Genomic DNA, 72,089 nt, shown 5'->3' with positions numbered 1-72,089 from the left:
GGATCTATCTTTTCTTCTACATCATCAGGAATGATCTCAACTTCAGGCTCTTGAATGGGTTTTGGAGCAATCTGATCCCATGTCTCACATACTTTCACATTTTTACTTTCCACTATCTTGTTTAGTCTCTTATTGTAACACCAATGGTCCTTGTTGTTCGTAGCATATCTTGAGAATATTCCTTGATCTTCTTTGATGTCAAACTTTCCAAGATAATTTTCATCTCTTCTGATACACAAGATTTTGAAATACTTCATAGTAGGAGGTCCTCCACTCCATAGCTCATAAGGTATCGTACGTAGTATGATTTACTCTTATTTGTACCCTATTAAGAATGCAAATAGCAGTATGCACAACTTCTTTCCAACACACATTAGCCAAATTAGCATCCTTTATCATAGTTTTATCCATCTCAATAATAGTCCTATTCTTCCTCTCTACCACACCATTCCATTGAGCAATTCTTGGACTAGAAAAAAATATTCTAATGCCATATTTCTCACAAAATATGTCAAATTCATTTTAAGTAAATTGTCCACCTCTATCAGATCTTAAACATTTGATTTTAGCATCAACTTGATTTTCTACCATTGAATTGAATACTTTAAATCTTTCAAAAGCTTTAGATTTTTTTGTTAAAAATGTAACCCATTGTTGGCATATGCACACTCCAATGAGACATTGTATGTGATTGAAGGTTTTGTCATTGATGGCAACCTTGCAATCCTATGGCACCGGAAAAAGCATTATACCAGCATCAGCAGATCACAGTCTACACCGATACTCAGGACACCGGCACCAGCACAGAAGAAAGAAAGTATATCGGCATAGAGGCCGATAGGATTTTGTTATATTATATTTTGTTTATATATTGTAAAAATGTGTAAGCCAACTTGGCAAATTGTAAAATGACTCTTATATATAAAAGAGATCATTGTAGACATTTTGGATGATGTGTAGAAGCAATTCGAAAAATATTAGGCAGACCTATTGTGCGAAATATAGGTTAAAGGGTATATGTAAAGAACAGAGCAAGAACCGGTACTGAATCTGGCATTGAAGATGCTATTATAAAGCAGTACAAGATATTGGATTTGTATAATCCTTATTATAAGTCAGTGAGACTTCCCATTGAGCAATGAGCTCTAGGCAATTGGCCTTCCTGCATGTGCAGGCCCCTATTGTAAGTAATATTCTCTTATTGGCCAGTGAGTGAATATTGTGGGTCACAAATCCCACCGAGGTTTTTCCCACACTGGTTTTCCTCGTTAAAATCTTGTGTTATGGTGTGCTTTTCATGTGGATGTTCTTGATTCTGTTTATTGCATTATTTCTTGCATACCGTTACACTGTTATATTATGTTCTGCATGTTTTAAGTTAAGAAATTCTTATTGCTGACTAGATACTGATTCACCCCCCCCCCCCCTCTCAGTATCTGTGGGATCCCTAACACCCATGTCATTATAGAATAATCACCAATAAGTAACATGAAATACATTTCTCTATAAAGTCCTTTTGTCCTTGTAGGTCCACACAGATCTATATGAATCATCTCCAAGGGATATGAAGTAGAATACTCCTTTTTCTTGAAACTTCTCTTTGTTTGCTTCCCTAATGGACATTCCTGGGAAACAATCTTAGTAGGCTTGATAATCTTTGGTAAATCTCTCATTGCTTTAGTATTACTGATCTTTATCATGTTATCAAAGTTGATGTGTCCTATCATTTATGCCATATACAGTATTCACTATTTTTAGTTAGAAAACATCTTCTTCAACTCTTGTCTTTAATGTAATAAACATTTCCATTTGTTTTGAAACATTCTACTACCATTCTTCCAGTCTTTCCTTTTTCTATTATACATACTTTCTTATTGAACAAAACTTTATAACCTTTGATGCATATCTAACTAACACTCAATAAACTGTCTCAAACCATCTACATAATAAACATCAACATACTTCTTGAGATTAATGAAATTTTCTTTATCTCCTATCATGTGATTTGAACATCCAAAATCAATGATCCAAGATCTTGGTTCAACCTTAGCATGTAGTGTAGTCTTGGGTATGTGCACCAAGTTGTGGTACCAAAAGGGGCTCTTAAGATGCCACTTTTTTTTTTCTAAAATCAGCAAAGTCTGAACTTCAACGACAAATTGAAGATAGTTACACTCCAAATTTGAAGATGTGACAAAGAACAAGAGTCAGAGTTCTTCAAGTCTACTTTCTAAACTACTATTTTTTTTAAAAAATGGTGGAGATTAAGGGCTTCAAAAAGGGGGGCCACAAAAAGTGGTCCTATTTTTATGCAAAAAAATAACATAGCGTCTATTGTGGTCCCCCTAAAATGTTAGCTTTTTTTTTGAATTTTTAAAATCGCTTCAGTGAGAAGTTAGCTAACACCTTGTAGTTTATGCCAGCTTTTTCAGCTAATTTTTTAATGAGTATATGATTTTTTACTAATTTTCGAAGTGGACACATCTTGAAAAATAGAAATTTGAGCGTGCTCCCCCTAAAATCATTCAAAACTAATCAAAAATCAAAACTTTTTTTTTAAATTGTGTAGAATGGAGTCTAGTTTCTAAAAATGTAAGTTTTTTCAAAATTTGATGAACGTGTAAAAATCTATACCCAAAATAGTGCATGCTAGTTTTTAACAAAAAAGGACACACTGACAAAAGAAATTATAGATGAAAGACTTAATGAAATCAAAAGTTGAAATAAATTACATTGTTGGATAGCTAAGAGGGAGCTCAAGTTTACCATAGTATTTTTTTTAACTTCATTGAAACACGTGCAAACCTGACAGAGAGCACGACCAAAAATATGTCAAAATTTTCAATGTTCTAATAAAAACACGTCTCGAGCCTGAAATGGTCCTCCAAACCTTTGGGTTGGATGCCCAAGGCAAATCCAACCCATAGGTTTGGTGTTTCCCAAAGCAGGCCATTCGGCGCACGCCAAATGTGGTCCATATTCCACATTTGGCACATGCCAAATAGGGAGAGTGCCAAATGTGTACTTAGAAATCCCCATCTCACCTCTCCCTTCTTTATCTCCCTTCCCTCGTAGTTCCATCTCTCTCTATGAACTAGATCTCATATTCTCTCTCTCCCCTTACCTCTTCTTGGGCTCTTCATTCTTATAGATACATACTCTTCTTTGTCCCTCCCCTCTCTAGCTCTCACAATTCCCTTATTCACCTATCCCTCAAGCTATCTCCCTCTTCATCCTTACACCCATCTAATTCCCTCTCTCACCTCTTTCCCTCAGTTTCTTCCTCACTCCCCCCTCTCTCTAGGTCCTAAGGAGTCATAGAACACCATATGACCCCTTAGGACACAATATGACCCCTAACAACACCTAAGGGGTCATATGGTGTCCTAAGGGTTCATAGGACACCATATGACCTATTAGGCTACCATAGGACCCATAACGACACCATATTCTATCCTAAGTGGTCATAGGACACCATATGACCCCTTAGGACACCATACAACCCATAACGACACCATATGATGTCTTAATGGGTCATAGGACACCATATGACCACTTAGGTGTTGTTAGGGGTCATATTGTGTCCTAAGGGGTTATATGGTGTCTTATGACCCCTTAGGACACCAAATGATCCCTTAGTACACCATATGGTGTCAGTATGGTTCATATGGTGTCCTATGACCCCTTAGGACACCATATGAGCTCCTAGTATGCCATATGGGGTCAGTATGGTCTTATGGTGTGTGATGATCCCTTAGGACACCATATGACCCCTTAGGACACCATACGACCCATAATGACAACATAAGTTGTCCTAAGGGTTCATATGGTGTCTTAAGGGGTCATAACACACCATATGACCCGTTAAGACACAATATGATCCCTAATGACACCTAAGGGGTCATATGGTCTCCTATGACCCCATAGGACACCATATGACCCCTTAGGACACCATACAACCCATAACAATACCATATTGTGTCCTAAGGGGTCATATGGTGTCCTAAGCAATCATAGGACACCATATGACCCCTTACGACACCATACAACCCATAACGACACCATATTGTGTCCTAAGGGATCATATGGTGTCTTAAGGGGTCATAGGACACTAGATGACCCCTTAGGACACCATGTGACCCCTTAGAACACCATATAGTGTCCTAAGGGGTCATATGGTGTCCTAAGGGGTCATATGGTATCCTAACGGGTCATATAGTATCTTATGACTCCCTAGGATACCACATAACTCCTTATGTGTTGTTAGGGTTTACATTGTGTCTTAAGGGGTCATATGGTGTCCTATGACCCCTTATGACACTATATGACCCCTTACACCACCATATGGTGTCATTATGGGTCTATGGTATCCTAAGCGGTCATTAGGTGTCTTATGATCCCATAGGACACCATATGACCCATAATGACAACATAAGGTGTCCTAAGGGGTCATATTGTGTCTTAAGGGGTCATAACACACCATATGACCAGTTAAGACACAATATGATCCCTAATGACACCTAAGGGGTCATATGGTGTCCTATGGCCCCATAGGACACCATATGACCCCTTAGGACACCATTCAATCCATAATGACACCATATTGTGTCTGAAGGGGTCATATGGTGTCCTAAGGGGTCATAGGACACCATATGACCCCTTACGATACCATGTGACCCCTTAGAACACCATATAGTGTCATTATGGGTTATATGGTGTCCTAACAGGTCATATAGTGTCCTATGACCCCTTAGGATACCATATAACCCCTTACGTGTTGTTAGGGTTCACATTGTGTCCTAAGGGGTCATATGGTGTCCTATGACCCCTTAGGACACTATATGACCCCTTAGGACACCATATGGTGTTATTATGGGTCGTATGGTGTCCTAAGGGGTCATATGGTGTCTTAAGGGGTCATAGCACACCATATGACCTGTTAAGACATAATATGATCCCTAACGACACCTAAGGGGTCATATGGTGTCCTATGACCCCATTGGACACCATAAGACCCCTTAGGACACCTTATGACCCCTTAGGACACCATACGACCAATAACAACACCATATTATGTTCTAAGGGGTCATATGGTATCTTAATGGATCATAGGACACCATATGATCCCTTACGACACCATGTGACCCCTTACAACACCATATAGTGTCATTATGGGTCATATGGTGTCCTAAGGGGTCATATGGTGTTCTAACGGGTCATATAGTGTCCTATGACCCCTTAGGATACCATATAACCCCTTACGTGTCGTTAGGGTTCACATTGTGTCCTAAGGGGTCATATGGTATCCTATGATCCCTTAGGACACTATATGATACCATAGGACACCATATGGTATCATTATGGGTTGTATAGTGTCCAAAGGGGTCATATGGTGTCTTAAGGGGTCATAGCATACTATGTGACCCATTAAGACACAATATGATCCCTAACAACACCTAAGGGGTCATATGGTGTCCTCTGGTCCCATAGGACACCATATGACCCCTTAGGACACCATACAACCCATAACGACACCATGTGGTGTCCTAAGGGGTCATATGGTGTCCTAAGGGATCATAGGACACCATATGACCCCTTAGGACACCATACGACCCATAATGACACCATATTGTGTCCTAAGAGGTCATACAGTGTCCTAAGGGGTCATAGGATACCTTATGACCCCTTACGACACCATACGACCCATAACAACACCATATTGTTTCCTAAGGGGTCATATGGTGTCCTAAGGGGTCCTAGGACACCAGACGACCCCTTAGGACACCATGTGACCCCTTAGAACACCATATAGTGTCATTATGGGTCATATGGTGTCCTAACGGGTCATATAGTGTCTTATGACCCCTTAGGACACCATATAACACCTTATGTGTCATTAGTGTTCACATTGTGTCCTAAGGGGTCATATGGTGTCCTATGACCCCTTAGGACACTATATGACCCCTTAGGACACCATATGGTGTCATTATGGGTCGTATGGTGTCCTAAGGGGTCATATGGTGTCTTAAGGGTTTATAACACACCATATGAACTGTTAAGACATAATATGATCCCTAAAGACACCTAAGGGGTCATATGGTGTCCTATGGCCCCATAGGACACCATATGACCCCTTAGGAAACCATACGACCCATAATGACACCATATTGTGTCCTAAGGGGTCATAAGACACCATATGACCACTTAGGACACCATACGACCCATAACGACACCATATTATGTCCTAACGGATCATATGGTGTCCTAAGGGGTCATAGGATACCATATGACCCCTTACGACATCATGTGACCCCTTAGAATGCCATATAGTATCGTTATGGGTCATATGGTGTCCTAAGGGGTCATATGGTGTCCTTACAGGTCATATAGTGTCCTATGACCCCTTAGGAAACCATATAACCCCTTACGTGTCGTTAGGGTTCACATTGTGTCCTAAGGGGTCATATGGTGTCCTATGACCCCTTAGGACAATATATGAACCCTTCATTATGGGTCGTATGGTGTCCTAAGGGTTCATATGGTGTCTTAAGGGGTCATAACACACCATATGACCTGTTAAGACATAATACGATCCCTAACGACACTTAAGGGGTCATATGGCCCCATAGGACACCATATGACCCCTTAGGACACCATACGACCAATAACGACACCATATTGTGTCCTAAGGGGTCATATGGTGTCCTAAGGGGTCATAAGACACCATATGACCCCTTAGGACACCATACAACCCATAACGACACCATATAGTGTCGTTATGGGTCACATGGTGTCCTAAGGGGTCATATGGTGTCGTAACGAGTCATATAGTGTCCTATGACCCCTTAGGATACTATATAACCCCTTACATGTCGTTAGCATTCACATTGTGTCCTAAGGGGTCATATGGTGTCTATGACCCCTTAGGACACCATATGGTGTCATTATGGGTTGTATGGTGTCCTAAGGGGTCATATGGTGTCTTAAGGGGTCATAACATACCATATGACTCGTAAAGACACAATATGATCCCTAACGACACCTAAGGGGTCATATGGTGTCCTAAGGGGTCATAGGACACCATATGACCCCTTAGGACACCATACGACTCATAACAACATCATATTGTGTCCTAAGGGGTCATATGGTGTCCTAAGGGGTCATAGGACACCATATGACCCCTTAGAACACCATACGACCCATAACGACACCATATTGTGTCCTAAGGGGTCATATGGTGTCCTAAGGGGTCATATGGTGTCGTAATGGGTCATATAGTGTCCTATGACCCCTTAGGATACCATATAACCCCTTTCATGTCGTTAGGGTTCACATTGTGTCCTAAGGGGTCATATGGTGTCCTATGACCCCTTAGGACACCATATCATGTCATTATGGGTTGTATGGTGTCCTAAGGGGTCATATGGTGTCTTAAGGGGTCATAACATACCATATGACCCATTAAGACACAATATGATCCCTAACGACACCTAAGGGGTCATATGGTGTCCTATGGCCCCATAGCACACCATATGACCCCTTAGGACACCATACAACCCATAACAACACCATATTGTGTCCTAAGGGGTCATTAGGTGTCCTAAGGGGTCATCGGATGTCCTAAGGGGTCATAGGACACTATATGACCCCTTAGGACACCATACGACCCATAATGACACCATATTGTGTCCTAAGGGGTCATATGGTGTGCTAAGGGGTCATAGGATACCATATGACCCCTTAGGACACCATACGACCCATAACGACACCATATTGTGTCCTAAGGGGTCATATTGTGTCCTAAGGGGTCATATGGTGTCCTAACGGGTCATATAATGTCCTATGACCCCTTAGGATACCATATAACCCCTTACGCGTCGTTAGGGTTCACATTGTGTCCTAAGGGGTCGTATGGTGTCCTTTGACCCCTGAAGACACTATATGATCCCTTAGGACACCATATGGTGTCATTATGGGTCATATGGTGTCCTAAGGGGTCATATGGTGTCTTAAGGGGTCATAACACACCATATGACCCGTTAAGACATAATATGATCTCTAACAAGACCTAAGGGGTCATATGGTGTCCTATGGCCCCATAGGACACCATATGACCCCTTAGGACACCATATGACCCATAACGACACCATATTGTGTCCTAAGGGGTCATAGGACACCATATGACCCCTTAGGACACCATACGACCCATAACGACACCATATTGTGTCCTAAGGGGTCATAGGATACCATATGATCCCCTACAACACCATACGACCCATAATGACTATTGGTATTTTGGTATGGTTTTGTCATTGATGTCAACACCTACTAAAAACAAGCACTTTGGAGATCCAACAACATTCATCGGCAAGCAAGTAACTATTGCATAGTTATTGGTATATGGTTCATCGGCACGACATAATGTTCATCGATACTTGGAATGATATGGAAGACACTTGATAATGTCGAAGGCATTGTGTGGACACTTTGTTTTGAAGAATTGATCATTGGTATATTCATATTTGCATATTTGCTTTTACCGACAAATAGGTCCAGGGTTATCTAGGGTTACACCGATAGGTTTATCTTTTCCAGATCAGCATGGCATGCTATGGAGATGATTTATTATTGATGTAAATGCATTAAGCCGACATGTTCAATTGATTATTGCATCGGATATTATATTGTATGTAAAATGTTTTTATTGTAATATCTTGTAGAGATGACCTACTAAAATTGGTCTTAGGTTATGGTATAAATGTAAGATCTTATTTGTAAGATCAAGTGTGGAATGCGAAAAAGAATTGTGTGAAGGTATATGCGAGATTAAGTAGAGATATACACGAAGACATCATTTGAAGGTGAAGCTAGGTTTTTGTAGAAGCATATCAGCATTACACCGGTACTGAATCCAGCATATGAAGATGCTATTTTGTGCAGTACATTCTTATTGGATTTAACCATCCAACTGTAATCAATGTGACTCCCATTTTGTGTTTGAGCAGTGAGCTCTAAGCTATTGGCCTTTCTACATGTGCAGACCCCATTTATGTACACTTACTATCTGCAAGAGTATCATCTGATTGTGGGTAAGGTTTCCCACCGTGGTTTTTCCCCTTACAGGGTTCCACGTACAAACATTAGTGTTTTGTGTTGTGGATGACTTTATGTTTATGTTTCATGCATTAATCCTTACCAGTATAGTAATTTACTGTTAACATTGTCTACCGACATACTTAACTGGTTTACTGGTATTAAGCATTAAGCTGGTTAATTAGTTTTTGGTTTGAATTTATTTGACAACTGATTCACCCCCCCCTCTCAGTTGTCTCTAGGACCTAACAATTGGTATCAGAGCCTAGTCCTCTTCTGCAGAAGTTTAGCAACTTGAGGAGATCCAATGTCTACAAATTATTTCAAGAAGGATAGTCCTAAACTTGATGGAACCAACTATGGGATATGGAAGATCAGGATGGAGAAACATCTAAATTGCATCGGTAAAGACATCTAGGAAGTTACAAAGAATGGTTATACTGCTGTTGTAGCTAGTCAGACTGCTCCAACTACCTTAGCTAAAGATGAAGAGAATGATTGCAAAGCAAGAGAAGCACTTTTGAGCGCATCATCGGATCAACAAATCATGGGATTATCAGATAGGTCTACTGCTAAAGCTATTTGGGATCATTTGGAAACACTAAATGAAGGAGATTCCATAGTTAAGATTGCAAAACTTGAAAGCTTCCAAGTCAGGTATGAACATCTAAAAATGGAAGAAGATGAAAGGATTTCTGCTTTTATGGAAAGAGTAAATGAAATTGTTTTGGGTATTAAATGTTGTGGAGGAACTTTGAGTGAGGATGAGATTGTTTCAAAAATATTAAGAGGTTTGCCACCGGCATATAAAATGAAGGTTACTGCTATAAATGAGTTGAGAACAATGCCTAATACATCAATAACTAGAGATACATTGATTGGAAAACTTTCAGCCTTTGAAATTGAGGAATTTGGTCTTGTTGCTACCATAAAAACTGATTTGGCCTTTAAAGCATCAACATCATCTGCTCCATCATTTGACAAATCAGACTAGAGAGCCTTTTATGCAAGAGAACTTGAAGAAACCAGGAAGGAGAATGAAGAACTTGAAGAACTTGAAGCACTATTTGCAAGGAAAATGCCAAAGGGTCCAGTTGGAAGTAAGTATGAAGGTAAAGCACCCTTTAAAAGTTTTAATTGCAATAAGATTGGTCATATGGCTTTGAGATGCCCTGATAGACATGCTAGACTAAGAGAAGAAGCAAGAAGAACATACAATTCTAATCCTAAATATCAGAGATACAGATTTAAGAAGAACAAAGACAAATCTTGTTACATTGCTGATGAAGGTGTGACTGATGATTCTGATGAGGATCCAATAGACAATGGATGGTTTTTTGTTGCTATAACAAAGGATCAACTGGCACCTACTGCTCAATCGGTAGAACAAGCCCTAGCAGCTAAAGTTGAAGCAAAGGATGAATGGATCATTGACTCAGGATGCTCACATCATATGACAGGAGACAAAGGTAAATTCTTGAACTTTCAAGGTTATAATGGAGGTTTAGTAAGATTTGGAGATGACAAAGCCTGTTCAATCAAAGGTAAGGGTTCAATATCTCTTGATGGCAAGCATAACACTGACAATGTCTACTATTTTGAAGGTTTAAAGCATAATATTTTAAGTGTTGGTCAATTAGTTGAGAAGGGATTTCAGTTACAATTTAAAAATGGAAAATGCAAAATCATGAATAGAACTCATTTGGAAATTGCAACCTATAATCAGACTAGAGGTAATATCTTTCATTTGAATAACAGTGAAAAGGCATGCTTAATTGCACATATAGATGAAAGTTGGTTATGGCATAAGAGACTATGTCATGTAAACTTTGATTGCATGGTAAAAATCAGTACTTCTAAGGCAGTAAGAGATCTACCTAAAATTGTGAAACCTCATAATATAATTTGTAAGGAATGTCAATTTGGAAAACAAGTTAGAGCTAGTTTCAAAAGTATTCCAGAAAAATCCAATAATGCTCTTGATTTAATTCACACTGATTTATGTGGTCCAGCTAGAACAAAAAGCTTAGAAGGTGATAGATATTTCATGCTAATTATTGATGATTATTCTAGAATGTGTTGGGTTACTTTTCTCAGAGAGAAATCAGAAGCACTTGGAAAGTTCAAACTATTCAAAGCAATGGTTGAAAATGAAACCAGTAAGAAAATCAAATGCTTAATATCAGATCAAGGAGGAGAATTCACATCTAAGGACTTTAATACATTCTGTGAAGTGAATGGAATCAGAAGACAGTTATCAGCACCTCGGACACCACAGCAGAATAGAGTTGTTGAAAGGAAAAACAAAACTATCTTGGATGCAGCAAGAAGTATGTTATCAGAAGCAAATCTACCATGTGTATTGGAGAGAGGCAGTTAGCACTGTTGTCTATACATTCAACAAGGTTCACATCAAAGGTGAAACCAGTAAAACCCCTCATGAACTATGGTTTGGTAATACTCCTACTCTTAAGTATTTCAGAATTTTTGGAAGTAAATGTTATATTAGAAGAGATGAGTATATTGGCAAATTTGATCCTAGAAGTGATGAGGGAGTATTTCTTGGTTATTCATCTAAGAGAAAGGCATATAGATGTTTTAACAAGAGATTGCAGAAAATTGTTGAGAGTACAAATGTAAAGATTGATGAACAATTCAGAGGAACTTCAAGGTATATAGACTCTAAACTGGCAACAGAAATTGTGACAAATGAACCTACACTAAATCCACTGGTATAGAATGAAGATCCAGTTACCCCGGTATCATCAGAGGATTCCACAGTAATTGAAGAACAACAACAAACTAAGACACCCCGGTATGTAAGATTGAATCATTCTGAAGATCAGATAATGGGAAACAAACTTAAAGGAGTTATGACAAGAGGAAGATTGGCAAATGAAGAGGTATGTCTTATTTCTCAAATTGAACCATCATCTATCAATGAGGCATGTGAAGATAAATTTTGGATTAAAGCTATGTAAGAAGAATTAGGACAAATTGAGAAAAATAATACTTGGACATTAGTTCCTGGCCTAAAGATAAAAATGTAATTGGAACCAAATGGGTATTTAGAAACAAACTTAATGAAGATGGTAAGGTTGTCAGAAATAAAGCAAGACTAGTGTGTAAGGGATATTCTCGGAAAGAAGGAGTTGATTACAATGAAACCTTCGCACCGGTAGCCAGAATTGAGGCAGTCAAATTATTCTTGGCTTTTGCAGCTCACAAGGACTACAAAGTTTATCAAATGGATATTAAATGTACATTTTTGAATGGAGATCTTGAACAAGAAGTATATATTGAACAACCTGATGGATTTTCTTTGACAGATGACAATGATATGATTTGCAGGTTAAGAAAAGCTCTGTATGGATTAAAACAAGCCCCAAGAGCTTGGTATGCAAGGTTGGATAAGTATCTTTTAAAGATTGGTTTTACTAAAGGAAATGCAGATAGCAATTTATATTACAAAATAACTAATGATGACATCTTGATTATTGAAGTATTTGTTGATGATATAATCTTTGGAGGAAAAGATGGATTATGTAAGGAATTTTCTATTAAAATGTAGCAAGAATATGAAATGTCTATGATTGGAGAAATAAAATTATTTTTAGGATTGCAGATTTCACAGATTGATAAAGGTATATTTTTGAGTAAATCCGAGTACTTGAAAGAATTACTAAAGAAACTTGGGATGGAGAACTCTAAACCGGTAAGCACACCTATGACTGCAAATGACAAATTATCTCAAAGGGATGAATCTACACCTATTAATCCAACTAGATACAAATCTATGATAGGAGGTTTACTGTATTTGACACAAATTAGGCCTGATATTATGAATGTAGTATGTATTTTTTCTAGATTTCAAAGTAATCCTAGGGAAAATCATGAATCGGCTGTAAAAAGGATTTTCCAGTACTTACAAGGCACAACAAATCTTGGATTATGGTATCCTAGAGATGAAAATTTTGATCTATGTGCATACACAGATGCAAATTGGGCAGGAGATGTGGATGATAGAAAAAGCACCACTGGAGTAGCATTCTTTCTTGGAAAAAGATTAGTTTCTTGGTTGAGTATGAAACAGAGTTGTACATCTTTATCAATAGCAGAATCAGAATATGTTGCAGCAGCAACTAACTATACACAGGTACTATGGCTTAAACAAATGTTGAAAGACATAAAGGTAAAATGCAAAGAACCCATTACTATATATTGTGATAACACTGCAGCAATTGATATATCCAAAAATCTGGTATTACATTCTAAAACAAAACATGTTTCTATCAAACTGAATTGTCTAAGGGAAAAAGTTGAAGAAAAGGAGATAAAACTGGTTTATGTGAATACTAAAAAATAGCTTGTAGATATTTTCACAAAACCTTTGCCTAAGGAGACTTTTGAATATCTCAGAGATCGGCTTGGAGTCATAGCACCACCGGTAGAGACTTAGACAGTTGATGATTATCATCAACCGACAGAATTGAAAGACAAATCTTTTACTCCGGTCTTTTCATGTGGAAGCTACTTCTTAGGGGGAGTAGTTGCCATTTTGTATGAACTTGATTTTTGTAACTTTGGCATTTGATGTCAAAGGGGGAGAGATATCTATGGAAAAACACATTATCTTTTGAGGAGAGATTGGTATTGAAAATAAATCTTTGAATAAACACATGTTTCTCCCAGGGGGAGAAATTGTTGTCTAAGGGAGATTGTTGGTTTTTGGTATTTGACATTTCTGTTTTGGCACTTTGATGGTTTTTCCATCTTGTGTTACCATCAATGCCAAAGAGGGAGATTGTTGGTATTTTGGTATGGTTTTGTCATTGATGTCAACACCTACTGAAAACAAGCACTTTGGAGATCCAACAACATTCACCGACAAGCAAGTAACTATTGCACAATTACTGGTATATGGTTCACCGGTAGGATATAATGTTCACCGGTACTTGGAATGATATGGAAGACACTTGATAATGTCAAAGACACCATGTGGACACTTTGTTTTGAAGAATTGATCATTGGTATATTCATATTTGCATATTTGCTTTTACCGGCAAATAAGTCCAGGGTTATCTAGGGTTACACCGGCAGGTTTATCTTTTCCAGATCAGCATGGCACGCTATAGAGATGATTTATTATTGATGTAAATGCATTAAGCCGACATGTTCAATCGGTTATTGCATCGGATATTATATTGTATGTAAAATATTTTTATTGTAATATCTTGTAGAGTTGACGTACTAAAATTGGTCTTAGGTTATGGTATAAATGTAAGATCTTATTTGTAAGATCAAGTGTGAAATGTGAAAAAGAATTGTGTGAAGGTATATGCAAGATTAAGCAGAGGTATATACGAAGACATCATTTGAAGGTGAAGCTAGGTTTTTGTAGAAGCATATCAGCATTACACCGATACTGAATCCAACATATGAAGATGATATTTTGTGCAGTACATTCTTATTGGATTTAATCATCCAACTGTAGTCAGTGTGACTCCCATTTTGTGTTTGAGCAGTGAGCTCTAGGTTGTTGGCCTTTCTGCATGTGCAGACCCCATTTATGTACACTTACTATCTGCAGTAGTATCATCTGATTGTGGGTAAGGTTTCCCATCGTGGTTTTTCCCCTTATAGGGTTTCCACGTACAAACATTGGTGTTATGTGTAGTGGATGACTTTAAGTTTATGTTTCATGCATTAATCCTTACCGGTATAGTAATTTACTGTTAACACTATCTATTGACATACTTAACTGGTTTACCAGTATTAAGCATTAAGCTAATTAATTAGTTTTTGGTTTGAATTTATTTGACAACTGATTCACCCCCCCCTCTCAGTTGTCTCTGGGACCTAACAACGACACCACATGATGTCCTAAGGGGTCATATAGTGTCCTAAGGGGTCATAGTACACCATATGACCCCTTAGGACACAATGTGAACCCTAATGACACGTAAGGGGTTATATGGTATCCTAAGGGGTCATATGACACTATATGACCCATTATGACACCATATGACCCCTTAGGACACCATATGACCCCTTAGGACATAATATGGTGTCGTTATGGGTCGTATGGTGTCCTAAGGGGTCATATGGACACCATACAACCCATAACGACACCATATTGTGTCCTAAGGGTTCATATGGTGTCTTAACGGTTCATATAGTGTCCTATGACCCTTTAGGATACCATATGACCCCTTACGACACCATGTGACCCCTTAGAACATCATATAGTGTTGTTATAGGTCATATGGTGTCCTAAGGGGTCATATGACACCATATGACCGCTTAGGATACCATATGACCCCTTAGAACACCATATATTATCGTTATGGGTCATATGGTGTCCTAAGGGGTCATATGGTCTCCTAACGGGTCATATAGTGTCCTATGACCCCTTAGGATACCATTTAACCCCTTATGCGTCGTTAGTGTTCACATTGTGTCCTAAGGGGTCATATGGTGTCCTAAGGGGTCATAGGACACCATATGACCCCTTAGGACACCATACGAACCATAACGACCTCATATGGTTTAGCATATTGGGTTATAGGGTCTATGGTTAGTGTATAGGGTCGAGGATTTAGCATATTTGGTCATACAATCTAGGGTATTTGTTATAGGTTTGAAATTGTTTAATTTTTATGGTTGTGGCTATCAAACTATAGGGTATAGAGTATAGATTATAGGGTATAGAGTATAATTTTAGCAAAGGTTAAAAATTTTCAATGGAAGTCATTTGGCGCTAGCCAAATGAGCTGCACTAAAAAATGGTTATATGGGACCCTTGACCCATTATCCAAGCCCACATTCTCTCATAAGGCGCACACACTATAGGGCGCGCACCTTATAGGCTTGGTGTGCCAAGCCTATAAGGCGCACGCCCTATAGTGCATGTGCCTTTGAGCATTTTTCATTTTTTTTGAAGTGTGGCACCTTTTTGGTACCACAACTTTGTGCATATACCCTCTTCTCTTCTAGTATTCCGGACCTATCTTGATTCTTCTCTTCTATAGTAAAAAATAAAGATTCTTGGTGTCTTCGATGAAGAGAGGATGAGAGAGATAGGAAAATAGATAGGTCTAGAGCTTAGGAAGACAAATAGTGTGAGATAGAGAGATAGAAAGTGAATGATGATACAAGCCTACTGATTACTAAAATTTGACTAGGTCTGAAAATTTATAGGATCTCCTAAAATCTAGAATCTGCATTATAACTCCTAGAGATGTAAAACCACTCTCAAACATCCTGACAATATATACATAAAATATAACTTAAAGTATAAGAAATACTTATACTTAAATGTTATATTTTATGTATATATCCTGCTGAAAAACCCAATGGAATGCTAAATGAATTGCATACAAGTCCATATTACTAATCTAACTTTATTAATTTGAACCCCGTACGTGGATTGTCTTCTTAAAACCCCGTACACAGTTTTGTTTATTAAAACCCTGTACACGTTTTATATTCAAAATACCCTGTATGTGTTTTAGTTTATTTAGGCTTGTGAATAGGCTTGGATGACAAAGTTGCAGGTTGGAAGTTTGATGTGTTTTGTTTTATTAAATTGGTTTCTTGACTTTGTCATCATCAAGTTTACACTTCATCAACTGGGTATTTCTAAAATTGCCACCATATTTTCACCCATCTTTTGAGTTTTCTAATCATATAATTTTTTAGAAAATTGAACAACAATAACATATTATTCTTGAATTTCTTTTACCAGTATCTCCATAGCTCTCAAAGACATATGTGTACCATTTTTTTAATAAATTTTGATCTACTTATCCAAATTTAAAAAACTTTATACATTATTGTAGTGAACTTGATTCTTTACAAATTTTTTATTTTTTTGCATTTTTTTATTGTTTTGGTGCAGGTTATGCTTCGCACACAAACAGTTACCTGATTTTCAAGATGTGCTAGATTCGAAAAATCATTAAAAAAAATACTCAACAAAAAATTACGCACGTCAGACACTATGTTATGTTTTTCAAAAAATATCAGGATTTGTTTTTGTGCACGAAGGATTTGACCCCCTTAATCTTATCCAATTTTGAAAAAAAATAGTATTTTGGAAACTAGATTCAGATTACTACAATCTTTGTTCTTTGAGTATCTTCATATCTTGAGTGCAATCTCAACTTTCTCCTTCAAGTTCAGGTTTACCTGATTTTAGAAGAAAAAAAAGTGTCCACTTATACCCCTTTTTGCATACCATCTTGGTGCACTTACTCTCTATATCCCCTCTTATTCGATCTTGATTCCCTTCTTATATAGAATGAAGGGGCAACAATAGCTTCAGATCGTTACATCCCATGATAATAGAAAATGAATTAATTACCCACCCCAAAGATAGAAAGTAATTAATTATTTTATTAATAAACATTTGATTCTTTAATTAATGCATATCCTTCAGTCTTGTTCTTTCTTTCTTGAATCATGTGAAAAGTAAAATAAAAGGTGTGTCGCCTCATTTATCAAAATAGCCTCTTGCTTGATCAAACCTTTCCAGAAAAATAGTTTCACCTCTGCAAAAATTAATATACTCCATATAGACATGCACATGAATTCATTTTATATTCACTTAAGTACGCTACAATGATTATTCTGCCCCTTGATGTAATTATTTTATTTCACCCATGTGAGAGTAAAATCCCTGAATTATATTTCAGGGGAAGTAATCTTTTTTTACTTTGTTTTAATTCTACCTTTTTTCCATTTATTTTAATCTCTTTGGTGAAAATATAATTTGTCAATTTTCAATCTTAAGTGAAAATAACTCACTTTGACAAAACAAATCCCTTTTTACTTATAGTATTACATTGCGTACACCTTGATATTTCCTTGAAAATAGTTTCCACTCTTGAGTGAAAATAATAATATCCTTCAACTGATAAAATATTTTCCATTTTGTATCAACAAATTTCTTATATCCTTTGATTATGTTGAGATATTTATATCAATTTAAACTTTCCTTATATTGATGAAATCAAAACAGAATTTTTGCCTTTCTTTAAATCTCAAGCATTGTTATTCATTTATCCAACCTAATGAAATTTCCAAGAAAAATAAACTATTATTTATGATTAAAATAATCTTCTTTGGCTTTCCACATGTTTTTATTTTAACCACATGTTTTTATTTTTAAAATTACCTCTTGTTTAATGAAATCATTTTCACTTTCTTCAATAAAACGTTAATTTCATCCCTTGGCTATTATTTTCATTGAGTCCTTTCCTTTTATCACCTCATGTTAAAACATTTCCCTTTGTTAAAGTGATTATATACTTTTGAACAAATATTATTATATTCCCACTTTGCATTTGTTGACTCTTATTTGAAACTTTAGTTTGTATGACCTCTCTTCTTTCATGAGAGTGACATGGGAGTCGGAGGGACTTCTAAAACCCATGTCGATCCACCATGTCTTGCCGATGAGTTAGTTATATGTTAATGACTAGGACCCACATTTTAGGTTTTGATGTAGATCCACCATGTCTTGCCAATGAGTTAGTTATATGTTAATGACTAGGACCCACATTTTAGGTTTTGATGTAGAATGTGGCTTTACACTTGTCAACCGCATTTGCTCGAGAATTTTTAAAACCTTACAAATTGCTTATTCAAGGGACTTCTATAAGCCCCTTTTGATGAATCCACTCTCTGCTTTTTAAGCATTCTATTCTCTATTTAACTGCATCGTGCAATCCATTCTCTGTGCAATAATTTCATAGGAACCATATTGTGTGTGCAGATTGTTAATGATGTAAAATTTACTGTTCACCATGCAGTAGAACTAAGGACAATAGTTTTGTTTTGTCCTCAAATTCAGCTAAAAACATTTTATATTTCTTTACTTTGGAGGTGTTTTATTCCATTCCATTTTTCCACTTGCGGCCATTACCAAAATTTCTATTTTAAAGAATTGAAATTCTTCCTTTTCCAATTGAATTTTGTCCATCCTCAACTCACAAGTTGCAACACAAGCTCTGTTGCTTTATCATTATTATTTGATAATTTTTCTACTAAAAATCAGTTTTAGTAAAACGTTCATAACTTTCTGGTCTCTGAACCAAATTAAGAATTTCAAAATATTATGGAAAGATGGAAAGGAGAAGGAATAAACCCAGAAACATATCTATAAACTTAAATTTATAAATACACTAGGAAACAGTACATTATGAGGTCACATTCTGTGGATCTCATAGTCATAAAGACGCGTCTATTCTGATTCCAAAAAGGCAGTACGGAGTGACTAACGCGCGTGTTAGTCGCACGTTTTCACCGTCGATCTTGTGCAATTAACGATTACAATTGACTAACCTGTCACTAACACGCTATACGAAAGATATATTTTAGAACTAGAATAGCTTCAACCTAACCATAACCCAATTGCTGCTCCTACAAGACCGGAAACGGCGCCCTCAATAACTTTCCCAAGAACAAATTTGCTTGGTCTACCGAGCATTTCAAGAACACGCCTGCTTCGACTGCGGCGTGCAATGCTCGAGATACCAACATCTGAAAGCCCATGAAAATCCACTTTCGCACAATTCAGATCCACCCACAACCTGCATGCCGTTTCCTCGCACTGAAACCTCCAGCACGAATTGCTCTTACTGCACTGTGCACAGTTGAACTTTTCCTTCTGGTCAACAACAAGCTTCAAGCAATGATCTTTATGGCCGCCATAGCTGAGAACTTTAGGAAGCGCCATACACAGCGGATGAAGCCTCAAATCATGAGAAGGGGATTCGAACACAAACCCTCTGAGCACCTCCCTACAGCCGTTGCAATGGTGACATGGGAGACGCGTTTTGGGGCGAAATTGAAGAGGGGAATTGCTGTAAAAGGGATGAACATACTCATCAGGAATCACAGCACAGGCCTTGTGCATTACGAAGTCGGGGCATAATTGACATTTGAATCCAAAGTTTGCTCCGTATTCTTTGCACCCACTGCATGTAAATGGCTGAAGGCCTTCATATGAACAGATATTGTGCTCATGGCGGCTGTTGTACAGAGTACCCTCACGATCAACTTGCTGGCTTGTGGTAGACGCCATTACTAATCCTTAGATCCACGCACAAATTCAGCAGGCAGCCCTATACTATATAGAAAAAAAAGAAAACCTAAGTCAAATCTATGTAAACTTCCAAGAAAGCACTACGATAAACCCAGCCAATTTCCAGTCTCCTTGTCGGAATTTCCTCCATTGTCCTCTTTACGCGTTCCTCTGACGGAATCTCCTATCTTTTCGTGGTGCCCACGGTCCTTCAGAGTTATCTAGCCACAAAACTCGCTCAAAGGCAAGACTAGTCAATTCCAAATAAAGTAGTATTTCGATCCTAGGCAACTGGTTTTGCGGCCAAAATGCTCTTGATGTGATCATATTGTGTTTTTCAAAATGATTTATTAAATGTGATGTGTTTTTGAACAATTGTATTGTAATTGCGTTTGAGTTGGAGTAGTACTGCGATGGGTGATCTTTCGGGACGGTTCAATGCTTCACCCTTGTGAGCATCACCTAGATGCAATGAGTGCTAAGTGGACCACTTATTCTTATGAGATATAGGTTCTTGTGAACCACTACTCATGAAACATGGGTCAATGAGTTTGACTTAAAAAACTACACAATTGAACCCTGATAGCAATATCATAATTGTATTGTGTTTTTTTAACTTAATTAATAAATCATTTTGAAAATCACAAAATGATCACATCAAGGGCAATCTCTTGGCTGCATAGCCAATTCCAATGGGAAGACTACTCAATTCCAATTACAAGTAGTATATTGATCCTAGTCTTTTTTTTAATATTAAGGTCAATTCCAATGGTCTAGGATCAATCTTTAGCACATCATTGAATGCTTATATTCGGTGGGTGTTAAAATACGTGTAATAAGTGGTCGTTATACAAGAGTAAGTGCATATGTGGATGGCATAAGCTAAGTGTTATGATAATGTGATAATTAATTGTGATTCTAATGTATATTTGATGTCATGTTTTCAAACATTTTAGAGAGGCTATCTATATAAGTAATTCATGACATTGAACCTACTAACAACGTACAAGTATGGGTTATGTCATTATGATCTTTTCTTTTCATTGATTATCAAAGACTAATAGTATTTAAAAATACATAGGAGAAGCGACTACAATTTTAAGGGTCAAGTTCTCCTAAGTCAACCTTCTTGATTAGATTGTTTATAGAGTTATGGAAGAAACAACAAGTTAGAAGAGTGAGCATATATAGACTAGGAGAGGGGGGATGTGAAAAATACAATCAATAGGCAGGGTACAATAAAAGTACCCAATAATAGTAAATGTAACTCCTGTAGATGATGTTGACACTCACATTATTTACACTAACTCACTTTATTAACGTCAATGAGCTTGATTAAAAAGTGTCAGTAAAAGTTTAGATAATAGTAAAATAATTATTCACTAGAGGAAAATATCAATCTACACTAACAATCCATTAAGCATAACTTAGGTAGGTGAAAAGATGAATCATAACAATTGAATCTTGATGATATTGATATGTCGAAGATATGTATGTTGATATCAAATGTATACAAATGATGGGTTTCACTTCCATAGGTGAGTGAAAAGATGGGTCTCAACAAATGAAACTTGATGACACATACATATCTCTAACATACATGCATGCATGCGTGCATGCATACATACATGCGTACACACATATATACATATACATATAGATACATATGCACACATATACATACATACACATACACTTAAACATACACATACCCCAAAGAGAAGAAGACCCCTCAAAAGGATAGAGTAGGCCCCTCCTCAAAAGGAGAGAGAGAGAGAGAGAGAGAGAGAGAGAGAGAGAGAGAGAGAGAGAGAGAGAGAGAGAGAGAGAGAGAGAGAGAGAGAGAGAGAGAGAGAGGACTAAATAATTCATAGAAGATGATGCATGTCATATTTCTTAGCAAATATTGTAAATGAAGATACTTAATTTCTATGAAGGGTCTGGTAAAAATATTAATAGCTTACTTGGATTTTGAGAAATAATAGAGATTGATGATCTAATCATGAATTAACTCCCAAATGCAATCCACGTGGACATAAATATGCTTGGTCCTTCGATTATGGAATAGGTTTTGTGGGTGAAAAGATGAGTCTCGACAAATGAAACTTGATGATGTTGATATGTTGGAGATATGTATGTTGATACCAAATGTATACAAATGAAGGGGTCTCACATTCATGAGTGGGTGAAAAAATGGGTCTCAACAAATGAAACTTGATGATGCATACATATCTCTAACATGCATACATCCATGCATGCATACATACATACATACATACATACATACATACATACATACATGCATGCATGCATGCATACATACATACATGCATGCATGCATGCATGCATACATACATACATACATATGCATATAGATACATACAAACACACATACACATACACATACACCAAAGATAAGAAGGCCTCTCAAAAAGATAGAGCAAGCCCCTCCCCCCAAATACAGAGAGAAAAGACCTAAAGAGGAAGAACTAGGTAGCCCCTAGAAGATGATGCGCCTCATGCCCCTAGCTTAGATTGTAAATCAAGATACTTAATTTCTATAACGGGTCTGGTAAAAATATTAATACCTTACTTGAATGTTTAGAAATAATATAGATTGATGACCTAACCATGAATGTGCTCCCAAATGTAGTTTATGTGGACTTAAATATGATTGGTCCTTTGTATCTGGAATAGGTTTTGTGAGATCTAAATAACATATCAAATACCACAAAACATGACTGATGGACATATGAATGAACTACCAAACTTAGTGAGAAGATAGAGAAATATAATACTACTCCTTACTAAAACAAGAAATAATCCCTAAACCAAGAGAAATGCTACCTCATAAATTAAACTTTAGTTCTTGAAAATTAGGCATCATAATTTAAATCTGCATAGTTTACTAGTTTGATACTAATGTGTATGGAATAGTAAATCTAGAAAGTGTGAGTACCCTGAATGTAGTGTAGAATCCACTTGGATGATTTCTATTTCATCTCATGGGATTCTTGCATGAATGAAGGTGTGATGGAAACAACATATAAAATGTTGGGTCATGTGATTCATATAGATAATACTACCAAAAAGTTATGAATTCAAAGTGCCATCAACAAAGGGTGAAGAAAATTGAGCCTCAAAATTGACTCTCAAGAAAAGGGAGTTGGAATAGGCTTGTTGTTAGTCAAGTCAAACATATAGACAAAATAAAGAGTATTCTTAAATTATGTTATAGTGATCTTGGAAATACAAACAAAGATCTTAATATTGAGAAAATATTGCAATAAGTTGATGTAAGTTATCAAAAACTTATCATGGAGGAAAATTTTCACTACCACCACATGGTGGATGTGGAACTCCTTATGATCAATATGTCATCAACAAAGAGAACCAAAATAAGGAGTGAAGTATCATACTACAAAATGTATATATTGAAATCTAAATGGTAGTGAGAGAACTTATGTGGGAGAAGGAAAGAATCAATATTGGATCACTAAGCTTGAGGTGCTTGTTCAAAGTCATAGATAGATTTTTTGAGTTTTTACACTGAATAAGAGTTCTAGATAAAACATTTGGCTAATCCATGTATATCTCCTTTGCAAGGGACCTCTATGAATAAAAGTAACCTTCATGTCCATAAGTCAACCTATCATCAATGTGTTGTAGTGATAGATAGTGTGATTTGAATGGGGTTCAATTTTTCTCTTGGCACAAAATTTTTAGAGTAATTAATACTATAAAGTTGGCAAAAAACCTTTACAACTACCAATGCCTTAAATTATTATCCATTTACCCGTCCATTGATAATTTATTTTGGTAAATTTAGATATATCAAACAAGTTTATTTCCCTTAGGAAGAGGGAGAAGATCTCAATTGTGGTGTGTAATCAATAAATTATATATTCCTCTTGCATAGTTGTATGGTCCAATTAAATAATACTAAACCCTTTTAAAAATAATTTAGATTGAAGGTAGCATCAATGATGACATGTGGAGATCCTTAGAAATCATGAATGTATCTACCTAGTGTCTATGGATCCCTAAACCTAATCACCTATATCCTATAGCATTTCTCAAGCCCAAAGTAGGCCCAAAGTCAAATAATATGGAAGATAACCATCAACCTTAAAATGATGAATAGGATAAGAAGGAATTGAATCCTCATTATCACTCTTAGCATCTTAAGTGGAGGAAGGAGACTCCTCATCATCATAAATATACCTAGATGGGTATGAATCTTTAAAAGTTTCTTCATGAATTCCAAGTGAGTTCAATGCCAAAGGAGGATATTGACAAGTGATGTGAGTGAAGCTTTTAAATACCTTAAAACAAGTAGTCCTCTCAATAAACAAATCATGTGTAATTAGGAGGAGTAACTGATAAAGCTTAACACCGTTTAGATTTAATCCAAAAATATACAAGATCTACTCTACAAATCATGGTTTCACATTTTTTACAAGAATGTGGGCCAATGCTAGAGAAATAAAAACTTTGATGTTTTTAATTATTGTTATCCAACTACTTTAGGCATCAAAATGATTGACTCCCTTCAAGGCTCAATGAGGAACATAGTTTTGGATATAACAAGCATAATTGATGACATTCACCTAACATTATAATGAAAGAGTTCTATATTGAATCATATACTTCACCATATTCTTCAATGAAATATTCTTTTCCATTTTACGACATCATTTTTCTAGGGATTATATGGAAATAAATGTTACAAATCTATCTTCTTTAAAGTGCAAAAATATTAGAAATAATGGTTCGTATATTCATCACCATTGTTATAAGTAAAAAACATATTGATTACTTTTCTTGAATATGATTTATTTGAATTTTTATTGAATTCCAAGGAATTCTCAAAGAGCTTAGAATATTGTTTTAGGAAATGCACCAAAATCGATTTACAGAATTGTCAACAAAGGTTAAAACATATTGAGCCCTACTAAAGGAAAGGCATGAAAATAGCCCATACTATGTGCTAACTCTCGTATTTATTAATCTCCCCATGATTACCTTTTGTCAAAATTCTCTTCAATTATAAAATAGAACCATGGCAAACATAATTAGAAAAGTTATCTTAATGTAACCTTGTAGTCATCCTTTATTGGTTGAGCTAATATAATTAGTGGTAGTTACAATGGTTAAAAAATGATGCCATAAATTAGTCACCTCATAAGAATGATCAAGTAAAACAACAAAAGGAGGATTTAAGAATGAAGTGAAAAAAGAGGTAGATGTAAGACTAATGATTTACTCTCCCCTACAACTACAAAATCACTATGTATCTCATTGATCACCATTGAATGAAAAGTTAACTTAAAATATGTTCTTAAAATTATGTGATTCATATGATAAACAAATAACAGATTAGTTGATAATAAACAAAAAAAAAAAAAAAAACAACATATAGACCATCTCCCATACACCTCAAGGACCCATCAAAATAGTAGAAAGGATCCAAATATTTTCTCACATCCTTAATTGAACCCATGTGATGTTAACAACCCCAATCAAGAATCTAAGTGGATGCTTATGATGCAACTTTGGTAAGGTCCTTTCCCTTTTATTTTGCCTTCCTATTATATTTTTCCTTTGTTAGACTCCTCAAGGGAATTCTATTTTATTGACTTACAAAAAATTGATATACTCTTTTCTCTAGAAAGTGTTTCAAAAATAGTCCTCTTCAAGCTGCACACTTATTTTCCTTGATTGACAGCATACATCAAAAATAAAATACTCCAACAGTCCTTGTCGAATTAGCTCATCCAATTATAAATTTCCAATGTTTTGGAGAATTTCTAACAAAACAAAATAAAAGTCGATGCTATTAGGAACTACATTTTGAGCCTCGTGATTATTGATAACACTACTGGCATCATCTAGTTAGTGTGCCATTCACAAGATTTTGAAATCTGCCACTACTTGATGCATGGAAAGAATTCTCGTTTTGTTTGCCTTATATGTAAAAAATGACAGGGCAGGTAACCAGACTCCCTAATTGAAAACAAAGAAATGTTAAAGGCTAAAGCTTACGCCAAGTTGGCTTCTCCCTTATTCCATCTGATGGGTGTTGCTTCAATTACAAACACAACGATGGTAGGCTTGTTAACACAATGATGGCAGGCTTGTTGGTCGCTGCTACAAGCATATCGATCATGAGACTAACACCACTACTCTGCCACTTCTCCTTTAACATTTTTGCAAACTAACTTCACTTCTCCTTTCACATTTCTATTGTCATTTCCAGATGAATTTTCTCCTATTATTCTTTCATTGCCATCTGTTGGCTCTGATACCAGATGAGAGGGCATAGAGGAAGACAGAACTCAAGCTAATGATAAATGCATTATCACAAGCTAGCAAATAAATACACCATGGAGCAAGGCCATATCATTGAGAAATAATAGAATGTAGTTTGGAAAAAAATAAAAAATAAATAAATAAATGGAACATAACAATATAGTAATAAAATAATTATACTAAAAAAATCATCAATAAAGATTCTTAAAGAAGTCTCTTTATTCCTCACGATCAAAACCTTTGGAATGCCTCCATGGAACTTGAAAAGATACTAGTTTTGGCTCCAATACTTCCCTCCAACTTGCTCGCCCATTCTTGCAAGATAAACATTACATTAAATGCAATAAATCATAGGATACCAAGAGACACTTATTTCCTCTTACATGCTCCCACTTAGAGAAGTCCAAAGGTAACTCCTTTTCCACTTCTTTAAGTCATTAAATATCTTATTCTAGAAGTTCATATGTGACGAAAATAATATTAAACAATTTTGTTCACAACCCACTTTTACCGCAACTAGTGCAACCCATCACCCCTTATGAATGTATTACAAATAATGGTGAGAAATATTACAAATTATGTTCCTAATACAATCTAAGTGTCTTAGAACACTTTTTGGGGATGTTGGAACCATGTCATAGGATTTAAAAGGTAGATGGCACCTTAATCCTAACAATAGTATTTTTCTATTTCTATGGTCTAAGCCTAAGCAACATCCCCTAAATTTTTCCATCAAATTTAGGAGGTGCCACTTTCTTTAGGTCTTTTGGCATCTCAATTTCTATCTTGGCATGCTTGATATCAATATTTTCTTCTTCCTAAATAGGGATCCATTAACCATAAATTTAGTAGTTCATAAGATTTTTTTGGTTTACATTTTGATTTAGCACTCAATTGTTTATTTTGACTTCTTTTTCCACCACATCCATCTTGGCTCAAGTGTAGCTTAATAGGGCCAAAATGTGAAGAACCACCTTGATTAGAACTATTTGCCAAATCCATATTTATATCTCTCAAGCTAGATATATATAAGTTAAGAAAAATAGATTGAAAGCCTAGTACTTAATATAAAGCTATGATACCTCATGTAAGGCATCCTATTACCTATGATATTCATACAAACATACTCTCTATGGTGGCATTACTTACTCATAAATGTAGAAATAGGTTATGATCTCAACCTAGTCAGTAATAAGACTACCATTCATTCAATCTAGTAGCCAACACATTGTCACTTGCATTACTTAAGTCACTCAACCTTGTTGAAGCATCGTAATGGGGGACCTTCTCCCTCCAATAGATTTCAAATGTTATGCTTGTCCATTGGCACATATGGAGAGTGAAGTTAATTTACAAGTGAAGTAACTACAAAGCATACCTAGAGGACTTGAAGGGCCAAAATGATATCTCGTGAACCACTTATATCTCTATGGGTGGGGTTTCCCTAAGAGAGCCCCAATTGGAATGACCAAATGACTCTTCTACCTCCCAACCAACCCAACTAATGAGAACCGGATGATTATTCACTTCCTCCTCTCACCCACCCAATTTAGAATTGGATGAGGATGACACGATTATTTGGATGACTATAGATAGTAAAGTCGTGGAGGTTAGGTTCAATCCATTCTATACCTAAATGTATAACTAGAGTACTTGATGTGGAACAAAAGTATAGTACATAGTTAAATGCACTAAAGTAGTTTAATGAGTACTCAAATTTAGACAAGCTATAGATAGTCAAGTTGTGCAAGTTTAGTAAAATCATTGAGTAATTAACTATAATCTAATTTTGTGTTCAAAATTATTGAATCATAATCAAAGAACCATAATATTTTTTTTTCATATTGAACCTTCATTCCTACATTATTAAATTCATCATAACCTCATCATATATTATAAACGTCATTATCATTCAATTGATATAATATACATTATTCAATTGATGTAATAGGTATGTATATTTCATACTATTACTTGCATGTGAGCATAAAGGGAAGTTATTTAATCATCATGACAACTTTATTTTAACAATTTGGCTAACATTTTCAATTGAGTCACTAATCCATTTTCAACAAGGACTTAGCCTTTACCACATTATTTGAATATAATTACATATGACCTAGTCTTCACAAACGAAACCTCTTTTGAAAAATCTTTCTTTCTAACCTTGAAGGAGAGAGAGAATCATTGAGATGTTTTTTCTAACCTAAAATGAAGCCAAAAGCTTCAATGTGCTATTGTACAAGAGAAGCTTGACCCATCATTAAAGTTCTAGCTATCTATGGCTAACATATATTATCATAAAAGTTCTAGCTATCTATGGCTAACATGCATAAATATATATGTTATTTAATGTTAATAACATTGTTCATTCATATTTAATGCTCAAATAGGAACACACATGTATCCAAATGCACAATTCTTTAACGTAAGGGTTGTAGTGAGATTTCAAACACTTAACTATTTAATGACCATGAATTTCTTTAGTTACCATAATAGCACCTATTTTTTTAAAAAAATATTTAAGAAAGTGCTACCATAGGGGCAACTCTCATTTTATTGTGATGGAAAAAAATTACAAGGATGGGAAACATTTTCCATCTTTACATACAAGAAACCCATTAGAGACCACCACTTTCCATCACAGCTCCACACTCGACCCGATTTGGGTGCCAATAGACTCCCCACCTTCTCATAAGCCATCACCAGGGCGAGATGATTCACCGTTCAACAGCTATGATCTTTTTTGTAGCACCCTGTCTAAGGCCATCCACATAGCAGGATCATTTGAGATTATTTTAGCAGAATCTCCATCGATGGCAATGTTGGCCAAGAGGTCTGCTGTCGAGTTGGCTTCCCGTTATACGTGGCATATCGAGAAGGAATCCAGGCATTCCAATTTTTCCCATATCAAATCGATCAACCCTCGAAGGAACCAATTGCTTAAGGATTTTTCTTTGACGACATTCACATAGACTTGAGAGTCCCCTTCGATTTCAACTGTCGAGATACCTTTGGAGATCCATAGTCTTAGTCTGCTGTCCAGAGTAGCCAGTTCTACCTCATTGTTAGTGCCTATACCAATTTTCTTGGAGAGGCCCCAGAAAAAACTTATATGATGATGCAACCAATACCTGAAGTCCCAAGATTCCCCCGCGAGGCCCCGTCAAAGTTCAACTTCCACTGACCCCGAGGGGGTTCCTCCACTTGACCTCCTTTCACTTTTTTATGGTTCTACAGGGGCAAGTTAATGTTTTGGCATTCTCAGACCGTCCCATCTTTTTGACAAATTATCATCCCAACTAGAATAAGCCGTTTTCATTCATAGGGAGGGCACGAGTATTCAAAAATTCAGTGACGATATCCTCAATATTGTTTATTACGTGGACTAAATTGTGCTCTTCCCCTTGGAAAATTCTTATATTATGCTCCTTCCAAATCTGCCGTAGAAAAATTGAAGGAGAGACGGTCCAGATGTCCTTCCAAAAGGATTTGGCCCCTAGGCTTAGCCAACTTTTTATGAAAGCATACAAATTTCCCTGCCTAGTGCCTCGCCACCTCAAATTCCCCATTAGCCAATCCCAGCTTTTTGAGGCTACTTTTCAATTGAGGAGTAGGTAGTCCACACTTTCCTCACTAGACTTACACATAAGGCATAGACTTGGCCCTACAATGCCAACCAGGAGCAGGCTATCCCCTGTGAGCACACGTTTATGCAAAGTTGTCTATGAAAAGGTTCCAACTTTGGGGAGTACAGATTGATCCCAACATAGCTTGGTGGGACACTCTTTGGAGTCCCATCGTTGGTTCAAGAGTTGGTAGCCCAACCTCACAGTAGTTGCCCAACTTAGATGCACACCATATTATTTTGTCGGGCTTCGGAGAGAGGAGGACTTTTCTATTTTTGAGTTCCTCAATAAGTTCCCTCTTAACCTACTTGCTCACCTACCACCCATGAAGTTGAGGCCAATCCTAGTCAATGTCTCCATTGGGTAACATTCGAACCATATCAAACAACCTAACAATTGCCCACATCTGCCATTGACTTATTACATTCTGCAAACTTTTCCATTTCCAAGAGGAAAGGGTAACCGTTCCATGAGTCAGTCCATAAATGGGCCAAAGGGCCAAAGTACCATTACCAATCTACCAAGTAACATGATCAATGATCACAAAGTGACTATCCCACATAAAACACCACATGTGGGAGCCTGGGCAGGTGATAGCTATTGTTAAGATCCTAGCAGGGTCATTATCATCAAGGTACCTGGCTCTTAAGACCTGACACCAAAGGGAGTTTGGCAACAAGTAAAGCTTCCAAATTAATTTGGCACCTAGCGCCTGATTCGGCAAACCAATGTCTTTTATGGCAGCGTCATCATTAACCATATCTTCCCTGATTGTATCCCAGTTCAATAAAGTGAGGCAACGAGTGTCATTAGACCCTTCCCATAGGGAATGCTTCATTATTTTGTTGAGGCTTTGATCTGCGGTCTTTGTGAGCTTTAGAGAGAACATAGCATATATTGAGATGGTTACAAGGACAACTTTTATCATGGTGATTCTTCCTAGAAGAGTCAGCCATTTCCCCTTCTAGGTAGGCACTTTCTTTTGAACAACTTTATTTACATACTGCCAATGTTCAGTCTTCATTACCCCTTGGAAGATTGAAACCCCTAAATAAGAACAAGGTAGCTCCTTAATGCTGAAACCAAGGAAGGAAATAATTCATCTTTGAGTTAAAATGAATTGAAGACTTCTCCTTATTAATCTATTTCTCTGACAATGGTGAATATTGATCCAAAATTTTCTCGACCTCATTTGCCTCTGTCAAGTTGGCATCCTTGTGAAGATAAGTGTCATCTATAAAATGTTGGTTAGTGATATTTTCCAAGTTATCTACTACCTTAATCCCCTTCCAGTGATTACTAGCCTTGTTGTTTCTAATCGATTTTCTCAGAGCATTTGCCATTAGGACAACAAGAAAGGGGAGAGGGGATCTCTCTATTGCAGCCCCCTAAGCTCTCAAAAAACCATAGGGGGAGTTATTAATCAACACCGAATAGTGCATCGTAGAGATGTATCCAAATAGCTAGTCCAACCAATCTCTTCCAAAGGCAAATGCCTCCAGGACCTTAAGAAGAAACTGCCAGCTAACTCTATCGTATGCCTTGTTGATGTCCAATTTTAGAACCATTGCTCTCTGCCTGCTTGAATGGATGAAGTGTATAACTTCATTAGCAATGATAATGCCTTCCATGATCTCCCTACCTGGAACAAAGCCAAACTGTTCTTGAGAGATTATTCCCCCAAGGACCACCTTGAGCCTATTGGTCATATTTTTTTGGAGATTATTTTGTATATAGTGGAACATAGTGAAATTGGTCTATAATTCACAAAGGTGGACGCCTCCTCTTTCTTCCTTATTATGGCGATGTGGGTATTGTTAAACTGATTAAGCATTTTTGTTTCTTTCTGTAGTCCTCTATAATCCCCCAAGCTTCATCTCCAATGAAGTCCCAACAATGCTAATAAGGAGAGCCCGAAAGTCGTCTGGACCTGGAGATTTGTTGGGATGCATTTCAAAAACTTCTTTTCTCACTTCTTCCTTTGTGAATGGAGCCATCAAATGAGAATTCATCTCCTATGTGACTAATCTGGGAATAACTACTAGGATTGCACTCAAGTCTACAAGCTCAGCCTTACCAGTAGGTGCTAACACATCCTTAAAGAACCACACCCTTTCAACTTGAATATCTTCTTCATAATTGAGTAAGATCCCTACATTATTGGTAATACTGTCAATAGGATTACTAGTTCTACACATTTTGGTTGTATTTTAGAACAAGCTTGTGTTTGATTCTCCTTCATTTAGCCATAGCTCCCTCGACTTTCTTTTTCAAAAAGTCTCCTCTCTAGCTAATACTTCGTTTATCTCCTCCACCAACCTCTTTTCCTCTATGAATTATGAATTTGTCATCTCCTAGGCAAGGATTTTTTGGTTCAATTCTTCCAATTCCTTCTCCAGTCTAAGCTTAGATTCAAAAATATCACCAAAGACCCCTTTGTTCCAGATCTTTAACTTTCCCTTTATCAGATTTAGATTAGTGGCAAACTAAAAAAATCCTTGCACCATGCCCAAGCTTGGCAACTCTCCACCATTCACAAATGGTTGGTATTATCTCTTCGTGTCTTAGCCACATTTTTTCAAATTTGAAACTGCACCTAGCAGACCGCCTATCAGGATGGAGTTCAAGGTTGACCGAATGATGATCCAAGCTAGAGTGGGGAGGACCCTTGCCTCTCAAATGGTATTTGAAGTTAGCCAGCTCGAGAAGAGGAGAAACCTATCCAGTTGCTCAGCTATGTGGGCAAAACCCAATTTGCGATTATTCCAAGTAAACCAACCCCTTTTAGTTTCCACGTCCATTAGCTCATTGTTGGTTATAAATAGTTTAAAGTCTCTCATTATTGTTGTTTCATGAAGGATTCCACCACTTTTTCTCTTTTAGAGAAATGATAGCATTGAAATCACCATCGAGGATGAAATGTTGATGTTGAAGGGGGAGAATTTGGGTCAAAAGCAAACCCCATAGTCTCACTTTATCATCCATTTTGACAGGACCATATATATTAAAAAGGAAGAAGTGGAGATTAGAGTTGAACAATCGCACCTTGTACTTGAGGAAGTTAGGATCAGGTACCCAATCTATAATTGCCACTGACAAAGGATTTCAAAGGATCAACAATCCACCAGAGCTGCCAGTGGAGTCAATCCATACACCTTCCCAAATTTTGCACTTGGAAACAAAATCTTCCCCCTCTTTCCCTCCTAGTTTAGTTTCTTGTATTATTATGATGTCAAGTTTAAGGAGTGCCAAGTGACGTCGAATCCAATGCCATCTGTTAGGGGCATTCAAGCCCCTAACATTCCAAGATACTAGCTTCATTACTCCCTAAGGGAGATTATCCCAAGGTGATCCCTCCCTTCGATCTAAGTAGGTACTTCTTGATGTTGGGCAATCATTGGTCCAGCGCCACTTCTACGAGATGCATCTCGACAGATGAGATGCATGTCATAGTTTTGCAAACTCGTCCTAAGAGTTGTATGTCTATAACTCTGTAACTCTATAACTCTCTAACTCACTGCAATTGGATTCGAATTGGGCTTATTTATAATCTTTCAAAGAAGCTGAACAACCACTACATTTATGTCCTCATCGGAAGTCAAAAAGACAATCCAGTATTGAAAGGTTATTACATTTATATGAGGACAAAAATTAATTAAAGATTAAAATATTTAATACTCTGACTTATTTCTGATCACCTTGTTCAAATTTATTCCGAATCTCCTTGCATTCCCCAATCCCATAGACTGGTGAGTGGTTTGGCTTGTGTGCCTTGGCTCCATTATGTCAAGCTCATCCAAGTCCGCCTCCTCCCTTGCTTCTGAACTTGGAGGCGATCCAAAAACAACTCTTGCTTCATTGGGAGCAAGCCTTTGGTCATCGAAGAAGCCCATCTTATCAAGCATCACTTTCATAAGAAAAACTTGGATTCCCAATGACTCCCCCTTCTGGTGTGCTTACCGATTTGTCCTTAGCATCCTCCACAATTTTCTTGACTTTGGGGGAATTGTTCTCCTCAGCGATTTTCCCATCTCAATGAGTGGCAAATCCATTGGCCCATTCGAACTCATAAAGGAGGTAGACCTTGGTTGGTTTGTGAATGGCTAAATGGGACTCTTTTGATTACTCTGTTTTACCTGTGTATTGCACCCGTCCTGTGACCACTTCAAATGACCTACTGGTGAATCCTTAGGCGGGAGTTGGGTTGTTTTAACAATTTCTTCACTTTGTGATGTTGGGTTGTTAGCACCCCTTGACTTGCATACGTTGGTGCCGATATTGTCAACTTCCATTTTCTGCTTGCCATTCCCAAGTTTTAGTTTTTCTTCGAAGGGAAGGTGGCTAGGGTGTCTCGGATTGAATCTTCCCTAAGGTAGGGACGTGGGCAATTCCTCTCAAAGTGATCTTTGCCACCACAATTGAAGCAAAAGTATTTCATCTCCTTTATCACTATAGATTGCTCCCATATGCCTCCCACAGTTTTAAGACATATGAGTTTTGGCAGGGGTCTAATTGATATTAGTTTCATTCGCATAAAGAATGTTGTGTCCACTTTGCCAATATCCAATCCCAATACAATCCCTAGTTGAGAGCCGATCTTCCTTAGACAATCTCCAGACCAATACTCCAATGGGTGATTGTGAAGGCAAATCCAGTATTCTTCCCGAGAGGAGGCCATTTTCTTAGGGTTGGAATTTCTAGACCATTCTTGTGTGTAGATAAGCATCTTATCCATCCACCATACTGATTGGGATAACACATCATCCCTTTTCCTTGCACCCTCAAATTCTACCATGAAAAAATTCTTTGGTAAGAAAGTAATAACCATCAAACGTCCAGTTTGCAGCAATCCATCTTCGCATTTCCGCCCTGGTAGGGTTTCCACCAATTGCTCTGCCAATCAGCGCAATATCACTAAGAGACTTCAACTCTGTCTCTGTCGCCTCAGCAACATCGATAAAAAGTGGTTCCTCTGAGAGTTCTGCAAATCGCCCTACGCCTGTGTCTTGCCAGGGCATCTCTTTTTGTACTTTTTTTGTTGAAAGAATTTCCTCGATCCCACTGTCTTTCCCTCGTAGAACCCTCTGTTTGATTGCCAACCATTAGAGACGAGAGGATGGGGCGTCTCGGGCTAGGAGGAACAACATTCGCCCCAGTGGTTGGGTGATGTACTGGGTCATACCAGAGCCTCGCACTCCCGAGAGTGTGCGCAGTTGATGAGGTCCTGCAACCCCACAAATTGCTACATAGCAATAAACATAGAATTGCATTGAAAAGTAGATAAAACTTTATATTCATTTAAAATTGAATACAAAACATTTCTTGATCACGATATCAAGGATCAATGATCAAATGATCAAAGACAAAGATTTCATTACAATCTACCTCCTTATATAGAGGTCTTTAGCACATGAATGCCAGCTAAAAATTAAAACAACAAACATGCAGTTAGCTTTTCATGCAAATTATATTTTTAGAAATAGATATCTTCAACTACAATTAAAATCTTGATGTAAATTCCATTTTAGAGCTCTCAGTTTAGCTTAGCTTCTGCAAGTGGAAGAAATTACTAATATTCTATTTTTATCTTATGCAATAAATTGCAATTCAAACTACAATTGATCACATGCATGTAGGGAAATTAATATCCCAACACATACTAAGCAATGAATAATTTTAGTCAATTCTGAGTGTTTAACATTTTTAAGCTTAGAAGTCAAATCTTAGTGTGTGATTTAAGTTGCTCAATCTTGCTCTAGTTCCAAGAATTGCTTCATCTATCATTACTAAACCTCTATTCGGTAATATGCTTGGAAAGCTCATGATCCGCCCCTGCAGCCCTCACACTACCTTCCCCACCTCCTCTGCTCGTCATTTCTAAGCCTTTCCACCCCTATTTGTTATTAGCCTTATCTTGCCTAAGTTTTCTTGTCCAAATTCCTTCCTAATTCTTGAAAGTAGGGCATTTATCCACCCATCTCCCATTCTCAAACACCCACTGAGGAGTATGTTTTTCTCTTGATCCTTGAAATCAAAGATCTTTGCATTGCTCTTATGGTAGATCCGCATTTGCCACATCTTCCCAGGTCCTCTCATTGAGCATTCCACTGTTTGCATACGACTAGCTTTACACCACACACATTAAGCAACATATTAAGCCTGGAGAATGTCAGTCAACTTTGAGTGCTTAACACTTTTAATCCTAAAAGTCAAAGCTTAATGTGTATGATTTAAGTCATTTGTTCGGGTACAACTTCACTCTTGCACTCACATGTGCACCTTCAAGCACATTAAGTAGTTTTATAATTTAAGTACAACTTTTCTATTCTATTTTATATCATTTCAAATAAAATTTCTATATTTCGAAGTATGGTACACCGATGTACATATATAATAATCTTCTATAATTGAGATCTACTCATTTTTTATGTAATATAAGGTTTTCAAATCTTGTGATTATTTAATTCTAACTTGTGTATATATTGGTAATATAGGTTATAAAGAATCACTAAATACATTATCTACGCTATTTTTGCATGATATAGGATTGTTACAAGACCAATCTCCTAACATACTTTAAAAATACTAAAATCACCAAGACTAAAGGAAGAAGTCAACAATATCATAATGGAGAAACCTTTAAAAAAGAAGAAGAAAGATGTCACATTAAAAAAAATTATACAAAAGCAAATAGAACATGGAGAAAACCTTTTAAGAAAATAAGTCCATTAAAAATACTATAATAAATAAACCCTACCATAGGGACATGAAGAAAGCCTTTGACAAAATGACTCCACCATAAAAAAAATGGGCCATAAATATGTATTAATATTTAATTGAAGAATACATGGGTAAATGCACAAAGATGGTGGTCAAAAAGGGGTATAAGTGGACACTCTTTTTTTTTCTGAAATCAGGTGAACCTGAACTTGGAGGCACAATTTGAAAATCATTCGCTCAAGATATGAAGATAATCAAAGAACAAATATTATAGTACTCTAAATCTAGTTTCCAAACTACTAAATTTTTCAAAATTGGATAAGATTAAAGGGGTCAAATCCTTCGCGCAAAAAAATAGACCCTGATTTTTTCTGAAAAACATAACATAGTGTCTGACGTGGGCATCAAAAAAGTCATAGTTATATTTAGTATTTTGACAAATCCTTTGGCAAAAAGATAGTTAAGAGTGAGCACTAGAAGTTGTGTATTTGTTTGCAATTTTTTGTTGAGTATATTTTTTTTTATGATTTTTCCAATCGAGCACATCCTGGAAAATTAGGTACTTGTTTGTGCCCGAAGCATAACTTGCACTAAAAAAAATCGAAAATATAATTTTATTTTTTTTAAATTGTAAAGAATCAAGTGCACTACAATAAAATATAAAGTTTTTTAATTTGGATAAGTATAACAAAAGTTATTAAAAAAATGATACACGTATGTCTGTGAGAACCATGAAGACACTGGTTAAAGAAATTCAATAACAATATGTTATTGTTAATCAGTTTTTTAAAAAAATATATGGTTAGAAATCTCAAAAGATGGGTGAAAATATGGTGGCAATTTTAGAAATACCCACTTGATGAAGTGTAAACCTGATGATGACAAAGTCGAGAAACCAAGTTGATAAAATAAAACACATAAAAAATGAGAGAAATGGAGGGAAATCAAGCTTCCAACCCGTAGTTTTGTCATCTAGACCTATTTCCAAGCCTAAATAGTCAAAAAACATGTACGGGATACCTATGGTATAAGAAGTGTGTACGTTGTATAATATATAATATGATATTGTATATATAATGTGTGTGTGTGTGTGTGTGTGTGTGTGTGTGTGTGTGTGTGTGTGTGTGTGTAAAGTATATATATACACACAGGTGGGTGCAAGAAGTTGGGTACCAATTTCGTGGAAGTCTACGAGCAAAAAAGTTTGCCACTAGAAATGAGTGCCCATTTTTTTAAAAATGGGCACCCATTTAGCTTCGGAGCCCCGACCCATAAAAATAAAATGGGTGCCCATTTAGGATCGGACCACCGTAGAGAAACTGGTGCACGATTTTTAGAAATGGGCACCTGTTTCTAAAAACGGGCGCACGTTTCTTAAAGTGCTATAAATTTCAAAACGGGTGCCCGTTTTTTTAATTTTAATTTCTGCCTTGCCGTAAATTTTTGAAGGTCTTCCTGATCGTATTTTTTGATGAAACAAAAACCCATTAGAGTCTCCCTCTCTCCCCCTCTCAAGTGCGTACATGTTCTCTCTCTCTCTCTCTCTCTCTCTCTCTCTCTCTCTCTCTCTATTGCCCTCTCTCTTCCTCTTCCTCTCTCTTTCTCCCTCCCTCTACCTCTCTCTATCTCTCTCTCCCTTCTCCCTTCCTCCATACCCCATCCCTCTCTCTCTTCTTCTCTCCCTCCCCACTCTTTCTCTCTTCCTATCCCCTTTATCTCCCTTACTTTATATTGTTGTATTGCAATTAGGTCTGCCATGTAGTTGTTGGAAATTGAAACTCATAGGATTCATATGTTGTCATTGATGGCAACATGATTCTGTAGAAAGCATACACCGACAAATACCGACACCGACACCGACACTAGCACTGACATTCTACACTTCAGTGAAGCCGACATCAGTCTAGGATCCGGGAAAAAAATTTATTTGTAAAATCATTTTGTAATTATTATATAGAGCCAACATTGAATATCTTTTGTAACATGTTGTAAGCCGACATAAGGCATATTATTTGTAAAGGGTATATAAGTCGGTTTATTAGGTCATTTTGATATAGGACATGAAAATAACTAATGTGGAGAAGAAAAGTGATGTGAAGGATATATATATATATATATATATATATATTATTTTTATGCGAAAGTAATATCATGAAAAGGTCAGTAAACAATTTGTAAAGCTTTCTTAGAGTAAGGGAGTTACCGGTAAAAGGATTTAGGGTTTATGAACCGGTACCGAACAGAGCTATAACCAGAACTCTTTTTGGCATTATAGATGCATTTTGTGAGTTCACCATTATTATTTTATCTCAGCAGAAGCCTGTAGTCAATGAGACTCTTTTGTGTTGAGCAGTGTGCTCTAGGCAGTGTGCCTTCCTGCATGTGCAGGCCCCCATGTTATTTAATATCTTTCATATGGCCAGTGAATTGATATTGTGGGTCACAAATCTCACCATGGTTTTTCCTCTTTGAGGTTTTCCACGTACAAAATTCGGTGTGTTATCGTGTTCATCCATGTGGTTGGTTTATTTACTTCATGTTATATGTTTCGTCATTAACCAATTTATACGTGTATGTTATAATAAGGTAAAATCTTATATCACTGGCAGAACATTGATTCACCCCCCCTCTTAGTGTTTTTGGATTCCTTCTATTCCAACAATTGGTATCAGAGCCTGGTGCCTTGAAGGAAGTTTAACAGCTTGAGGAAGATCCAGAAATTGGAATCATTGAATATGGCTATGGAGAAGCAACTTGAGATGGCACTTGAAGATTATGATGCTAAAAGGTTGAAGAACTTAAAGCTGCAAGATGAATTGAATTTTGTTAATGAATTCATTCTTGTTTTGCAAGAAAGGTTATCATCTGCTTAAGCTAGGAGGAAGGAACTTTTGCAAAACCAGGATGATGAAGAGAAAAATGCACTTAAGGAACAATGTTAGAACTTGAGTCAACAAAACATGCTCATGAAGAATGAAATCCAAGACCTGGCTATGAGGATGTCAAAAGAAATTGAGGACATAAAGAAGAAGGAAGAAAATCTTGTTGTATCTCTAAAGAACAAATTTGAAGAATGTGGCAGATTGGCTCATGAGAATGATATGTTGAGAACTAATTTGGTACAATCCTAGAATAATGAACAAGAGCTTGAAAGATAAATAATGAATTTGAGAAATGATCTTACTACTGCAAGTGAGTATAAAGAAAAATTCAAGATTAGTGTTGCACAACTGGATGATCTACTGAAAAGACAAAGGCAAAATGAAGATTATGATGGTATGATGAAAGAATAAGTATTCGGTAGAATACTGAGAGGGGGGGGGGGGGTGTGAATCAGTATACTGAAAAACTGATACAAACTTCCCAATCTCAAATTCAAACTCACAAAGTAAACTTTCACTTATCAAGATCAATACTCAACATCAACCAGTTAACTATTATAACAACTTAACAGTAAACAACTTCAATCTTGTAAACATCAAAATGCTTAATCATGTCTCAACATATTCAATCTCTCAATGCTTCCAGTTATCATACCTTATCAGAATAGTTAAGTAATCAATCAAATAAGATCATAACCACAAAAACATTCACCACTTGAGACAAATGTTTATACGTGGAAAACCCAAATAGGTAAAAACCATGGTGAGATGAGACTCACAAGGATAATTATCTGAACTCTTCTGAAGTTCGCCTTGTTAGGAGCCAAGCCTGTTAAGAATTTTACAATAAGTCATGTTAAGAACTGATTTTGTTTTTACTTTGAACTTTTTCTCTCAAAAAGTGATACTTCAATTCAATGTGCTTGGTGCTAGCGTGCAAAACATAATTTTAGAAATATTAATGGCACTTGTATTATCACATAAAATCTTTATAGGTTCTAAGATCTTCATCTTAAAACCTTCCAAAATGTGCCTCATCCAAATAACTTGTGTGCAATTCATGTAAGCTGCAACATACTCAGCTTCAGTAGTAGATTGTAGAAAGAATGCTCCACCAGTAGTACTTTTCCAATCATCAATATTTCTTTCCCAATTAGCATCAGTGTATTCCTTCAAATCAAATTTTCCTCCATATGGATACCATAATCCATAGTCAATTGTACCTTTCAGATATCTAAAAATTCTCTTTGTTGCTATCAGGTGTGCTTCCTTTGGATTCTTCTGAAATCTTGCAACTATACCAACCGCATGGGCAATATTCGGTCTGTTGTGAACAACATAGTGTAATTTGCTAATCGTTGACCTGTATTCCTTTTCATCAACAAACTTAGATGCATCTTCCTTGGACAATTTACAACTTGTAACCATTGGTGTTCCAACTAGTTTACAAACACTCATGCCAAAAGTCTTCAAAACCTCTTTCACATACTTAGATTGAGTAATGAAAATGCCATTCTTCATTTGTTGTATTTGCAAGCCTATGAAATTTTTTATTTCCCCTACTAAAGACATTTCAAATTCATTTTTCATTTCATCTGCAAAACTGTTGCTCATGACATCATTACCTCCAAAAATAATATCATCAACAAATACTTCACTAGGAAGTATTTCATCTCCTTCAGACTTGAGATAAATATTATTATCACTAGTTCTTGCAAAGCCTATCTTCATCAGATGTGTATGAAGTCGTTCATACCATGCTTTGGGTGTCTGCTTCAATCCATACAAAGCTTTATGCAATCTGCATACCATGTCTTTCTCGTCTGTCAATGCATAACCATTAGGATGCTCTATGTATACCTCTTCTTCCAATATCCCATTAAAAAATACAGACTTAACATCCATCTAGTATACCTTGAACTTCTTATGGGCTGCAAATGCAAGTAAAGTTCTGACACCTTCCAGTCTTGCTACTAGTGCAAAAGTTTCATCATAATCTTCTCCTTCTTCTTGAGCATAACCCTTGCAAACTAATCTTTCCTTGTTGCGGAAGTACAACACCATCTTCATTTAACTTGTTTCTAAATACCCATTTAGTACCTATAACATTATTGTTTACCAATCGAGGTACTAGGGTCCAGGTGTTGTTCTTCTCAATTTGATCCAATTCCTCCTCCATAGCTTTAACCCAATAATCATCACCAAATGCCTCCTTAGCACTTCTAGGTTCAATGGTGGAGATCATGCAAGAGTTCTCTCTTATTCTTCTTCTAGTTAGTACTCTAGCATCCTTATCCCCAATAATCTGCTCAAGACTGTGGTTCAATCTCACATACCTAGGAATAACATGATCATTCTCTTCAGGTTCATCTTCTTCTTCTTCTGATTGAACAAGTACATCAGGATTTGCTTTACTGGTTTCTAATTTAATAGGTTCAGGTTCCAAAAATAAAATACAAGGATCTTCATCCTTTTTCTCTGAACTGGTTCCATCAGAGATTTCAGGACATTCATCTACACGAACATCATCACTCTCAACAATTCTCTATGTTCGGTTGTTGAAGCATTTATAGGCCTTACTCTTGGTGGAATAGCCAAGAAATATGCCTTCATCATTCTTAGCTTCAAGCTTGCTAATGTAATCACCTCTTATAATAAAAAAATTGCTACCAAATATTTTGAAATAACTAACATTAGGTGATCTCCCATACCAATATTCATAAGGGGTCTTGTCCTTACCTCTTTTCATCAGAACTCGGTTCATTGTGTAATCAACTCTACTTATAGCTTCTTTCCAAAATGTTTTCGCTACATTTCCTTGTATCAACATTGTCCTAGCAGCTTCGACCATTGACCAGTTGTTCCTTTCTACTATACCATTCTATTGTGGTGTCCTTGGTGCAGAAATTTGTCGCTTGATACCATTCTCATCACAGTACTTAGTGAATTCCTTAGAACTAAATTCACCGCCTTGATTTGTTCTCAAACATTTTATCCTTTTGCCACTCTCTTTCTCAGCTAAGGCCCTGAATGCCTTGAACTTACCAAAAGCTTCATTCTTATCCTTCAAGAATGTGACCCATGTCATCCTTGAACAATCATCAGTGAAGATCATGAAATATCTATCACTTTGAATGCTTCTTGTTCTTATTGGTCCACATAGATATGTATGAACCAAATCTAACAAGTTCTCTACTGAGAAGGACTTGCTCTTGAAAGTTGAAGAAGTTATCTTTCCTAACTGACGTTCTTTACAAAGAGCATTAACCGGTTTGTCTAACAGAGGCAGACCTCTTACTGTCTTGGACTTGCTCACTTTAACAATGTTATCAAAGTTTATATGACAAAATCTCATATGCCAAAGCCAGCTATCATCTATCTTTGCAATCAAATAGTTGTTAACTTTAGGATTAAGATGAAATAGATTATCTCTGGTCTATTTCCCGGTGCCAATCAATTCACCTTTGCTGTCAAAGATTTTGCACATACCATTTCTAAACTCCAATGGGTATCCTCTGTCATTAAGTTGTGCCATACTTAGAAGATTGTGATTTAGGCCTTCAACCCAATAGACATCGTCAACACTGCTCTTCCCATTAAGATAAATAACTCCCTTACCTTTAACCATACAAGGTGAGTCATTGCCAAATCTGACAACACCACCATCAAATTCCTTCAAGGAAAGAAATTTGCTCCGATCACCGGTCATGTGATGTGAACAACCACTATAAATGATCCAATCATCAGAGTTATCCATCCTAGACACTAGTGCCTTCTGATCTGATATCTCTTCCTTAATAGCTACAAACACAATATCTTCACTAGAATCATCATTAGATTCTTCATCAGTAATACCACTGTCAACCGCTATAAGACAATCTCTCTTGTCTTTGCCCTTATACTTCTTGAGTTTGTCTCTCTTATATTCATTTTCACCATTAGGACAGTTGGTTGCTATATGACCAATCTTGTTGCATGCAAAACACTTTAAAGGTAGCTTACCTTTATATTTCCCAGTGCCCCTAGGCAGTCATTTTGCCAACAATTCTTCAAGTTCCACTAAGTTGTCTTCATCATCAACATCTCTATTGGATCTAGATTCATAGCTATGACAAGTATCTCTACTTTTTCTAATAGATGGGTTAGAGATAGAAGCTCTAAATGCAGATTCTGATTTCTGTACACTACCATCATAACCGTTTAATTCAAAAGTAGTAAGTTTGCCAATGATAGAGTCAAGAGTTACCTTAGTTTTGTCAATGGACTTCAACTCCTGAATAGCTACAAATCGGATAACATAGACTGGTAGCAGGGTTCTCAGTACCTTACTGATCACTGTGGCATCTTCCACTTTCCCTCCTGCACTCTTCATTTCACCAACTATCTCTTTTATCCTTTGACCATACTGCTGGATATTCTCACCTTCAGACATTGTCATGTCATCAAAGTTTCCTCTTAGGCTCTCCTCTTTAGCAATCTTAACATGTTCATCACCGCTATAGATCTCTTCAAGTTTTTTCAATACTTTATATGCAGTTTCAAGACCATGAACATCTACATATTCAACATCAGACAGGGAACTGATAATAGCCTCCAATGGTTGATGATTTTCTTGTTGGTATTTCTTTTGATCATCAGTCAGGGTTCCAGTAGGTGCAATATACTTAGTTTCTACATGATCCCAATGCTAACTTCCCAAACTCTTAATGTAAATCTTCATTTGATCGCTCCATATCTTATAGTTATCTTTCTTCATCATGATCTACAAGATCTTTTCCTCAAGTTGTTAGGCTTTTAGGTTAAAGAGGACCTGAGATGCTTTGATACCAATTGATTGTATGATGAAGGAATAAGTATTCGGTAGAATACTGAGAGGGGGGGGGGGGGGGGGGGTGAATCAGTATATTGAAAAACTGATACAAAATTCCCAACCTCAAATTCAAAAGTTCACAAAGTAAACTTTCACTTATCAAGATCAATACTCAACATCAACCGGTTAACTGTTATAACAACTTAATAGTAAACAACTTCAATCTTGTAAACATCAAAATGCTTAATCATATCTCAACATATTCAATCTCTCAATGCTTCCAATTATCATGCCTTATCATAATAGTTAAGTAATCAATCAAATAAGATCATAACCACAAAAACATTCACCACTTGACACAAATGTTTATACATGGAAAACCCAAATAGGTAAAAACCACGGTGAGATGAGACTCACAAGGATAGCTATCTAAACTCTTCTAAAGTTCACCCTGTTAGGAGCCAAGCCTATTAAATCTTTTACAATAAGTCTTGTTAAGCCTATCCAAATTTAACTTGACTTTATAGTGATTCATTTAATTTGACAAAGAGATCCGATTTACCATGTGATTTGAGCAGCCGTTGTCCATTCTCTTAGTTTTCTTTTGCCATATTGCATGTAAAGTGCATGGACCAGACATTCTCTTGGTGTTCTTCTTTTGTCAAAGTACATGTGACAAACGTGGAATGCTTTACATCTTCAGAAGATTCTTCAGTACAATTGACTCTTGACTTATTCAAGTCAGATTTTTTTTCCCCACTTTGATTCATAGTACCCATACCTTTCACAATATCTATTAAACTTTGTCCTCTTCTTTTATTATTTCCATCCTCTATTATATAATATTCTCAACTGAATATTATTTCTATTATGTATGATTTGAGTGTTTTAAATTTATAATCTTTCAAACATACTATCCGGACCTATAGATCCTCTCCAAGCTTGTTCAATTATTTGAGCTCCTTTAGTGAAAACCCCAAATTTAATGTAGATAGACTTATGAATATAATACCAAGATAAAATTATGTGCATTGGAAATTATCCACGAACAAACACGTTACAACGAGACAAAAAAACTAGATTATATTATCTATCATCAACGGTAGAATGATAATCACTATTACAGCTCTACCTTTGGGGAAGTCAAGGAGAAAAGCCCGACTTACAAAGAAAAATTTTCACAACACAAAGCTTCCTAGATAAAATACAAATCCAGATAACTACTACAATCCAGAAGATAAGATGGCCATGTCACAATAGTAATTAATTCCTGAGCTGCTGTTGTGCCGCAAAATTTCTAACAGAGTTACACAGTGATTAATTGTGTCAACTGCCAAAATTAAGATAGACTAATGGGTATCCATGTTATGTACAACAACAGTAGCCTATAAGAGAAAAACTGTGAACTGCAAAATGAAGATTGATTGATGGGCATCCACGCTATGTACAACAACAGTCTCGTATAAGAGAAACCCTAATTTTAGTCCTGCAAAAGACTTGTTTCCTACATCTCCCAAGAAATAACCTTGGGCCTATGCCAATTTTCATGGTTGTAATTTCATGCTCCTAAAACATCAATATCATCCTTCACACACCCCAAATCCACTCAAAACCTACAAGCTATATTATCACACCTGTAACTCCACCCTGATTTGTTCTTGTGACACCTGCTACAATTATAACTCCCCCCAATCCCCAAAATAAGCTTCACAGGATGCTCCTTATGGACGCCATAGTTGAGACAGGTTGGGAGAGGAACACAGAGAGGATGAAGCCTCAAAGGCCTCAATAAATTCCCCGTAGCTGCTTCATACACAAATCCTCTTAAATCTTCTCCATAAGCATCACACTCATGATTCAAACGGGTCTTTTTTATGAATTTGAACTCATATGTGGGATAAAAGGGATGAACAAAATCGGATGAACAACCATGAAGTCTATCTTGGGCAGATCCACCATCTCTACCATGGAACTCTCTCATGTCAAAATAGTTTGGTCACAAATTGAGGACTTGAACTCATAGTATACTTTTCTCAAACAATACAATGAATACAATGGCACCTCATTATTACAAGGTGGATCATCAAAGACCATCCACCACCTTTGCCAAAAAGGAGTCTTCCTCTGCACATCGGTACACCAATGTATGGGAAACCTCTTTGCATTAAGAGGTAACAACTGGCCAGTTTTAGGATCAAAAAAATGGGCACATATTTGTTGTTTACTAATATTTTTGTTTTTCACTCCCTTGTATGATATTCCTTTAGCATAGTAATGACGACACATATCCCTATAGTTTCCCCCATTTTGTAATTTGTGTGGAAACAATTGTGGCACCACTAGCTAATGTTTCTAGGCTAGTGGTGAGGGATTTATGATGCTCAAGCTCAGATGCTTTCTGTAATGCCCCGCCAGGAAACCTAAAGGAAAACAACACAACTAGGCAACTAAAGGGAGATTTTTTTTTTTTAAAGATTAAGTGCATTAATTATAACCATTGCACGTTTAATAACACATCAGAAGTCTAACACATGATTTCCTAAGGGTTACCAACAAAGAATAATTCGTAGATTATATTAACACCATGGTTAATCCAATTGTCCATTTAATTGGATAAATTAAATGCTTAAGTTTAAAACTACACATACATCTAAATTCCATAATGAAAGAATCAAAGTATTCCAATGCATTTATTTATCCATAAACCATCTATACAAAAGATCAAAGCTACTGAGTTAACATACAATCCATTGACATAATATTACAATATCCATAAATACATGGCTTCCAAAAATACCACGGAATCCAAAAGTTACAATGTCAAGGTTACATAAACGTTTGATACAATGACCACAAGTCTCAATTGAACAATGATCATGAACATGAGCTGGTACATGAACCACGAACCAAGAAACACCAGCAAAACCTTTCCTCACCTGAAGATACAATCCAGAACATTCGATGGGAAGTGGCACTACCACTCGACCATGTGATCCCAGAACGGAACCACCCACCGTGCTAGGAGATAGTAGAAGACCCTCAAGTAAGCAAAATAAGACAAGTATGATAGAACTACATGACTCCGCAAACATCCATGTGACTCAACTCACAAATACTAGTGAGTCTAAGGAGAGAGTGTCATCACATGGCTTATGGTGGTTACCCTTGTAGGCCTCCATAGGTCCCGACCCCCATCCTGGGTTATCCTGGTAACCTCTCCCGAACCTTCGGCTCCATCTAAGCCTCATGCGGACCCTACCAATCCTTTCGTGAAGACAAGGTGGTAAGTTTTCCATTTTGGGCCTTCTCACCACATCCTGAGCCTATACAAGCACTCAACCATGTGCGAGGCACATTATCTTAATTAATATTTAATCTACCCACCCCCTAATCAATTATTAGGTTATTACTTCTTAACTGACTTTTGAGGGGTTATCCTGCCATCAACTTCGGGCGCGGCTCCCGCTCAAAAACCACTCTCTCACATAAGACACTAATAAGAAAGGTCTCTCTCTACGAGAACTCTGTGGTGAAATAGACAACCATATCTAATCTCGACAAACCACAGGTCAAGGATACACAATCACTAACCCAAGATTGACCATTTGGAACAAAACACACAATGGCTCACATCAACGAGGTTATACAACAACACTTGACCAAGGAGATATAACAACATATGACATAATGACAACTCAACCAAAATTGCAACGAAATTAAGCTTGACTGCAAATACCAATTACACAAGATCCTTATACAGGCAATCTTTTCTTTAAACAACCAAAAGCATAAATAACTTGCAATTAAAGATTTTCCAGAAAATAAGAAAATACAACTATATTAATACAAGGAAATCAATTTTGTCATTTGTCTAATAAGGTTAAATCAATCACATAAAAATTAATCTCCTAATGTATTTCTAAGCATAAATATAGAATCTAAAATTATAAGCTTTTATGGAAATAACCAAACTCTGAATTAATTATATATATATATATATATATATATATTTAAAAATCAAATTTTATAACCTTGCACGGAAATCCGAAATACCATATTTCGGTTTGCACGAAATTTATCTAGGAAACAGAGAAATTAGTTTAACTCCTGCTACCGCAAGGTAGCAGGTACTACTGTAGGTAGCACCGCTACCGTTAGTAGCAGGTACTACCACCGGTAGTAACTACTGAAAGTTATTTTTTATTTTTTAAATTCAATAACCTAAATAAAACATTAAATTTAAATAACTTAAAATATTTAAATTTCAATAACCCTGACGAATATTAAATTTTATTTTTTCAATAAAATTTATTTCCAGGGAATCTAATTAATACAAATTAATTAATACAGATTTTCGCATACACTTAATAAACTACTAGATTTAATTCCCAATTAATTTTACAACTAAATATACATAGATGCACAAATATACATAAGAACAACCATAGCAAAATATCGAATCCAATACCAAACCAAAGGACATTTTCTCTGGCAAAAACCTTTTCTTCCAAATCTTGTAACTTTCATGCACAGTAAAATATCTTGGCAAAATTTGCCAGAATAACTTTTCCCAATTTCCTCAAAATTTTAATCTACAAACACCCAGGAAACAACTTCTTTCCATACACTAGAAACTAATTTCAAAAATGGACTTTAGCCAAGAACAAGAAATAACCAGAAAGAATTTTGGATTTGACAAATATTTTAACACACACATCATTCAGAAAGAGGGAAGAAATAACATATTTTCTTTAAAACAAACAACCAGAAGAAACCACCCAACTTGGTATAGCTTTCCTAGAAGAACTTTGTAAGAAAGATTAAATCCTTCAACAAGCTTCCAATAATTTTTCTTCACCAACATCTAAGCTTCCAATAAGTTTTCTTCACCAAAATCCCTGCCTTCCAAAATAAAAAGATGTATTCCCCTTTTAAACTAAAATTCTTGGTTGCATATATTTTCCCCAAAAAACCCTAATATTTAATTTTAGTAATTAAAAGCAATTTTATTTTTCTTTCTAATTCCTAACAAAGGAATAAATTACATGCAATAAGCAAAAATCATTTTCTTTTCTTTTCTTCTCTTCATGCAAATTAATTAATTTCCCAAAAAAGGAATTAAAGCAATACTTTAATTCTAATTTATTCTTTTGTTCATTTATTTATTTATTTATTTTGTTATTCTTTTATTTATTTAAAATTCTAGGAAACAATAAATGAAATTAATCTAATTTATTTTTCACTAAAAAATATATTTCTAATATCATGCAGCTTGCAACTTAATTTAATAAATTCTTTTAATTAATTAAATTTATAATCTCAATGCATAAGATACATAATTCAAAAATACCAACTATGAGATAACTCCATAAATTTAATTAATTAATTAAATCCACTAAAACACACATACTGAACAAACCCCAAGCAAAGACTTAGAAAAAGTCAAATGACAATACATGAAGGCCCAACAAACTGACAGGACAACCAACTGACGACACTCACAAGAGTGTAACTGAGTAAAATAGGGTCAACTACTACCTCGTCCACTTCCATCGAACAATATAAGGCACGCTCAGACCTGTGAAGCCAGGTGGAGACGATACCCTGTACCTACCCGGTACTTGTACCTACAATATCCTGCATCACCAAACCACACATGCATATACATAATATAGAAAACACGACATACACACCGATGAAGGAGAATCGTGACATTCCCTGTCTCACCGGAGTGAGTGAAGGAAAATTGTCCCCTTGCATCCAATACATTCGCAGACACACAACATATAATTTCACATTACATAGATAAAATAAAGTGTCAATACATAGCAATAATCCATAAAATGCCATAAATCACAAGTAGTGAAATACTGCAAATAAATTATGCATCTCATATCCAGATAAAGCATGAAATAATGTCATATAAATCTAAATAACACATCATGGTAATGTATCCACCGAAAGTAAACAATAATAAAGTATGAGTTTAATGAGTTCAAACAAGGAGAGGTACTACATTTTCAATTTATTAATTAGTCTATTAATTTATTTTAGACGTGTTTTGCCCTAATTGATTAATCAATTGCTCCTGTGTATCAGGTGTACAGTCAAAAGGAGGAGCCGAAGGTGTATCTTGTGGGTTTTGTTCAGGGTTTTTAGGAGGTGCATCTTGTTGTTGTTGTTGTTCTAAATTATCAGAATTTGGTTTTTACAACAAAAAATAAAAACACTGGGTACGTGGTCACTTTCCTAAAAACACCGCGTACGCAGTCACTTTCCTAGAAACACCGCGTACGTGGTCACTTTCCTAAAAACATCGCATCCTCGATGAAGCACCTGTACAGCTTGAGAGCTCTAGCCGTTATTTCCACTAGCCAATGAACATAGACAAAACATCAATTGACCCACTGACAGTGAGAGCCGACATCAAACTTTACCCTACATCTATGCTAGGCCTTCCTCGCGGTACGCGCTACTAGATTGGTCTGTCGGCACTAGCGGGGCGGAGCAGATGTTTTTTCAGGATGGGGGACCTACAGACAATCATAGTCAACGGGGGGCGAGATAAACCTCCACCTCATCGTACCGCCCAACTTGGACTGCACGACATGAGGCTTAGGGGTTTCGACCTTGAGACCTCCACCTAGAGGTGCACAACCTACAATCGCTACAATACAGGGCCAACCCCGAAGAATACATTTGAAATATACTTTCTTCCTTTAAATAATATTCTATATGACCGAAGGTAGAAATTAAATATTTAATAGTCAATGATTAGAATGAACTAAAAAGATGTTCTCTAATATAAGTCTTCGACATATAACTCAAAATTTTTGAAATGTAATCTCATGAATAACAATAATATCCTAGAAAGTTGGTGTAAGTAGTGCGAAATCTCAATTTTTAAATTAAAAAAAAAAAGAAGAGATCATATGTATCCTGATCTAAGAATTTTGTTTTTTTAACGAAGAATAAATCTTAATTTATAAAAAAGTGATTATATAATCACAACGACTCAAAATAAAAATAATCTTTATATACCAAATAAGTTATATTAAATATTATTATATATATTTATATGTGTATATGATAACATTCACACAAAATGATAAACATAATGTACACGTTTAGAATTTACAATTTTTTATAATTTTAATAAAGATAAATTGAAACTAAATTATACTTATCCTAAAAGTTAGAATATTAATTAAAGCTTAAAATTAAGTTTTTTCAATGTATATCTTAATTTTTTAAGACCCTAATCATTTAGTTTAGAATATCCTACCAGATTCTAATATTCAGTCTTAAAAGTACACAGAGGAATAATATGACTTTTCCACGAACTTTCCAGGAAGATGAAAAGAAAAGACAAACTTGGCGACTAGGGTCCCATCTCCCACGGACTTGTGACTCAAATATATTCAAATTTTGTGCGACCCATTCAAATAAAATAAATTTAATTGACTGGAATTATTGTTTCCGTGTTTTTCGCTGAGCATGAACGAAGCTTCCTGAACGAATAAACTAAAATTTATTGTTGGCATAGAGCGAAAAGTCTATACAAATTCCAAAACAACTTGAGTAAGATGCTTCCGGGCATTTATTAGTCAACAGAACAGCAAATTCCGAAATGATCTCTTTTTAGTAATGAAATTTCGGCGCAGCATCAAAACAGGGGTTCGAACCAGAGGCTGAGACCAAGCCCACTGAAGGAAGAGAATGATATAAATATGCAAATATGCAAAGGAGGAGTTTAATAAGTCTGTAAAGGCTAGTTGCAAATTGGCAATGGCATACTACCCTAGGATTATCTGCAACACTAATCCTCGCCATAAGCATCAGCTTACCCTCTGTGAAGGTCTTCCTCCATACAAATGCAATGGGTGCAAAGAATATGGAGCCAATATTGGGTATTGCTGTAGCTCCTGCCAAAACTTCACACTGCATGAGGTGTGTGGAGCTTATCCAGACATTTATGTTCATACTTTTTATCCTGACCATGAGTTTAGATTCCGTAAAAAGACCCGTCTGAGTCACAAGTGTGATGCATGTGGGGAAGATCTAAGAGGGTTTGTTTATGAAGCGCCTACGGGTAATTTATTGAAGCCTTTGAGGTTTCATCCTCTCTGTATTGCGCTCCCCACTTCTCTTAACTATGGGGGGCACAAAGAACATCCTCTCAGGCTTATAATGGATACAGGGGGGATATTCAGTTGCAGCAGATGCAATGAGAATAAATCTGGGTGGAGTTATAGATGTGATGACATGGCGTGTAGGCTTCGAGTGGATTTGAACTGTGTTAAGGTCGATAATCATGCTCTTTCTAATCATGGTATTGCAAGCATGAACCATGGCAGCTTCAAAAGATAATATTTTTTTCATTTGTAAAACGGGTTTTTTTAGGTTGTAGGAATGGGGTAGTCCTATAAACTGCAGTAAATTTTTTAATGTGTTGGGTTATGTTGGCAGCGCAAGACATCATCCATAGAGGGAGATTAAACTTCTTGCCTTCGTACTTTATCAAGAAAGCTTTCACCAAACAAACCAGACCCCAGACCCCAATCCAGAACTGAGACTTTTCTTATATTCAACTGCTGTTGCTCTACAATTTATAGATACCCATTACTCTATTTTCATTTTTGTAATCTGATTGAAGGCACATCAGCGCCAGGAATTAATCATTGCTGTGATGTGTCTTCTGGAGATTAGGTATTTGGATTTGTAAGAATTTTAAGTAGTAAGCTTTTGGCTGTGATAATCTCCTCTGCAAGCCAGGCTTTTCTCATTCACTCCCCAAATGGAGCTGTAATGGCCCGAATCATTGTACTATACAAGCCAGGCTTTTCCCATTCACTCCCCCAAATGGAGTTGTAATGGCCAGAATCATTGTACTTTACAAGTCCGGCTTATTCACTCCTCAAATTGAGTTGTAATGGGCAGAATCATTGTATTATACTGGTAATTACTGATTTTTCATTTGTGTTTGTTTTCTAATATCTTGATGATGAATCATGAAATGTTGATGCAAAAAAGTTTCACACAATCAAATCTAGAAGGTACCTATTCCTATCACATGGATTGTGGAAACTTAATGTCAGTAATCTAGTTTTAGATTTTGTTGTAACATTTTATTTGAATACAATTTTTTCTTTCAAATATTGAAGTCATAAAACTACAAAGGCTTCTAATTTTTTTTTGGTACATTTGAAAGACAGAGTTAAAACAGTAAAAAATAAGCACACCAGACAATTTTATCTTGGTAGTAAAATGGGTATTAAATATATAAGAGTAGAATTCTTTTATAATTGAGGGGATTCCATTTTGCTCTAGAGAAATTTGTAGTATATGAGATTATTTCAGGAAGTATTTAATTCTAATTGTGTTTCTGATAGGATGGTATATACAGTCTAAAAATTTGAATTTATGACCTCTCTTTTGAAAAAGTCAAGTTTTCCATCAATAAACTAATTTCAAAAATTTTTAGATGCTGAAGAGTCAAACAGATTACCTTAAGATTTAAACTTAAGACCTCTTTTTTAAAAGTAAATATTCTTAGAATGCAATAACATTGAATAAGCCAACAGACTTCACTGGCATCTGTCAGAGTAACCGGCTGTAGTTCTTAAATTGTCTGAGAGGTATTTGTGTTGCTGTCCGTAGCTTGTGGCAGGAATTGAATGGAGTAGATTAGTAAATGATACCTACGTCATGTACATGACGTCTGTAATGAATCAGAAACGACATCTCTTTTACTTTTCTATCTGTTTAGCCCATCTACCAATCGTCCAACCTGTAAACCAAAGTCGTCCCTGTATGTGCCTCTGAATAACTTTCCCGCCGCTTATCTGTACTGTAATTTTGCTCGCGGGTTTTCACACCAATAATCAATTGTTTTACACCAATAGTCAGTAGTTTTCTACTTAATAATCGATAGTTTTACACCAATAGTCAGTAGTTTTCTACTTTTTCTGCCTCTAGTTATATCATGTCTGCTATGAAGACTTCCTGGGTCCCCACTTACCATCAAGTGGCAAATACGCAGGGACATGCCAGACATTCCTGGGTCCTCACTTACCATCAAGTGGCATATACGCAGGGACCATTTAGAGGGTTGTTTCCGTAAAAAATTTGCAAAATAGAATAGATTTAGGGGAAGAGCACTAGTAGTCGTCATAGCTAATTTCGTGCATCCACAGATCTTAAACGGTACATCAGATTTTGATTTTTTTTTTTAGTTGTCTTCGTATGCAACTTACCTGCTTATAGCTATTGATTTGGCTTCTAGGTAGTAACGATGCACACGGTGGAACGTATTTGTTGACAAATGTTCCAATAGTGGTGCACAAATGGGACAAATGTTCCAATAGTTGTACACAAATGGGCCAATTAATTACAAAAAAAGATTGCTATTGGTACAAAACAAATTTATTAATGGTGTTTTCACTATGACAACTATTGTGGGGTCAACATGACAATAAGGTGACGGTCATTGGAACTATGTTATTTATTGGTGCTCTTCCCCTAGCTGGGAAAAGAAGAAAAACTTTCAGAAAACAGAGAAGAATATAGCTGGAAATAAATGAAATTCTATCCTTTACGTTATCCATATCAAAGATGTATGAATTACAATTGATATATAGTGATCACAAGAGTAGAAATTATGCAAGAAATGTATATTTTTTTTTTAAGAAAGAAAGAGATAAATTGAAATTATGATGCGGTGAGGTGAAGAGGCAGAGAAAACAATTGGTTGTTCTCTTTAGTTAGCCTTATGTAGCATGAAAAGGTCGTCCATTATTCACGGAGAGGATTGAATGTTCAAGATTGGAATTAGTGCTAACATCTTTTAAGTCTAAGGAGAGATGGAACTTGGCAACAAACTATGATCAGGAACCCAATTACAAAGAGGAAAGAAGAAAACTCAAGTGAGAAAATCTCCTAACCATTTATTCAAATTGAAGAAAAAAGTTGCAGTTATTGAAGAAGAACTACAGATGAATCCACACTGCAACAAGATTATATCATAATTATACAAACCACTACACGAGTACTTTTAGGATACCCTTGAATGCTAAAAAATACAGTTATACATATTTTAGAGTACTCAAATGGATGAATAGGCATGCACACAGTCTTTGAATACAAAAACTGATCGTCTGAAGACAAGAAGAAAATTCTGCAAAAATGTATTCAAAACTGAAGAACTACATAGATGTCCTCCGGTTGGGATGATGTCATTGCTTATCCAACGTTCAACATCGTCCCATTAGAAAGAAACTCTCGAAGCACTCAAGGATGTGACTCTGGGATCTCATGTAGTCACGAACCCTACTAAAAAGAATCTCTAGGAGCAAACCTAGTTGCAACATTGGAATCTCATGTAGATAGGCATTTAGAACAAAATAATGTACTTTTGGCTACCTATTGGAGGAAGAGTGCAGAGCTTGGTGGTTAATTAGCAACTTTTAATATTCTAAGTTTGTTTTTTGAAAAAGCTTATTAAAAGAAACCTATAATAAATGCTTTAAGCAGAAACCCCATATAAAACTTTATATAAGTTCAATTTTTACAAAGCTTTGAATTTTCTCAAAACTTTATCATGTAGTGCTTGCAAAGCACGAACAATTTTTAAAGAGTCAACATAGGAAAAAAGCAAGGAGACTGCAAAAAAATTAAGGGAGAACATGCATGTATCTAGAAATAGAGGTTTACATCTGCCTCCATGGTGATGATACTCTTTACAAAAATCTACCTACAAATAAAAATGTTTATACTTCTTCTTAGTAACCTTGTGTTTGATACCATGTAAAAATTTGTAGCTCATCTTGCAAAACAAAATAGATCTAGTTGGAAAAAGAAGAAAAACTTATAGAAAATAGAGAAGAACAAAGCTGCAAATAATAATGAAATTCTATCGTTTACATTATCAATATCAAAGATTTATTAATTACAATTGATATATAGTGATCACAAGAGCAAAACTTCTGCAAGAAATGCATGAATTTTTTGAAGAAACAAAGAGAGAAACAAAAATTATGATGCAGTGAGGTGAAGAGGCAGAGAAAATAATTGGTAGTTCTCTTTAGTTAGCCTTATGTAGTAGGAAAAAGTCATCCATTATAACGAAGAAAACTGAATGTTAAAGATTGGAAAAATTGCTGACAGTTTCAAGGCCCTTGTTGCCACAATGCCTAAATTCCTTGTGCACTTCTCCATGGTCATCATTGTCACTCAGTGTTCAACATAATAAGAAAACTCTTCTTTGTGTTGCTTCTGGATTCAATTGTGTTTGTCTTTTTTGCATCAACATTTTGGATCACATTTCATGATCCATCATTAGGATAATGAGGATTCTTTTGGCTCTCATTATCTTGATGATGGATCACGGAGTGTGATTCGAAACGTTGATGCAAAAAAAACACACACAATTGAATCGAAAAGCAACACAAAGAATTATTATGGATTGTAGAAAACTAATATCCCTTAAGAAAACCCTTGTTATTCATCTTCCTTGTCAATGTTAAAGAAATGAAGACAAATTAGCCATCCAAAAGATCTTGAATTTAGTAAATTCCTCAAAGGTGTTTATTAATGTTGACTTCTCTTTACTAGATCTAGATATCAAAAGATCGAAGTGAGCATATTCTAGTTGGTTCATTCTCATGAGCACAAATTTAGACCTATATATACTAGTTTAGTTTCATAAGCACCAAAAAAAATTGTTGTAAGTGAAAGTGAAACAATACACAATTTGTCTATTATAAGACAATTATTTGAACAAATCCTAAAATATTCAATATCATGACAAAATAATTCTCAACATCTTTGACATATTTCTATCTGCAAAAATTAATTAAATATTATTTAATTTAATTTAATTAATTATAATATTTAATATATCCATTTCAAACTCTTATCTAACTTCATTATTAATTAATTGTTTTGATTGTTTGAAGAACTTAAATAGTTTATGTGAAACATTTTTTTCCCTTACACTATCATAGCTGATAGATTATTACAATTTAGAGTGTTTCTTACAATTTACACTATTAGTCTTAACTTTTAAAGATCTTGTAAGATAGAAACCACTAACTATCAATATTTCAGTTTGTTGATTTTTTTTCTCTCTTGATTTATAAATATTCAATGCAATAGTTTATATCCATCTTATTTTTTAGAATTATCTATCCTCGCTCAAATTTTGTTAAAAGTGAAAGATTATGCTATAACTTTGGCACAAGCAAACTATCATAAATATGAGTAGTTTCTCCTTGCTTAGCCTTGACTCCAATATACCTTTTCCCAGTACATCAACTTCTTTATCATCTCCAAATTTAACTTAACTTCATAGTGATTCATCTAATTTGACAAAGAGATCCAATTTACTATGTGATTTGAGCAGTCGTTGTCCATTCTCTTAGTTTTCTTTTGCCAAATTGCATGTAAAGTACGTGGACTGGACATTCTCTTGGTGTTCTTCTTTTGTCAAAGTGCATGTGACAAACGTGGAATGCTTTACATCTTCAAAAGATTTTTTCAATTGACTCTTGACTTAATCAAGTCAGATTTTTTTCCAGCACTTTGATTCATAGTACCCATACCTTTCACAATATCTATTAAACTTTGTCCTCTTCTTTTATTATTTCCATCCTCTATTATATAATATTCTCAATTGAATATTATTTCTTTTCTGTATGATTTGAGTGTTTTAAATTTATAATCTTTCAAACATACTATCCGGACCTGTAGATGCTCTCTAAGGGCTGAAGCTATTCTGGCTCCAAAACAGACCTTCCATATAGGGATGTGTTAGTCAATCACAGCTATTTATTGCAAAATCGACAGTGTAAAACGCGTGACTAACACATGTGTCCCTCTCCAAGCTTGTTCAATTATTTGAGCTCCTTTAATGAAAACCCCAAATTTTATGTAGATAGACTTATGAATATAATACCAAGATAAAATTATGTGCATTGAAAATTACCGACAAACAAACACGTTACAACGAGGCAAAAAAACTAGATTATATTTTCTATCATCAACGGTACAATGATAATCACTGTTACAGCTCTACTTTGGGAAAGTCAAGGAGAAAAGCCTGGCTTACAAAGAAAAATTTTCACAGCACAAAGCTTCCTAGGTAGATAAAATACAAATCCAGATAACTACTACACTCCAGAAGATAAGATGGCCATGTCACAACAGTAATTAATTCCTGCTGCTGCTGTGCCACAGAATTGCTAACAGAGTTACACAGTGATTAACTGTGTCAACTGCCAAAATTAAGATAGACTGATGGGTATCCATGCTATGTACAACAGCAGTAGCCTATAAGAGAAAAACTGTGAACTGCAAAATGAAGATAGACAGATGGGCATCCACGCTATGTAAAGAAGCAGTCCCGTATAAGAGAAACCCTAATTTTAGTCCTGCAAAAGACTTGTTTCCTACATCTCCCAAGAAATAACCTTGGGCCTATGCCAATTCTCATGGTTGCAATTCCTTGCTCCTAAAACATCAATATCATCCTTCACACACCCCAAATCCACTCGAAACCTGCAAGCTATATTATCACACCTGTAACTCCACCCTGATTTGTTCTTGTGACACCTGCTACAATTAAAACTCCCCCCAGTCCCCAAAATAAGCTTCACAGGATGCTCCTTATGGACGCCATAGTTGAGACAGGTGGGGAGAGCAACACAGAGAGGATGAAGCCTCAAAGGCCTCAATAAATTCCCCGTAGCTGCTTCATACACAAATCCTCTTAAATCTTCTCCACAGGCATCACACTCATGATTCAAACGGGTCTTTTTTCTGAATTTGAACTCATATGTGGGATAAAAGGGATGAACCAAAACGTCTGGATAAGCCCCACATACCTCGTGCAGTGTAAAAATTTGGCAGTCGCTGCAGCGGTAACCAATATTGGCTCCATTTTCTTTGCACCCATTGCAGTTGTAAGGGTAAAGACCTTGACACAGAGTAAGCTCATGCTTATGGCGAGGATTACTGTTGCAGATAATCTTCGGATAGGATGCCATTGCAGTAACCTATAGATTTAATCTGCCTTATAGTCTATACTTTATATCATTCTCTTGGGTTAGTTTGGTTTGGTCCCCAGCTTCTGGTTCGGCGATTCATTCGCTCCCCTAACTGCGGTTAGACTCCTGCTCAGAAATTTCTTGTCTTGAATTGATGTTCGTTAGATTGACCTACAAATGCAAAAGTCCATCAATCGCTGTTGTAATGGAGGTCGTATAGAATTGTCAGAGCCCATGAATCCCTCGTTTGATCCCCACCTACCATGGAAAATAAATTTATTAGTCGAGGAAAGCTCTTGGAAAACGAAAACATTTAGTGCGTTTTTTATTTTATTTGAACTGGTCCCGCTGATTGGAATCTATTAGGTTACAATTCCGTGCAAGACTTTGTACGCAAAAATTGCGCTCTTTTACTCTTCTCGGAAAGTTCTTTGATATGTATTGCAGGTAATTGGATAAATAAAAGTCAATTACACGAGGTTTTCCGTCAATAAATAAAAGTCTTGGTAAATTAAGATATGCATTGAATGATCAGAACTAATATTAATTTATATTTTTAAATTGTAATTTAATTTTATTGTATCTTTCTTGCAGTCTAGTGGCCGAGTTTTTAATCATTTCAGCTACTTGTTGGTAGCTCTATTTTTCTTGTTCAAAATTTTTCAATATAATTTAAAAAAAAAAATTAAATATAATAATAATTGTAAGATTCAAATGTGTATATTAGAGTTTTTTAGATTTTTTAATGTTATTTTATGGAGATATCATTGATGTAAGGTTATAACATTTAATATGACTTATTTGGTATATAAGATGATTTTGATCTTGAGTCATTATTATTATAAAAAAAAATTTGGTTTTTTTTGTAAATTAAGATTGAAGTTGATACAATGTTCTTCTTTCAATGCTTGTTGGTAGCTTCATTTCTCTAATTACTTGTTCAAATTTATAAAATATAATTTAATTTTAAATATTAGTAAATAAAATAAGAAATTCTAAGATTCAAATGTGTATATTATGGATTCTAAGATTTTTTTTTTTATGTTATTTTGTGGAGATATTATTGGTATATGATTATAACATTTAATATGATTTATTTGGTATATTAGATTACTTCGATCTTGAATCATTATTATTATGTAAGTAATTTAATATTGTAAATTAAGATTTAAGTTAATGCAATGTTTTTCTTTCAGCTACTTGTTGGTAGCTTCATATCTCTAATTGCTTTGCTGAAATTTTTAAAATATAATTTAATTTTAAATATTATTAATAAAATAAGAAATTGTAAGATTCAAATGTGTCTATTATGGATTCTTATATTTTTTTTAATGCTAATTGATGAATATTTTATTGATAAATGATTATAACATTCAATATGACTTATTTGGTATATTAGATGACTTTGATCTTGTATTATTTTATTGTAAATTAAGATTTAAGTTAAATTTTTAGTTTGTTTCCTAATGTATGTCATGTAGTACAGGTAGCTCATTCATGTATCTTAGAGGTGTAGCATACTATATTAAGCACAAGAAAGATAATGTGATGAAAGGTTGAAATAATTTAATTCTTTACGTAGCTGAAATTTTTAAATTATAATTTAATTACTGGTTGGTAGCTTACATTTCTCTAATTGCTTTGTTTAAAATTTTTAAATTATAATTTAATTTTAAATTTCATTATGTATGATTGATTCTTATATTTAATGTTATTTTGTGGAAATATTATTGATGTATGATTATAACAATTAATATGACTTATTGGTATATTAGATGACTTTGATCTTGAATCATTATTATTATTAAAATAATTTAACATTGTAAATTAAGATTTAAATGAGTTTTTTAGTTTTTGTTCTAATGTATATCATGTAGTATAGGTAGCTTATTGATGTATCTTAAAGATGTAACATACTATAGTAGACAACAAATATAAAATTATGAAAGATAGAAAGTATTTTATTCTTTATAATTATAAATATAGTTTAAAAATATTATTAATTATTAAAAATAATTAATATTGATATAGATTAGTTTTCTCAATAGATAAAACATAATTCACTAACAATTGAATGTACATATATTAGCAAATAACCTAATAAGAACAATAAAAGGAATAAAGAAACCACTTAGCATCCTAAAATTAAGATAAGAATCCTATCTCATCATAAGCTAAGCTAATCATTTGTATTCTCATTCATGCAAACCCTTAAACCTAATATATTAAAAAAAAATTAACACACAATTGAAGTGTAGAATGTTAATTGTTAAAATATATGAAAGAAGGAATTAAAAAATATATGAAAGTTTAAGTATAGAATGTTAATTATTAAAATGTATGAAAGAAGGAATAAGAAATATATGAAAGGATGGTGGAATTAGAGAGAGGAGAAAATAATATTAGAAATTTTGACTATTAGTTGATATATTTTATATATAAAGATTGGTTATAAAAATAAAATTAAAAAATAAATTAAATCACTTGAAAATCTGAATTTAATATTTAATCATTTTTATGAGTAATTTTTTAATAATAATTTTTATAAAATCATAATCTTTCAAAAAATTAAAATCTTTATTTCGATGTTATATATTTAATTGTGGTCAATAGGCTCTTGGTCTTTTGGTGAAGTTGAATGATTCTTATTGAGCCCACTAGAAATGAGGTCGAGATAATATCACAGTGAATTTGGTCAAGAAATGAGGCCGAGATAATATCACAGTGAATTTGGTCAAATAGATGCTCTTCAGTCCTTGGCTTTTAGCTAAAGAGGTTTCAACCTAAGACTCGTGGTCCTTAAATAGATAACTAAAAAATGACTTTATAGATAAAAAATCCTCCATTAAATAACAATTATAAAACATTTATAAATACGGTCATCAAATTTAAGCAGATTCGACCATGTTCGAACACATCACTTTATATAAAAAATAAGAAGTGTATGTTGTCATGAACCTTCTTAACTGAATAAGACAGAAGCTATGCTAGTTGTGATGTGGAATGAGCAGATATTCTAGGGGAGCTCTATAGACAAAAGAGTTTTAATATTTAGGGCAAAGAACATTCAGCGCAGCATCCAGCAGGGTTCCCGGATCTAATCAATCATTCAATCGAACTCTATAACTAGATGCTGAGATGGAGCCAACTCATAGACCATGGAATAAGAGAATTATATATGTATTGAGCTTATAGAAAAGTCTACAGGCTAGTGTCATGGCAGCCTATCCCAAAATTATCAGCAACTGTACTCCTCGCCATAAACATCCCCTTAGTCTGTGCGAAGGTCTGGCCCCTTACAAATGCAATGGGTGCAAAGAATATGGAGCCAATATTGGGTACCGCTGCAACTTCTGCCCAAACTTCACACTACATGAGGTGTGTGGAGCTTATCCCGATTCTTATGTTCATCCCTTTTATCCCACCTTGGAATTCAGATTCCGCAAGAAAACCTGTATGAGTCATGAGTGCGATGCCTGTGGGGAGGTTCTAAAAGGATTTATGTATCAATCGCCTAGGCCAAATTTATTGAAGCCTTTGCGCCTTCATCCTCTCTGTATTGCGCTCCCCACTTCTCTCAACTATAGCGCCCATGAAGAACATCCTGTGCAGCTTATAATGGAGACAGGAGGAACATTCAGTTGTAGCAGGTGCAACGAGAACAAATCTGGGTGGAGTTATAGGTGTGATGAAATGGCGTGCAGGCTTCGTGTTGATTTGGTGTGTGTGAAGGTCGATATTAATGGTCTCCCAGAGCATGGTATTGCAAGCATGAAATATGACCGTTGGCTTCTTGGCAACTGCTGCTGCACATAGCATAGATACCCATTACTCTTATCTTCCTTTTGCCAAAACAAATGATCAGTTTTGTCTATCACTGTTAGAATTGTTTGCCATAGCAGCTGCAGGAATTGGGTATTGTCGTGATGTTGTCGCTTAGACTGTAGTGCAGTTTTCTGAATTTGTATTTTGAGTAGGGAGTTTTGTGGGTTCTGTAGTGTAGTGATCTTTTCTTTGCAAGCCAGGCTTTTTTCATTCACTACTGTAATGGTAGATTTGTAATAGCGAGAATCATTGGAATTGTACCGTTGTCATGATAAAAATAGTAATCTGGTTGAAAAGAACTTGTTGTAACGTTTGATCTTGTTTCTGAATAAGATAGATTCTTCTCCGTCTTTTAGTTCTCCATCCTTTTAATGACCCATATCACAGTCATGATCGATCAGCTGGCTATGATCATAAAGTCATAAAAAGATTTACACAGTTTCAGAACCAGCATCAACCAGATTATGAAAATCTTATATCATTAATTCTTGTAACGTGGTGTTTATTCGTAGATAAGTTTTAAAGGAATTGTATTAGTTAATTTATCTGTTCCCGTTTAATATCTAGGTGAATGTGAAGATCTTTAAAATCATTCATGATGTCATTAAATCCATCGTCTGCAACCGTAGTATAGGTAAGGACCCACTGTTTTTTCCTCTGTACTCTAGTTTCTTGTCTGTACCGCAGGTGGGGCCTGCTTTGAATAGGGTTTATTTATTTAGTGGGTGTGATTGAGCCGTAGAATTGAAGTTTAGTATTTAATGCGATAGACATGAATCCTCAAATACTAACAAGGTGTGGGAATCGTGGGATGAAGTAGTAGTTCAAATGTGAGGCCCACTCCATGCTTATGTCTAGATGCTTCTTCTAGACTTATATGTGACGTCATTTACATTTGTTACAGTGTATGTAGTATGGTATTCGTCGAACGCATCTCTCTCAATGAATAGGAAAGTGTATTTTATCTTAACCTCCTTTAACAAAGAGAATAAAGCTTATATTTGGCTTGATGTGGTTGTCTGATTCACAATTCTATGGTATTCCCAAGTAGAAACACTGAAGTTTTATTCTGGCATTATGTTAGAATTTGTTTTATTTCATAAAACGTCCTCAAATCATAAAGTAGAAACACTAAAGTTTTATTTGGCATCACGTTGGAACTTGAACTTTGAGAACACTACTAGAAATTTGCATAGAAAGCCTAAGTATTTGATCAATATTGATGCAAATATCTTGGAACCAATGGTTGATAAGATTCCAAAGCATAATTGTCAAAGATATGCTAACCAAATTTGGAGATTATTTTTAGAGAAGTTAAAATGACGAGAAATCTAAAATTTAGGACCATCATGACGATTCTTGGGCTAAATTATTGAATGATTCACATGAGAAATCTATTGTAAAGAATCTAATTAACTTGCATAATGAGAGTGTGGGTTCTACATCACACATTAACGATGGCAATGTCACATGGTGTGTCCTTACATCAACAATAGTAAGAATTCTAACCAAGAAAGCTCGCCTCATTAGAAAGAAAAGTAAAGCAATGAAAATAAGTAGAAAATATCTAATGAGAGGCATGGGAACATGTGAAAAAGTTGAGGATCCAAATGACAATGAATTATGGGCATCCTCTAATAGAGTACTGCAAAATGATAAAGCAATTGTTAAAGCTTTGAGATCCTTAATTGAAGAATTTTAGAAGAATAACACAAGGGTCTCTCCTTACCAAAGAGATGTTGTAAGAAGGAAGATTGGTAGTCAAATTTGTGATCCACATACAATTTTATTTTTGGATATTGACTCAGACACAATTTTTTGCCAAATTTCTAGAGAAGTATTCTCAACTTAAAATTAGTCAAATATTTGTTTGAAATGGTAAAAGCCTTTTTATGTAAAAATAAATTACACATGCACAACTTGTTTTCTGTAGAGTACATATTGAATTTTTTTTAATTATTAATGATGTTTATCGATATATATATATATATATATATATATATATATATATATATATATATATATATATATATATATATATATATATATATATATATATCTGTGTGTGTGTGTGTGTGTCTAGATTTTCATTCTAACAATGTTTTGCAAGAATGCAACATAAAGGCTCCACCTAGAACTTCAAGGGATTCCATATCTAGCATTTTATGTGAAAGAGTTGAGTGTCAACAATTTTACAAGAACCTATACTTGGATAACACATGTGTTCATTGTGGTGGTTTGAAAATTTTTTCAATTTGTGAATATATGGAGAGTACACTATTGGAGTAATTAGGATATTTATAGATAATTATTTATTAATGTGGTCTTTTAATTTTTTTTCACTTAAGCTAAACTAGATTCCTTTTCCTTTTATTTCATTAGGCTAATAATAACTTAAGTTGTCTCATTCATTGTGGTTGTGACACTTGGCATGTGCTAATTTAATCTAGCCTTTAGGGTTTTGAATTTAGGGTTTCATTCATTCATTGTAAGTGTATCTCCAATATTGTAATCAATAAATTGAGTGTGCAAAAATACAAAATTCTCAAGTTGTTATAGAACATATATTCTTTGCTTGATCTCTTTTGTGTGATGGGTGTTTTTCTTCCATATGATTCTTGGGCAACTTCTACATGGTATCAGAGTTGATCTATCAAGTTTCTATCCACTTTCTTAAGGGATCCAACCTTTGGTGATTTTTCAATGCACATTATTCTCAAACAAAGGTTGCCATTGTGTTTGCAACATCCCAAAACCCTAAGATCGATTGTTATTTTGTCAAAATATGAGCATTTGAAGTTTTGGATTAGTTTGGCTGAGGGAACAAAAATTGAGGCAAATTCTAAGGGTAGCTAAAAAATTTGAGCACTTTGGCATAAAATGAAAGTCACCATCATGCTTAGAAAGGCCGAGAACCCTAAAATATCTTGTCAAAACATTGAATTCAGAGCTTGAGAAAAATTTTGACCATTTTTTGCAAAGTTGCCTATGTGGTATGAAAATCTATACATCTGTATAGATCTATACTGTAGGTATAGATTACATATGCAAGTAGTAAAAAATCGGGCACCATTCTCCCATTCGTAGGTTAAAAAAATCTTGAATGCTTTTTCTTGTTTAAAATTTTTCTCTTGAAAGGTGATTTTTTTTTGTTTAATCAAAGAGGGTGTGAATTTTTTGTGAAAAGGGCTCGTACTTTTTTTGTTAGACCTATGTAGGTAGTCCTTGCATAGGTACTTTGGTTGACATTACCCTCCATCTTGGTGGGTTCTCTATATTTAGGACCTCACCTATTTATAGTGAAGCCTATCTAAATTTAGTGCAAGGAAACACAAAATATTCCAATCTTAAAAGGGTATATTTCGACAAAATTTTGTTTGACAGGGGGTTGATTTTTTTCAACAAAGGGAATATTTGGAACTATTTTGCTAACATCAGCATTTGGTCAACACTTTGACCTAGTTTAACCCCCAAAACCCTAATCAACCTAGATGTGTTTTTTTTGGCCCTAACTTGAGCATACGAGGTAAAAAATGTCATAATTTGAATCTATAATTATTTTTCTCATATCCTTCACCAATTTTCTATACTAAGCCTCCAAAATGAGCCTTTAGTTTTCTGCTACCAAGGCCATATCTTGCACATCCAAACTCTGTTTTTTAGAATCCATCTCAGAATCCTCTATCTAGATCTCAGGTCCTTTCCTATAGAATATTCATTTATGTAATAATGTGGAGAAACTCACTTCAATTATATAACCATATTTACACATTTAAAGTTTTTAATATAATTATTCTTATATATTTATTAAATACTTTTGCCTAAGTCAAATATTAAAAGGGCGATTTTCAATGGATACAATCATGAAAAAGCTCCTTGACAGGAACAGTTGACCCTCACAAGTAGGCCTGATCCGAATAAATATCTCAATCATTTAGTATGACAATCATTAAATCTTCAGTAACAGTGCAAATGCGAAGAGCACTTTGGTAATGATTGTTAAAGCGTACGGAAACACTATTTTTCGTCTGTCGCTTGTTGTTTCTTTGACAGGCTGGATCTAAACATGACGATCCTGTTACGCTTGTAAAATGATGTAGGGGAAAGGACCCAGTAGTTGAGCATGTACCAATTGTTGTGAGGGTGGTTGATAACTTTTGTTCCAAAAATTGAACAAATAAAACCTATTGTTTGAAACAAAAAATATCAATTTTTGTTAGGAAATGTACCAACAGTTGTTAGGAAATGTACCAATAGTTGTTAAGAAATGTACTAATATTGTAAAAAGTAACCAATCAGGTGATGCCATATCAGCTGCACAACTATTGGGGTCTCTTTTGCACGCCTATTGGTCTCACTTTTTTGGGGGGTTGTTTTGGACACCTTGGCAAAAAGCATGCTGATGTGGCCCTGAAACCTTAGTTATAAGCAGGGGACTTGCCAAGTAAGCTGCTGTAAAAAAATCAGAGTGATTTGAAATTTCCAAGTAAGATTTTGAGAAGCGCGAAGTTAGGGTGCACAACTACTGGATCCTTTCCCCTATCTAGATAATTATGGGTCTTTCGGCACTTGAAAGCATTCAAACTTAATAATTTTAATGGAATTATATTTGAGGTTGGATTCCATCAAAATATATGGAATGTGTAATTGGTGTGTGAGAACTGTGGGGTGATGGAGTACAATTATTTACTTAATCAAATCTAGAAACTTGTGGAATATGCATTGTGGAAATTTGATGCTTTCAATGATGTAGCACAAAATTTGAACCCCATTTCCATGTCAAAAGTCAAAAGTCCAGATGGAACGGAAATACCTACAGCTTGACTTAGTATTCTCTATGGGAATAGCAATCAGATCGCAAGAGGGACATGTGAGTAATTTGACAAATATGATCTAGAAAGATGGGGTTCTTATTTTCTTCCACAAGATTTTTTTTTATCTTGTAGAAAAATAATCTCTATAAATCCCATTCCACATGACAAATGTGTTTTTCAACACGAGTAATTTTACAACCAACTTCAAGGAAAGTTTATAATTGATAGCAGCTTGTTGACAAGGACCATATTGCTTGATCCAGGTGGGCTATCATTTCTTTCAACTGTCATATCTTGATGTTTGAAGTTGTACCAAAATTAAAGGTAAACCCTTGGATCAAGGTGAATTCACATGAGTCATGAAACTCACCGACAAGAGCTGTAGGATGCGACATAACACTTTTTGTGTTTATTTTTAGTCACATTGTGGACTGTTCTTTGTGTTTATTCTTTAAGCTTTGTTTCAGTCAAAAAACCAATCATTTTGTTACGTTTGCCAACGTAATAGGGGAGAGAAAAGCTAGCGCCATGAGCCGGTAGTCTAGAATGAAATTTTGGAAAGCATTGTGATAATAGCGATGATCATTGTAATTGTACCATTACAATAATAAAAATATTAAACTGGTTGAAAATTTTTGTGGTAAGTTGTTTATTTGTGGATAGTTTTTACGTTCAGTACTTCATCGATAAGCAATTGTATTATTAGTTAATTTTTATGTGATAATGTGAGACTCGCGCTGTAAGGTTCTGATTGGATCATTTGTTTGGTAGGCTTTCTGGGTTTGATTGAGCCGTGGATTTCTAGCTCAGTAATTAATGTGATGGTGCAAGTCCTGGGGAGTGGAAATTGTGGGATGAAGTAAATGTGAGGCCCATCCCATCACTAAGTCCAGATGTTTGTTCGTCATGCGGCAATCAAATTTAGGTGGGTTCGACTTTGGTCGAATGTCTCTCTCTAAACGAATAGGGAAGTATCTGTTTTATCTTAACATTCCTAAACGAAATAAAGGTTATGCCTCGCTTGATATGGAACGAGTGTTCTGATTGAGATTGCCAATTCTATGGGAACTCCATACACAAGTAGGATAAGGTGCGTTGGCATCAAGTGGCTCAGATTATAAATTGTTTAATATTTAGGAAAATATAATTTAGTATAATAACAAGAAGGGTGTGTGGATTGAATGAATTATTGATTGGAATAATGGAATTAAGAGATTCGGATGAAGATAATTCATGCTAAAGGGGTTATGACTTTGAAGGCTAACAAGTTTGATTTGTGAGGTGTTTGATAGGGTTATGATGTGAGTTTTGATGCGTATTATAAGTGTTGTAGTCTAATTTGAGTTAAGATTGGAGGTTTAAATTATAGTTGTATTGATATTGTGTGCATATTTATTGGATGATTTAAGGAGGTTGTACTTAAGCTTTTGGTGCAGTTCAATAAGCGAGCATTTCAAAATTTAGACACGAGTGAGACTCATGCATTAACACAACTAGGAGATAAGCTCAAAACTTAGTTACCTTAAAATTATTTAAGTGGAAATTTTTCTTTAAAATGAAGAGCTGGACTTATGCTATCAAGAAGTTGAGTTGTGTTTGGAAATCATAATGTGACAATTAAATGGTTTGTGTTACATTAAATAATTGGCTGTTCAAGGGGATGTGCTACCAAGATGGATCATTAGATATATGGGTTCATTCAAAGTTGTAAGATCTTGCATTAAAACTTGTGAAAAGTTAAGAAATAATATTTGGGGGTGTCAAAACTTATATAAAGGAGATGAGACTCATTGGGGAGAAGTAAGAAAAGTAGGGATTAGAGTGAGGGAACTTGGAGAAAAAGTAAATGGTCTCATTCTAGGGATGTTGTTAAGTGAAGTAGGAAAACAATGAGATGTTGGTTGAATAATATGGAGGGTAAAAGATATAACTAGAAACAAACCGGAATAAATAGGGGAATATAGGATGATATTAGATGGATTTGGAAGTAGTGGATGTTGAGGTAGAAGGAGAAGGAATTTTGGTGGGATCTTATGGATCTAAAAGTATCTAGAGAATGTTAACATTGAAATAAAAGGGTATTTGTTTGGGTTATACAAAGATCAAATGAAATAGAAACATATCAAAGGGATCATGCAACCACAATGATATGAAAGTGTATGTATTGACTTAGAAGTAGTAATTTTAGTAGAAAGGGGTAGTGAGTAGATGTTGATTGTGAAATAAGTAGAGGGCGAAGTGGATTATGAAACAAGTAGATGAGGTTGTATTTGCCTAAGAAGATGAATGAACTTGATTAGAAGAAGTAATTGAATATTTCTCTCAGGAAAGAGTATCATGAAAATGGATGACCTGCTAAAAGGTTCAAATGCTAAATGAAGATTATGAATTTGGGAATTTGATAGATTAAGGAGGTAGGGTAGATGATTCAAAGGTCAAGTGAAATGAGTTCTAAGGGGTTGTGTTGATCAAGAAACTCCAATATTGGAGATAAATTTAAAGAGGATGGAATGGACATACAAAGCAATGTCTAGGTGTTTATTTAATAGTATATTACTTATAGAGAGCAAGCACAAACTGCCAAGTAAGCAAAGAGTGGAAGTGAACGATGAAGTAATTGAGGACATACATTGTGAGTTACATATAGCCAATGAATCTTATCAATTAGGGATTCTAATGATGTTGACATGAGAAGGGTTTTTTTTACTAAGCAAAAGAAACTAAGTCACAAACTTATGAATTAAGAAATATGTAAGTCTATCCAATTTTAGGAATCTAAATGACCAAAAGGTTAATATTAGGTTGAGGTCAAGAAATAATTATAATTATTGGAGCATCATTTGGACAAGATCAAAGAGGTTTTGAAATTTTTTGAAGGTGGAAATTTTTAGTGTTGGTCTAAGGACTAGTTCATGGAGGTTTTCTTTGGGGCCGTCTTTCCATTGTATAAGTACTTTAGATATTATTCATAGTTCGTTACCTAAATGTATGTTGGATAATATTAAATGAGGATATAGAAGATTGTGTAAAGGCCTTTTGTGTGAATGAAATAAATTTATCTTTCCCTTTACTTTGAGTTGTGTTTTTTGCTTACTTAATTTGTTGTTGCTAGACAAGGGGAATGACTTGGTTCCCTTGGATAAGTTAAATTACAAATGGTGGCCTACTATTAGATTTGTAAAAAGTCATATCCATAAAATAAGACATAGTAACAATTTACATGGGCATTGGAAACCAACCCTGTGAGACATGGAACTTGGAGTAAGTGTGATATATATAGGTTAACAAACTATCTCTAGGCTAGTGCAATGTCACTCTATCCAAATATTCTTTATGAATTATAATGTTTGTCATAATAATATAATTTTCTTTTGTAAAGGATTTTCCCCTTGCAAACATAGATTCAGAGAATATGGAGCCAATATTGGCTACTACTATGATTACATGCAAAAAAATCAAACTACATGAGGTGTTTGAGGCTTATCCAAATATTTATGTTCATCCTTTTTATTCTATGTAAGACTTTAAATTCCATAAGTAGACCTATATGAGTCATGAGTGTGAAGTCTATGCAAGGATCTAAAAGGATTCATGTATGAATCACCTAGACTAAAACTATTGATACATTTATGACTTCATCATCTGAGTGTTGCAATCCTCACTTCTCTTAATTATGGTAGCCATATAGATCATCTCTCTAGATTATAATACAAACAAGGGGAATATTTGTTTGTAGTAGGTACAAAAAAACTAAATATAGGCTGAGTTATAAGAGTGATGAAATGACATTCATGATTTGAGTAAATTTAATGTGTCCTAAGGTCATTGTTAATGGTCACTTAGAGTAAGGTATTACAACCATGAAATATGA

At 35.4% G+C, this 72,089-nt stretch overlaps 4 protein-coding genes across 4 annotated transcripts; 2 read left to right on the top strand and 2 right to left on the bottom strand.

Annotated features, from left to right (window-relative positions):
- Positions 1-19,238: 19,238 nt before the first annotated feature.
- On the bottom strand, positions 19,239-20,289 carry LOC131078090 (protein VACUOLELESS GAMETOPHYTES). Its single transcript, XM_058015738.2, has one exon. The coding sequence runs from the start codon at positions 20,180-20,182 to the stop codon at positions 19,490-19,492; it is 693 nt and encodes a 230-aa protein (XP_057871721.2). The 5' UTR covers positions 20,183-20,289; the 3' UTR covers positions 19,239-19,489.
- A 32,034-nt stretch (positions 20,290-52,323) lies between these two features.
- Positions 52,324-52,905, top strand: LOC131858574 (uncharacterized). The gene has a single exon (XM_059211859.1). It carries the CDS (start codon positions 52,324-52,326, stop codon positions 52,903-52,905), a length of 582 nt encoding a protein of 193 aa, XP_059067842.1.
- A 5,838-nt stretch (positions 52,906-58,743) lies between these two features.
- LOC131858573 (protein VACUOLELESS GAMETOPHYTES-like) lies at positions 58,744-59,579 on the bottom strand. Its single transcript, XM_059211858.1, has 2 exons — positions 59,004-59,579; positions 58,744-58,863 (listed from the first exon to the last, which is right to left on the bottom strand). Exons 1-2 carry the CDS (start codon positions 59,577-59,579, stop codon positions 58,744-58,746), a joined length of 696 nt encoding a protein of 231 aa, XP_059067841.1.
- A 3,059-nt stretch (positions 59,580-62,638) lies between these two features.
- On the top strand, positions 62,639-63,763 carry LOC131078091 (protein VACUOLELESS GAMETOPHYTES). The gene has a single exon (XM_058015739.2). It carries the CDS (start codon positions 62,796-62,798, stop codon positions 63,393-63,395), a length of 600 nt encoding a protein of 199 aa, XP_057871722.1. The 5' UTR covers positions 62,639-62,795; the 3' UTR covers positions 63,396-63,763.
- Positions 63,764-72,089: the final 8,326 nt, after the last annotated feature.

Source organism: Cryptomeria japonica, chromosome 9 (genome assembly GCF_030272615.1).
Source record: "Cryptomeria japonica chromosome 9, Sugi_1.0, whole genome shotgun sequence".
Lineage (NCBI taxonomy): Eukaryota > Viridiplantae > Streptophyta > Pinopsida > Cupressales > Cupressaceae > Cryptomeria > Cryptomeria japonica.
This window is presented reverse-complemented; position numbering and strand designations above follow the sequence as displayed.

Excerpts from the sequence above, each read along its gene's own strand:
- LOC131858573 (XM_059211858.1), bottom strand. The coding sequence starts at position 59,579 with ATGGCATCCTATCCGAAGATTATCTGCAACAGTAATCCTCGCCATAAG. Across the intron at positions 58,864-59,003 it reads AGAATTGGCATAGGCCCAAG|GCTACTGCTGTTGTACATAG; the intron begins GTTATTTCTTGG and ends TTTCTCTTATAG.
- LOC131078091 (XM_058015739.2), top strand. The coding sequence starts at position 62,796 with ATGGCAGCCTATCCCAAAATTATCAGCAACTGTACTCCTCGCCATAAA.
- LOC131858574 (XM_059211859.1), top strand. The coding sequence starts at position 52,324 with ATGGCATACTACCCTAGGATTATCTGCAACACTAATCCTCGCCATAAG.
- LOC131078090 (XM_058015738.2), bottom strand. The coding sequence starts at position 20,182 with ATGGCGTCTACCACAAGCCAGCAAGTTGATCGTGAGGGTACTCTGTAC.